The sequence below is a fragment of the Zingiber officinale genome, chromosome 1A, assembly GCF_018446385.1.
Source record: "Zingiber officinale cultivar Zhangliang chromosome 1A, Zo_v1.1, whole genome shotgun sequence".
Lineage (NCBI taxonomy): Eukaryota > Viridiplantae > Streptophyta > Magnoliopsida > Zingiberales > Zingiberaceae > Zingiber > Zingiber officinale.
Window position 1 is genome coordinate 17,072,522 of NC_055987.1, and position 72,089 is coordinate 17,144,610.

At 40.8% G+C, this 72,089-nt stretch overlaps 1 protein-coding gene and 1 pseudogene across 1 annotated transcript; one reads left to right on the forward strand and one right to left on the reverse strand.

Annotated features, from left to right (window-relative positions):
• Positions 1–4,330: 4,330 nt before the first annotated feature.
• On the forward strand, positions 4,331–29,514 carry LOC121996748 (annotated as a pseudogene).
• Positions 29,515–35,682: 6,168 nt separating this feature from the next.
• On the reverse strand, positions 35,683–36,462 carry LOC122000603 (RING-H2 finger protein ATL47-like). The gene has a single exon (XM_042554965.1). It carries the CDS (start codon positions 36,452–36,454, stop codon positions 35,783–35,785), a length of 672 nt encoding a protein of 223 aa, XP_042410899.1. The 5' UTR covers positions 36,455–36,462; the 3' UTR covers positions 35,683–35,782.
• Between the last annotated feature and the right edge of the window lie 35,627 nt (positions 36,463–72,089).

A 72,089-nucleotide genomic window follows, 5' to 3' on the forward strand; every position in this document is an offset into this window, starting at 1 on the left:
CTAAAATAAATAAAATTACCAATAGCATAACCATGTAACCAATTGCGAGTGCAAATAAGAGCTTGCACTTTTTCATGAAGGGTGCAACTTCTATACTTGGTAAGCACACGAGCATCAATGGAAAAAGCTGATTCTGGTGCAACAGTAGTTATAGGAATAGCTAAAACATCACATGCCATTAGTGCAAGGGTTGGATACCGATGCTTTTGATTCTTCCAATACTCCGAAATATCCAAATCTTGATAATAAGCAAATTCAAGTTTTCGCTCCTCCAAATAGATATCCAATTGAGATTTTCCAGCACTTGTAATTGTTTGGCTCTCATATGCCATCATTTCCTACATTAATTAAAATAGTAGTGACAAAAAAATTATAAATCAATCAGAGAATACAAGAAAAATATATATTAGAGTACTTACATCAAAGATTTTTTTGTTTTTTCCTTTAACTCCTCCTACACTTTATGAAAGTGTATGTGTGGTAGAAGATTGTGGTTGTGAAGAACTTGTATTGTTCTTATTAGAATACTGGTCAAAAAGCTTATATAATTTTGCCTTCACAAGATCCATCTTCTTTTGGCATTTAAGAGAATCGATTTCAACCTTTGAATAAAAAAACTCGAACATCGAAAGCTTTATTCATGGGTCAAAAATAGCTCCAAATGCAAGCACCATGCTATCTTGAGTCCAATACTTGTCAAACTTCTCCATCATTTTTTTACACATACAACTTATCACCTCATCTTCATTCGATAAGTTTTCCTTTAACAAAACTTCAATTTTCTAGACTTGCATAAAATATAAATTTGATGTAGGATAAAAAGAACCAGAGATCAAATTAGTAGTGTCATAAAATGGCTCAAGGAACTCACATATTTTCTCTCCTCTTTTCCACTCTTCACTTGAAGTACAATATTTATAATTCTTGTCATTGAATTGAAGAGAAGCAAAAGCTTTTTTATATTTGATGGCACTATCCAGCATTAAATATGTTGAGTTCCAATGAGTAGACACATCTAATCACAAGTCAATACTAGTATCAATGTTACCAACTGCTTGTGCACACTCTCCAAATTTCTTCATCCTAATCTCTGAACCTTTAACATACTTGACTGACCCTCTAGTTTTATTCAAAGATATAGTAGCCACTTTCAAACCTTCTTGGACAATGAGATTCAATATATGAGCAGAACAACGAACATGAAAAAAATTCACCGTCACATAATAAACTATCATGCAAAGAGAGTTGCTCTTTCAAATGAACTTGCATGTTATCATTACTAGATGCATTATCCAATGTCAAAGAGAAAACCTTTATCTCAATTCCCCATTCCTTTAAATATTCAAACAATTTTGCAGCTAATTCAACTCCCGAGTGTGGAGGGGGCATATGAGAAAAATCAAGTATTTTTACTATTCAATTTTCAGTCATTATCAACAAAATGGGAAGTCAAGCAAATATAACTCACTAGTGCACGCCGTCCACAAATCTGAAGTTAAACAAACTCTATTCTAAATAGTAGTCAAAACATACTTGAGTTTCTCTTTCTCCTTTAAGTAGATTCGGTTAATATCAGAAACAAGAGTATTTCTAGAAATGCAAGCAACATCAGGATTTATGTACTTTATCCAAGCTCTAATACAATCATACTCAACAAATGAAAATGGTAAATCATGTTTGATGATTGCACAAGCCAGTAACTCACGTGAAATCTTTTGGTTTATTTTCTTCGACCTCATCTTCCTATCTTGATCAAGAACCATTTGTCCTACATCATGAAACTTTAATTTGTCACAAATTTTAAGATGACGCTACAACGTAGAAGTTCCATATTGTTTACCCCCACATTTATACTATTTTTTACATCCAATACATTCATCTTTATCTATACTATCAACCCCTTTGATTTTCTTAAAATACACCCAAATATCAGAAGTTTCTTTGAACCTTTTAATTGACCCCTTGTTATGCTTAGCACTTTCCAATTCATCATCTAAAATAACAGTTTACATTTAAGAAGTAGAGTCCATTTCAAAATCAATCTGAAATACAATAAATAAATAAATTTAGTTTCTAATAAAATCAACCAAACAAAAACTCTAAATGTCAATAGCATAATATCATAAATTTATTTTTGTGTTAGCCCTCTAGACTACAGAACAAATCAATCAAAATTCAAAACACGCCAGATTTGTTGAGCATCAAAAGAGAGAACTAGTATTGCAGAACAATCAACAAATGCTAAAACATTAGAGAGTAGGGACTACATACTACTGGCAAATAGAAAGAAATTAGGAAAGGAAGCCAAAAATCATACCTCAAAGTCTCAAATAAGAGCTTGGAGAGTCGGAGAATGCCAAACTTGTGGATTCAAGCTTATCGGCTATTGAAATCGGACTGCCTTCTTTAAGTACTCTGCTCTCTGCACTCTATAGGCTTCACGCGACTACGGGAAGATGTTGAGGCAGACGCGCACGAGGCAGAATGTCGTTCTACTCCATGGCCACAGGGAGGTGTTGGGCGCTGATGAATGATGAGGCAGGTGCATGCGAGGCTACGACTTTGCTAGCACGAGGTAGGCGACGATTCAACGGTAGGTGCTTACAACGTGTGCGCCTGCAGCTACAACTTTGCAAGTGCGGTTGTGTAAGGTAGGCGATGTTGCGGCGGTGATTCGATGAAATCGAAGAGATCTCAAGCGGTGGGATTATAGGAAAATAGAAATAGGGTTTAACTTTTATGTTTTACTATAGTTACAGTAATAGTTGAAATCTCAACCATTGAATTGATATTTATTGTTCATTTATAATTCTAATCTATTTTTAAATATTGATTGATTTTTTTGTTAAGCTCGCGAGCCAACCTGAGCCCACCACGGGTTGGTCCGCCTGGACTCGCGACCCGCACGGGCTGATCCATTTAGGCCAGTCAGATGATGGGTTGATAAATTTTCAACCCGACCCACTTAAATTATTTGACGGAGAGGATCAACCCAACGGGCCCAACCCAAATTGACGGTTCTAGCGAATAGTGGAAGACCAGTAATAATTTATTGTGATAATCATGCCGCTATCGCTTACACTTGAGACTCTAAGTTTCATAGTAGAACCAAATACATAGATACCAAATATCATTGAGAAGAATGAAGTGACCGTCAAATATATTTCAACACACAACATGGTTGTTGACCCCTTTACCAAATCTATTAGTAAAGACTCTTTTATGGGGCATAGAGAGTCAATGGATTTGTGTATTTTATGACATGTCGTAGTTTGTATTGACTTAACTATAGTGATGTTTAATGATATATATAAGTTCTTGTGCATTGATTGGTCACACTTATATGTAAACTGAGTTTCATACTTGCACAATGTTAACGAAAACTGACATATGCCCTTCTAAGAGATGGAGGATTAACATTGTGGCACATGTTTCATACCACGTGTGATAAGACTACTTGGATAATGCACTACAAGAAAAACCCTCATAGACATCGGTGGAACAACAATGGTTTTAAGCAAAAATCGATGTCTATGAGTATTTTACACCGATTTTTCCAAAGGTCGGTGTCTATAAGCGCAAATTTTTGCTCATAGACATAGGTTTTTAAGCCGATGTCTATGAGCGCCTTTTTTCGTTAATAGACACCGATTTTAACAGCGATTTTTAAAACCCGGTGTCTATGATAAAATAAAATAATATAATTTTTCCACCAATACTTAGCCGAAATTTGCAACACTTCACTCTTCCCTCTAAACCTAAACCTATATCGCGGTGTCCACCGTATACCGTCGCCTCATCTCCCTCTTCCCCTTCCTAGATCGACGCCCCTTCCTCTCCCGATCAGGAACAACACAGGACGTCCTTGCTTCTCGTCCAACCACACCGCATCTCCTCCAACTCCTCCCTTTGGGTGAGAATCCCTTTGGGTAAGAAGAGGTTGCCTGTGTGGCTTGGAGTCGTCGTCAGGTCGCTAGAAGTCGCCCTCCTCCACTCTTTCTCGATCCCATATCTGGTAACCTCGATTCCTCATCTCCTTCTTTTGATTTGATCCCTCCTTGTCAATCCTCGCATGGCCAGGACTGATCGGAGCTCCTTGCTCGCTGATTTTGCTGCTTGCGGTAGGATTCGGCGCTGCCTCCAGGTGTGTTATCAACTAATCGGTCGACATGGTGAGGGGGAAGACACAGATGAGGAGGATAGAGAACCTAGCCAGCCAGCAGGTGACCTTTTCCAAGCACCGGAGAGGCCTTCTGAAGAAGGCCTTTGAGCTCTCTGTGCTAGGTTAAAAAGGGGCATTGTGTCCTGGGAACCCTAAGATACTACTGCTATGGGTTTAGGGCTGCTGCATTTCGATGGTCGCGTCGTCGACGATGATGGGCGGCCCCTGCTGGAATCCGACGACGGCGAGGGCTGATGCATGTTGAGCCTGGCGTCGTTATCACCCTCGGTTCCCGACCCATGGAGTCGCCAGGAACTCTCTACGTCACCTCAAGGTATCAGTGTCACACTCACTCAGTTTCTTGCTTCTTGTCTTCTCTCAGATGTGAGTGGATCCTGTTAGGATGTATACTAAAAGTCTAGCTTTTGGTATAAACATTTATCTAGAAATAAGAATCACATTGGTCAAATGTCTACATTTATGATAAATGTAGTTGTTCAATTAATTTATATTGTAGATAACATGGTGTGTGGTGTCACACACAGAGGATCATGTTATCAGTACCTTATAAATTATAAATAGTAGCTCACGACCAAGATGGAAAGGAACAAACCATTGGAAGGTCGTAGTGTAATTAGGTATTGTAAGACCGTTAGATTCGATAGAGGGGGGGGGGTGAATATCGATTCGAAAATCTCGAGTTAAGACGCAGCGGAAAAGTAAAGAAGTAAAGAGATGAACACTGTTGATTTTTTACTTCGTTCGGAGCCTGTGACGACTCCTACTCGAAGGCCCGTATTCCTTGAGTACTTTCGTTGGGCAATTCACTAGCAATTCGGATAATTACAATTTACGTACAAATATTGCTAATGAAAAGAAAGAAAACAAAGCTAACCGACAAACAATGAATTAAAAAGAGAGCCGGAGTGAGTCGTCGGAGCTTTGTGAACGTTGTTGGAGCGTGAGTGATTGGACTAGTTCAAGACGATATCTTGAAGCTCCGCCCGGGTCTTCTTTTTATATGCTGGATCCTTCCGGCGTGTCACTCCCAACCAGATGCTCCAAGTGTCAACGATTTGCCTCTGGATCCCTTCAGCGACTTCCGCCCCCCTCACTTCTACCGCGGTTAGTCCGAGGCAAATAAACCCTGTAGTTACAGATACGCTAAGTAATAAAATTAGCATCAAGAGTATGACTTAGATTCCGCTTTCCAAGACCGGAATCTAGTCACGATCTCGACTTAGATATCCGAAATGGATCTAAGCCGATCGACGCCTAATGTCCTTCCTGGAACGCGTCCTCACAGTCCTCCCCTCCAGTGACTTACCTCACTTACTTGCCAGACGTCGTCTGGACTTCTCGCCAGCTATCCGGTCAGCCCGTCGACCTAGCTGGACTTTTCCTGCACACTTGATCAAAGTGTCAGACAACAACACAACTAACTTAACCTATTTGTCATTCATCAAAACCTAGGTTAGACCGTTTGTGCTACCCGCACCAACAATCTCCCCCTTTTTGATGAAAAGACAACCTGGTTAAGTTATTGAAAGCATATGTACGAAACAACATGCATTTGTGTGGTTTTAAAGCCAGTTTGTGTTTTCAAATTGGTTTAGCTAACTTAACCACCTAACCCTTCTCCCCCTTTGGCATTCATCAAAAAGTAAGCAGGGGTAAACATAAAAGTATAATTTTTAACAGCAAGTTAAAAAATAGTCAAGTTGACTTGGGGGAGTTTAAGCTTTTGAAAATTTGTTTAAAGCATTAGCTTTTAGCTTTTAGAAAGCTAGCTAAGTTTTTATTTTCAAACACAAGTTTTCAAAAACCAGAATTCCAAAACTAAGTTTGAAAATTTTATTTTTCAACACTAAGTTTGTAAACGATTTAATTTAAAACTTAAGTTTTGACAGTGATTTAAGTTTGAAAAAATCTAACTTTCATAATTTTTAACACTTGATAGAGTAAAATAATTAAATCTAATTTTTAAAAATCAAAATTTTAAAGTTCAAAAGTACTAGTTTCAAAACCATTGTTTAAAATATTTGAAAAGTTGAGTTTTCAAAAACTAAGAAAAATGGATAAAAAGTTTGTGATTTAAAAGAAACAATTTTGAGTTGATTTAAAAAATTTTCACAATTTTAAGCAAGTTGATTTTTGAGAAGCTTAGTTTGTAAATTTAAGTTTTGAAAAATCTAATTTCCACAATTTTCAAAACTAAGTTTTCAAAATCAATTTTCAATAAAAAGTAAAACCCAATTCTTAAAAACAACTTAGTTTTATAAGAGTACATTTTTCAAAAGTAGGTTTAAGAAATTTTTAAGAGAACATTTTTCAAACAAAATTTAAAATATTTTATATAAAGGAAAATTTTTAATTAATTCCTCCCCCTGAACCTGACATAACTTTAACCAGCTGTCTAACCAATTAGGTACTAACTAACTATCAGAAGATAGTCAGATTAAGTTAATTACAACCAGTCGGTGTTTGACTTGACCGATGAACTTTAATCGATTAATATCTGAATTGTATTTAACGTCCGGACTTATGTTGATGCACTGAAATTAGCATCTTAAGTCCAGACAGTTGGCCTATGCATCTCACCCTTTCTATGTTTATCAAACACAAGCAAGGTAAACCTAAGGTGTTGGTGAGATGCTCAAGAACTAGACCTATGGGCACATGCATTCTAAGGATTCAAAACTAGTCTAAGGCCAAAACTGTTTTTAAAGTCTAAGAATGGAAAGTTTTGAAAACAAACAATTTTAGCCTATAAGTTGGTAAAATCATTTTGAAAGTATTTTGAAAGATTCTAGCCTATTAAGATAGAACATATTCAATGTAAGTTTGAAATGCTACTAGATAAATCCAAAATATTTTACAAGTAGTGTAGCTACAGAACAAGCTACTGAGATGATGAAGGGGTGGTCCAGATCCCAAGGATCAAGAAGTGTCATCATGTGTCGAGTGACTTGGCCAACCTCTCGCGCATGTCCCGATGAAAGTCGAGTTCTCTCCTGGAGACTCGCCATAGCTCTCTATTCCGGTCATACGGTCGGCTAGAGTGCGGGAGCGTGTCGTGGTGCTCGAGCTGGGGGTGGTGGTGGAGCCGTCCTCTGGAAATAGTGCGAGCATGAACTCGTCCACCGTGCGTCTGGATCGGGCTGGCCGCCAAGACATAGTCCCGTCATCTCTATCTATGTGGATGCCGGCTAGAGAAAAGTTTCGATAACATCGAACTCGATCATATGGGCAACGTCTCCCTAGTGACATCAATGTGCGTGAGGACATATAGGTTGTCAACGTGACCAAATGGTATATGGACTCTGTCGTCAATTGAGAATAGATAATGGTGGAGAAGATGTGTAGGCTAATGTCAATGTCTAACCTATGAATCAGCATAAAGTAAGAATGGAATGGGCGCATCAGAGATGTCCGAAGTCAGGAGCAAGGACTACAACCCTATAAAGAGCGAGTCACGGACTCAATTCTACCGACCTAAACTGTGTCACCGTGGGATCTCTCTGAAAAATACGAATAGATCGTAGACGAGAGATATGTGTAGGGATCAAGTAGATGGAAGGATAGCAAAAAAAGGAGCAAGTAGATGGACAGCTAAAAACTTCGGATAGTCGTGAATAATCACGCCTTGCACTGCCCTAGTGGTATAGGTGAAATCTACTTTTACTAGGTTATTGCAAAATTGCGGCTTTAGTTTATCGATTTACACATTCGATAGGTTCGTTAAGTTATAGTAGCTCTATAGCTAGAACATGACCTTAAGAAAGAAGATATCTATCGATGTAGTCCTTATGGCCTTATAAATGGTGGACTCAAACTTAATCCTAAGTTCGTCAGTAGGGAACAGTGCTAGCATTGGAGGGTCCGGACCAGTATTTGTTCGTTTCTTCCTGTTTTTAAAAATATTCTAAGAGAGTTTGCAAAGATAATTTCAAATAAAATTTCAGATAGGGGAAGAAGTTTTTTCGAGAGCCATCGATAAATGTAGATCGACCTCGGTTGAAGCCTTCACCGTAAGAAAATTAGTGTTAAAATTTTACTGAGGTGCGGAAGTGTTAGAAGTGAACCTTGCAAAAGTGAGAAGTCCGATGGCGACTCCGTCGCCTGATTTAGGGCCCTGAGCTTCTTTCGCATCCTCCAGGCGCCGGGTATGAAATGCCCGCTTAAGTTTTGATTGATTAGATAATTTTTTTGGGTTTTGGGTTTTAGGTTTTGATAAGTTTTAAAATAATTTTAGTAGTTTAAATTAAAAATTGAAAATTAAATTGAAAAAATTAATTTAATTTAAGTTTTAAAATTAAAATTTTGAAATTAATTTAAGTTTTAAAATTAAAATTTTGAAATTAATTTAAGTTTTAAAATTAAAAATTTGAAATTAATTTAAGTTTTAAAATTAAAATTTTGAAATTAATTTAAGTTTTAAAATTAAAATTTTGAAATTAATTTAAGTTTTAAAATTAAAATTTTGAAATTAATTTAAGTTTTAAAATTAAAATTTTGAAATTAATTTAAGTTTTTAAAATTAAAATTTTGAAATTAATTTAAGTTTTAAAATTAACATTTTGAAATTAATTTAAGTTTTAAAATTAACATTTTGTTTTAAAATTAAAGTTTTGAAGTTTTGAATTAATTAATTTAAGTTTTTAAAATTAAAATTTTAATTAATTTAATTTTAATTAATTGAAATTTTGAAAATTATTTAAGTTTGAATTAAAAATTTAAGTAATTTAAAAAAATTAAAATTTAATTTTAAAATTAATTTATTTTAAAAATTTAAATTTTAAATTAAATTTTTAAAATAAAATTAATTTAAGTTTTAAAATTGAAATTTTGAAATTAATTTAAGTTTTAAAATTAAAATTAATTTAAGATTAACATATTAAATATTTTAGTTTTATTCATCTCACGATCTTATTAAAGGAATCCTATGAGATTATGAGATGATTAGTTTGATTCGTGTTTGTTAAATTAGTTCTTGTAGCTTTGGTTTCCACTAACATTCTTCTGTAAATAAAGCTTGGTGAGTCACAAGGACATCATTAGAAGTAACCAACCTTTCGAGGTTTCCAGTCCTATCCACAACTTAGTATACTAATCTTGGTCTAACTCGGTTAGGATTATGGTAGCTTTGCTTGGCCCACTTGGCCAAATCGCCAGATCGAAACCATATCTTTCTAGACATGCCCAAGTTTCCTAACGTCTATCATCATCAAATTTCACCAGATGTTTCAAGTTAAACTGGTCTCTTTTTAATCCTAATTACTCTTAGTTGAGTTTTGGGTTACTTTGTCGGGTAGGTTAGTTTTGAGGTGCGGCTATTCCGGAGCCTCACAGATTATTGGCCATTAATTTAGATTTTGGGTGTTATTCTTTTTGTAGTTATAATCAACTTGGTGATAATCTAAATTTTGTTGAGTTTTGAATTTTGATTTTAATTTAGATTTATATTTTAGTTTTTGATCTGATTTATTCAAGTTTATATAATGTATTTTATCTTTAGGTATATAGAATTGATTAAGTCCTACTTGCGTGGTTAAGCACGCTTTCGGGACCCAAGCTTGTTTAGTTGCTTTGTGTTGGGTTAATAATGATTTAAAGGTTTTGTTTGAGTTTGACTTATATCCAAGTCCGGTTTTATTATAGCATGCCTTTTGGTTATTTAGAATTAAATCTAAATTTTTAGATCTTGTTGTGAATTTTTCCAACATTTCCTTTAACTTATTAAGTTCATTTTTTAATGATAAATTCTCCTCCTCAAGTGTTCGATCTTGAGTTGGATTCGAATTTTTTAATTGTTCCTTGAGGTTTTGATTTTCCTCAAGAAGCGATTTATTTTTATTTTCCAATTTAACTAATTTTTTATTCAAACACGAGATAATTCTAAAGAATTTACGATTTAAGTTTAGGTATACCTCTTTGGAACCTTCAGAAACGAGTACGGACTCGTGGCTCGATTCGAGTTCGGACCCGTCTTCCGATTCCTCTGATTCGTCTTCCGTTTCAGCTTCGCGAGCCATCAGCGCGAGGTGACTTTGGTTCTTTTGCCTTTCTCCCTCCGATTCGTCTGAGGAGGAATCGTCCCATGTTGCTTTGAGGGCTTTCTTCTTTGTTGACTTTGGTTTGTCAAGTTTCAATCTTGGGCATTCGTTCTTGTAGTGCCCCTTTTTGTTACATCCGAAACATGTGACATTTCTTGAGTCTGCTGGCGAACTGATCTTCTGAAGATCCTGTTTGCTGAAGCTTCTCTTTTTCCTGGTGAACATTTTCCTTACCAGGTTCACCAGGTGTTCTTCGTCTTCAGAGTCTTGATCGGAATCTTCTTCAGATTCGGCTTGTTCTTCTTTTCTTTAGAGGAACCTGCAAATAAAGCTACACCTTTCTCGACCCGGCGTTAGTTTGCTCATGAAGTTCTAATTCACAAAAGAGTTCATCCAATTTTAATTTAGATAATTTTTGAAATTTTGTAGGCATCTACGATTGATGCCTACAAATTGTTCATGGAAAGGCATTTAAGCGTACTGATTAAGTCTCGGTTCTCCATTTGGTGGCCTATCGCGTGGAGACCGTTGAGGATATTGAGCTGACTTGCCGTTTCTCCTTCCTGCATTTTTATATTAAAAATTTTATTTAACAGAAATCTCTTTTTGTTACCTTCGCGTCGCTTGTTCCTTCGTGCAGCTCGATTAGTTTATCCCAAAGCTCCTTAAGCGTTTTGATGCGGTCCGACCCAGTTCAGTTCTTCTCCGCAGTGTAGAGTATTGATGGCTTTGTTTTCAATTGATGCCTTTTCTTTATATCATTTGTCCAGCCTTCGGGGTCTACTCCCGGAGTTGTCTACTGGAATTTTGTAAGCCCTTGTGACGCTCATCCATTGGTGTCGTAGTCTGTCTTCATGTAGACCTCCATTCTCCTCTTCCAATGACGAAAAGTCATCCCGTTGAATAGGGAGGACGGTGCTGAAGCCTTCTTGTTGAGACATCTTATCCTGCACACACTAAATTAATGGAAAACAAAATCCCAAGACTTCGTCTTGGATTAGCAGTCGGGAGAAATAGAAACTCTAAGTTGGTGTTGTACCAATTTAGATTTTAAATGCAACGAGAAAAATCTTCCAAAAAGATAATAATATCAGTTTTGAATTGTTAAAAAATGATTTCACCCCCGTCCGATTGGTGGTTGCACCAAATCGAGCGAGACTTAGCTCCGATACCACTTGTAAGACCGTTAGATTCGATAGAGGGGGTGAATATCGATTCAAAAATCTCGAGTTAAGACGCATGGGAAAAGTAAAGAAGTAAAGAGATGAACATCGTTGATTTTTACTCGCCGATCGATTCTTACTGCCGTGCTGTACTCCTTACTCTGGGCAATTTAGCAATTATTCGATAATTACAATTTACGTAACAAATATTGCTAATGAAAAGAAAGAAAACAAAGCTAACCGACAAACAATGAATTAAAAAGAGCCGGAGTGAGTGGTCGGAGCGTTGTGAGCGTTGTCGGCAGTGAGCGGCGGTGATTGGACTCGAGTTCTCGAGCGATATCTTGAAGCTCACACAGCTGCTTTATATATCTTGATCAGGCGCTGGGTCCCTTCGGCGACGACGAACCTTTCAACCACGCCTCCAAGTGTCAACGTCGTCTGAGATAAATTTGCCTCTCCCACTGGATCCTCCGACGCTTGGACCTCGAGCAGGAACATGGGCACCTCCTGTCAGGAATAAACCCTCGCAATACACTTTTTGAATATGGTATCAAGGTATCACTGATTTAGATTCGATTCCTTCCGTCTGACGATGTCTGACTTAGATCTGTGGATAATATTCTCCCCCTTCCAGACGCCTAGTCAAATTCCTCCTGATCCAACGCCTCGGTGACTTTACTCTCCCTTACATAGGACGGCAGGGTCGATGACCCAATCTGGACTTCTCGTCATCGGTGCGACCCGCGACCGCTTGGACTGCTGGCTGACTTCACTAGATTGGCCGACAGGCCCGCTGGACTTGGCGATACGGTATTTTGCACCGATCGTCGCATGGACTTCTGTAAACTATGGGTGTTGTCTGGGACTTCCATCAAGTGTGAGGCCATCTGACCCGGACTTCTACTTGACCACCGGTCGACTGGTGACCCATTTGGACACTCTGCCTTGATCAAAGTGTCAGACAACAACACAACTAACTTAACCTATTTGTCATTCATCAAAACCTGGGTTAGACCGTTTGTGCTACCCGCACCAACAGGTATTAGTTTATCTTAACTATATAATTACACTAGTACACTTAGAGTGTATTAAGTAGGACCATTAGAGGTCGTTTCTTTTTATACTGACTTTATAAAGGAACAAAGACCTCAGTTATTATGGAAGTGTGTGCTCTTAATCCTAATATAATAACAAGCACATATATTTGATATTTATTTCTTTAATTTATCAATGGGTGAGATTTAGTTCGATAAATCAATAAGCCCGATAAGTTGGAAAATGATATCACTTAAAGTGTGTGTTGTTAATTATAGAAGAAAACTGTGTCCTAGTAATCTAGGTTGAGAATGTCCCCAAGAGGAGCTCATAAGGATTGTCATGTTAAACCCTGCAGGTGGACTTAGTCCGACATGACGATGAAGTTGAGTGGTACTACTCTTGGAGCTAGATATTAATTAATTGTTATGTCAACTTAATACTTAATTAGTGGACATTTGTTATCTTAAACACGGAGGAGGATACACTACACATAATAAGAGGAGCCCAAATGTAATTTGAGATTGGTGCGGTAGTATAATAATAGTTTATTAATGAATTATTGATGAAATTAAGTTAAGTTGTGTTAGAACATTGGATGCTTAATTTCATCGGAGAAAACCAATTTCCTCCTCTCTCCTATCGTAGCCTCTTGTATATTGAGATTTATACTCACCACATACCCACTTCTTACCCATCCAATGGGAGTCCAAGCTGCTAGCTTGGAACCCAAGCTAGGGCCGGCCAAGACCAAATGGATGAGCCAAGTTGGTGGTCGGCCAAAGCTTGGGTCCCAAGCTTAGGTGGTCGGCCACTTAGAATATTAAAAAGGATTTTTATTAAAATTATTTCTTATGTGAATACCATGGTTCTAAAGAAAGTTTAAAAATTAAAAATTTCCTTTTATACCTTTCTATAAAAGATTAAGAGAAGAGATTAATCTCTTTCCTTATTTGTAGATTAAAAGGATTGTTTTAATTTTTTTTGGTAAAAACTTTCCTTATTTGTAAATCATCTACATGTTTAAAAGAGAGTTTAAAAATTGAAATATTTCCTTATTTGTTGATTAAAAGGTGGATTTTAAATTTTAAGAAAACTTTCCTTTTTAAACATGTTCATGATTTAAAAGAGAGTTTAAAAATTAAATATTCTCTTTTATAAGTTTCTACAAGAGATTAAGAAAAGATTTGATATCTTTCCTTATTTGTAGATTAAAAGAGATTTTAATTTTTAGAGATAACTTTCTTTTTATCCACATGTTTAAAAGAAAGATTTTAATTTATAAAATTTCTTTTTTATTAACCAATCATGAAGGGATGAAAATTATTGGAGAAATTTTTATAAATTTCTGGAGACAAATTAGGAAGTTTTAATTAATTAAAACTCTCCTTGTTCGTAGCTTTAATATGGCCGGCCATTATAATTGATGAGAAGAAAACTGTTTTTAATTAAATAAATTTTCTTTTTCAATGGCAAAAGAATTAAGGAAGTTTTTATTAAATTTTCCTTATTTTCCAAGACCAAGGATTATAAAAGAGGGGGTAGAGGAGGCTTTATTGCGAACGACTCTATTCTATTTTCTCCCTCTTTTCTTCCTTGGTGTGGCCGACCCTTCTCCTTTTCTCTCTTCCTCTTGTGTGGCCGAAATCCTTTATCTCTTGGAGCTTGGAGGAGGTGGCCGGATCTAGCTTGAGGAAGAAGGAGAGAAAGCTTGCATCCCTTGGAGCTTGGTTGGTGAAAAAGGTTCTTCATCCTTTAGAAGATATGCTTGGCCGAAACTTGAAGGAAGGAAGAAGAAGATGTCTTGGTGGTTCTTGTCTCGGAAGATCGTTGCCCACACAACGTCCGGGATTAGAAGAGGAATACGGTAGAAGATCAAGAGGTCATTATCTACTAAGTAAGGTATAACTAATATAGTTTTCCGCATCATGTTAGTTTTATCTCCATGTAAAAATACCAAATACAAGAGGCATGCGATTCTAGTATTTCGAATTAGTTTTCGATGTTGTGTTCTTTTGTTTTTCTTTTCTTTGTGATTTGATTGTTCCTTTTGGTTGACCTAAAGTTATTTAAGGAAATTAAATATTAGCTTTCCTTAAAAGGCTTTGTCTAGGCGGTGGTGGTTGTTCCCATATCCAAGAAGGCCATGTGCCTTGCCATGCAGTCCTGGAAGCCAATTTTGGAAATTAATATTTAATGGAATTAATAACCTAGGTGATTTGGATCGAACGTGTTAAGTTCCGCAGGAGATCCAAGTCTAAACCTAAAAGAACAAATAAATTAAACTTAGGATCAAACGTGTTAAGTTCCGCAGGCGATCTGAGCTTAATTTAAAAGAACATATGGTAGCTAGGAAAAGGTTCAGACCTTTGTACAAAATTTTTGTACAGTGGAACCATTAGGTTTTCCGAGTAGCAACTAACAATTGGTATCAGAGCTAGCTAGGGTTTTGCCTTTGTGTATTTGGTATTAGTTTAATTATGCACATGTCATACATAATTTAGGCAGGATAATAGTAGGATGTGCTAACTTTGTGGATGCAGGATCCAACTATTATGGCTTATAGATATTGTGTGTGTGATTGGACCCTTGGACATGTCAAGGGCATTTTATTGCGTGTGCATAATTGTATTATAAAATACAGCAGGAGCTGTATTTAGTTTTATTAAGATTTTATTTTTTGATCTAGATACATATACATTCCTTCGAGGAATATAGGATCAAAAAATGTAAAATTCTATTTATGTCGCGGATCGAATCTTGCAAGGCGTGGAACCTTTTGAGGACCAGAGGCGCAGCGGAACAAGGAGCAAGATGGATGCGACAACTAGACCCGGTGGCGGTTGTCAAAGATGGCATCAACTAGGGTTGGCGACACACGGAGGACAACAATAGATAAAAGTCATAATAGTTGAAAATTAGTTTTTCTATTTATTGCTTTTTATGTTGTGTTGTGTGTGCTTGTTAGTATGCATGTTAAGTAGGCTAGCATAGTCAAAATTCCTCATTTTAAATAACTAAGTGGGAGAGGGATTTATTTTTAAATAAATTCCTTGGTCTCCATTACTGGTTTATAAGTGATGCAACAAGCTTGCGCGTTGGCTCTGAGTGCCTTCCTCCATATCGGATGAGCTTGTTTATGGATCACTAGATTAAACTTCCATTTTGGATGACTATAGGAAGTTAATTAAGAGCGTGTGATCTTCCCCATCGGAAGGGGCACAATCTTATTAATGGACTTAGTGTCAAGTAATGGTATACACTTAGGCACGTCTAATAGTATCCTCCCCATCGGAGTCACTGCCATTATTTGTGTGACCGAAGAAAACCAACTATTAATTTGTCAAATAAATAGGTTGACAAGATAATAAAATTAAAAACCCCTCTTACAAATGATTGATTTTGTATACGTCCACACTATCGTAGCATACAAAATTCACGGTGTTTGAGGTAATTTTATTTGTCATAAAGATTTATTGACAAGATAATTAATGGGTAAACCCCTCCTCTTACAAATGTTTAATTTTGTATATGTCCACACTATCGTGGCATGCAAAATTCACGGTATTTGAGGTGTTGGTGAATTTAAATAATATTGTTTGACGAATCAATGTTATTTTAAATTCAAAAGTTTTGACCAAATATTTGATCAAAAAAAGATCAACTATTAATTTTATTCGTCATAAAGTAAAGTTGACGAGATAATAAAATTAATGGATAAAATCTCTTCTTTGATTTTGTATATGTCCACACTATCGTGGCATACAAAATTCATGGGGATTTTAAGGAATTGATCTTGACCAAATATTTTTGTGATTCTTAGGATTTAAAATGTTTGTCAATTCCCTAACTGTTATACTATAGAAAAGACTTAGTAGTCCCAATTGTAATGATTGGAAATAGGACTTGGATATTAAGGTAGTCTGTCTTCTTAGAACTAAGAACAATATAGGTGTATTTAATTCATTAGTTGAAACATGTTTAGTGGTGTTATCTACCAGAACCTGGAGTGTAGATACAGATGTCATTAATCATGTCCGCAATTCATTGCAGGGTTCCAGGAAACCCGACAACTAAATGAAAATAAAAACACCGTTCATATGAGCACTGCTATAAAAATGACAACTGTTGCAATGGGAGATGTTTATCCTTTGATAAGAATAAAATATGGATTTTAAGTAATTGTCTTTATGTACCAAGTTTAGAAAGAACTAGTTTTCAGTTTCTAAACTATTCAAAGAACTTGATATTCTGCCTCTTTTAATAACAAAGTTGTTATTAAGAAAAAGAGGAAAGTTATCTGTTCTGGTACGTTGGTTGGCAATTTATAAATCCAATAACTCCTACGATGCAACAAATGGAAATTAGTAGCACATCTTCTAACTTTAAGAGAAAGCAACCTTCGGAAATGAACCAAATATATCTTTGGCATCTAAGGCTAAGTTATATTAACTTGAGTAGGATTCATTGGTAGCTGATGAACTTTTGGGTTCATTGGTAGTGGAAATCTTTCCAACCTGCGAGTCTTACTTGGAAGGAAAAATAACCGAGAAGCTTTTAAGTATAAGGGGTATGGAGCCAAAGATACATTGGAATAGGTTCATTCTGATTTGTGTGATCCTATGACAAGAGTTAGTATCAAATATTTCGTCTATTTTATAGACAACTATTCAAGATACAAATACATTTACTTGATGTGTCGCAAGACTAAGTGCTTTGATTAGTTCAAAGAGTACAAGGCTGATGCGGAGAAATGTTAAAGTAAAAGTATCAAGTCACTATGGTAAGATCGTAGTGGCAAGTACCTCTTGGGATAATTTAGGAGTCACTTATCAGAAGTCGGGACTCAATCCCAACTAACTGCACCTAGTACACCCCAACAGAATGGTGTAGTAGAAAGAAGGTATAAGACTCTTATGGAAATAAGTAGATTTATGGTGAATTAATTACCAAATTCATTTTAAGGATATACACTAGAAACAGAAGTGAACATAATACCTTCTAAAGTCAGAACTCTTTACACCCATAGAATTGCAGAATGGGCGTAAGCCTAGTCTGAAGCATATTCGGATTTGGGTGGTCTAGCACATGAGAGACACTGATAAGTTTGGTAGGAGTTCACTTGTTCGTGAGTTATCCTAAAGAAACAAAAGTAGGTTTATAGTCTTAAAAATCAGAAGGTCATTATTAGAATCAATAACCTATTTTTAGAAAAGGACTATGTAATAAACCACAAGCCCATAAGTAAATTTGTTCTTAAAGAAATTATAAAGGACATGTCTAATCTAGTACCAACTGTACAAGATGAAATATCATAAGAAACTGCAACACGTATCATAAATGATACACAGACAGTGGCTCATCGTAGTGGGAGGGTTGTCAAGCAAACCTAAAAAATTCATGTTTTGGGAGAGTTTTTGGACTTGATCCCAAATGAACATGAGTCTGATCCCGGACATATGATGAAACACTCCAAGATAAAGATGCAGTATCTTGGCAAAGAGCAATGAATACAGAATTAGAATATATGTATTCTAATAAAATCTGGAAGCTTGTAGAACCACCAGATGGTGTAAAAGCCATTGGGTAAAAATAGGTCTACAATAGGAAAAGATGGATAGACAGGAAGGTGGAAACTTTCAAAGCAATGCTTGATGAAAAAGAAAACATTTTCACTGGTAGCCATGCTTAAGTCTATCTGGATTCTTTTATCTATTTGGCAAGTGGATGTCAATAGAGCATTCCTTAATGGAAGTCTTGAAGAAAGCATCCATATAAAGTAACCAGAAGAGTTCATTGCAAAGGGCAAAGAGAATCTTGTGTGCAAGCTCAATCAGTCTATGGACTGAGGCAAAGCTTCAAGGTCTTGGAACATCCGGTTTATCAAAATAATCCAGACCTATGGATTTATTAGTAACCGGATAAGTCTTGTGTATACAAAAAGTGTGATGGAAACGTGGTGGTATTTCTTGTACTATACGTAGATAACATTTTTGGTATTTGGAAGCAATATCAAAATGTTGTCAGAAGTAAGGGTATGGTTGTCCAAACAATTCGATATGAAGGACTTGGGAGAATGTATATATTCTTGGGATCAAAGTAATAAGGGATCGCAAGAAAAGAATATTTTACTTATCCCAAACTTCATATATCGAAAAAATCCTTGCTCGTTTTAAGCATGCAAAACTCCAAGAAAGGTATCTTACCTTTTTAGCATGGAGTAACTTTATCTAAAAAAATGTCTCCATAGACATCAAAGGAGATAGAGGAAATGAAGGTAGTTCTTTATGCTTCGGCTGTCGGAAGCCTAATGTATGCTATGCACGAGATCAGAAATCTGTTTTGCCAAGGGCATAGTTAGCAGATATCAAAGTAACCCTAGACAAGGACATTGGACTGCAGTAAAGCATATATTGAAGTACCTTAGAGGCACTAGAGATTATATGCTAGCTTACAAGGCAGTTAATTTTGTCCCTGTGGGTTGCACGGATTTTGACTTCCAGTCGAATAGGGACAATAGTAAGTCAACCTCGGGGTTTTGTGTTTACTTTAGGAGGTAAAGTCATAACTACGGAAGAGTGATAAGCATAGGTGTTTTTTTGGACTCCACCATAGAAGCTGAGTATATGGCAAACCTCTAAGGTAGTCATAAAAGCTGAATGACTCAATAACCTCAAGATAAACTTAGATATGATTTCTGGTTTGTCCAAAGATTATTACAATTTATTGTAATAATAGTGGTACAGTAACAAACTCGAAGAAACCATGAGTCTATAAGGAAAGTAAACACAATAGAGCGCAAGTACCACCCAATACGAGAAATCATATAAACGAGGATAAGTTGTTGCTACCTAGATTACATCAGATGATGACCTATAGATCTTTTCACTAAGGCCCTTAAGGCAAGAGCTTTTGATGGGCATGTTGAAGGGTTGGGAATCAGATGTATGGCAGCAGATATAGCAGCTTAGTCTTTTAGTATAAGTGGGAGATTGTTAGGATGTATATTAAAAGTCTAGCTTTTGGTATAAACATTTATCTAGAAATAAGAATCACATTGGTCAAATGTCTACATTTATGATAAATGTAGTTGTTCAATTAATTTATATTGTAGATAACATGGTGTGTAGTGTCACACATAGAGGATCATGTTATCAGTACCTTGTAAATTATAAATAGTAGCTCACGACCAAGATGGAAAGGAACAAACCATTGGAAGGTCGTAGTGTAATTAGGTATTAGTTTATCTTAACTATATAATTACACTAGTACACTTAGAGTGTATTGAGTAGGACCATTAGAGGTCGTTTCTTTTTATACTGACTTTATAAAGGAACAAAGACCTCAGTTATTATGGAAGTGTGTGCTCTTAATCCTAATATAATAACAAGCACATATATTTGATATTTATTTCTTTAATTTATCAATGGGTGAGATTTAGTTCGATAAATCAATAAGCCCGATAAGTTGGGAAATGATATCACTTATAGTGTGTGTTGTTGATTATAGAAGGAAACTGTGTCCTAGTAATCTAGGTTGAGAATGTCCCCAAGAGGAGCTCATAAGGATTGTCATGTTAAACTCTGCAGGTGGACTTAGTCCGACATGACGATGAAGTTGAGTGGTACTACTCTTGGAGCTAGATATTAATTAAGTGAGTTGTCAATAACTTACTTAATTAGTGGACATTTGTTATCTTAAACACAGGGAGACTGATACACTCATAATAAGAAGGAGCCCAAAATGTAATTTGGGATTGGTGTGGTAGTTCAATAATAGTTCTTTAGTGGAATGAATTATTATTGATGAAATTAAGTTGTATGTTCGGGGCGAACACGGGATGCTTAATTTCATCGGGAGACCAAAACTAATTCCTCCTCTCGGTCCCTATCGTAGCCTCTAGTATATAGAGATTTATACCCACCACATACCCACCTTCTTACCCATCCAATGGGGTCGGCCAAGCTAGCTTGGAACCCAAGCTAGGGTCGGCCAAGACCAAGTGGATGAGCCAAGTTGGTGGCCGGCCAAAGCTTGGGTCCCAAGCTTAGGTGGCCAGCCACTAGAATATTAAAAAGGATTTTTATTAAAATTATTTCTTATGTGGATACCATGGTTCTAAAGAAAGTTTAAAAATTAAAATTTTCCTTTTATAGCTTTCTACAAAATATTAAGAGAAGAGATTAATCTCTTTCCTTATTTGTAGATTAAAAGGATGGTTTTAATTTTTTTTTGGTAAAAACTTTCCTTATTTGTAAATCATCTACATGTTTAAAAGAGAGTTTAAAAATTGAAATCTTTCCTTATTTGTTGATTAAAAGGTGGATTTTAAATTTTAAGAAAACTTTCCTTTTTAACCATGTTCATGATTTAAAAGAGAGTTTAAAAATTAAATATTCTCTTTTATAAGTTTCTACAAGAGATTAAGAAAAGATTTGATATCTTTCCTTATTTGTAGATTAAAAGAGATTTTAATTTTTAGAGATAACTTTCTTTTTATCCACATGTTTAAAAGAAAGATTTTAATTTATAAAATTTCTTTTTTATTAACCAATCATGAAGGGATGAAAATTATTGGAGAAATTTTTATAAATTTCTGGAGACAAATTAGGAAGTTTTAATTAATTAAAACTCTCCTTATTTGTAGCTTTAATATGGTCGGCCATTATAATTGATGAGAAGAAAATTGTTTTTAATTAAATAAATTTTCTTTTTCAATGGCAAAAGAATTAAGGAAGTTTTTATTAAATTTTCCTTATTTTTCAAGACCAAGGATTATAAAAGAGGGGGTAGAGGAGGCTTTATTGCGAACGACTCTATTCTATTTTCTCCCTCTTTTCTTCCTTGGTGTGGTCGACCCTTCTCCTTTTCTCTCTTCCTCTTGTGTGGCCGAAATCCTTTATCTCTTGGAGCTTGGAGGAGGTGGTCGGATCTAGCTTGAGGAAGAAGGAGAGAAAGCTTGCATCCCTTGGAGCTTGGTTGGTGAAAAAGTTTCTTCATCCTTTAGAAGATATGCTTGGCCGAAACTTGAAGGAAGGAAGAAGAAGGTGCCTTGGTGGTTCTCGTCTCGGAAGATCGTTGCCCACACAACGTCCGGGATTAGAAGAGGAATACGGTAGAAGATCAAGAGGTCATTATCTACTAAGTAAGGTATAACTAATATAGTTTTCCGCATCATGTTAGTTTTATCTCCATGTAAAAATATCAAATACAAGAGACATTCGATTCTAGTATTTCGAATTAGTTTTCGATGTTGTGTTCTATTGTTTTTCTTTTCTTTGTGATTTGATTGTTCCTTTTGGTTGACTTAAAGTTATTTAAGGAAATTAAATATTAGCTTTCCTTAAAAGGCTTTGTCTTGGCGGTGGTGGTTGTTCCCATATCCAAGAAGGTCATGTGCCTCGCCATGCAGTTCTGGAAGCCAATTTTGGAAATTAATATTAATGGAATTAATAACCTAGGTGATTTGGATCGAACGTGTTAAGTTCCGCAGGAGATTCAAGTCTAAACCTAAAAGAACAAATAAATTAAACTTAGGATCAAACGTGTTAAGTTCATGGCGATTCGAGCTTAATTTAAAAAAACATATGGTAGCTAGGAAAGGTTCTCAGACACTTGTAAAATTTTTGTACAGTGGAACCATTAGGTTTTTCAGTAACTCAACAATTGGTATCAGCTAGCTAGGGTTTTGCCTTTGTGTATTTGGTATTAGTTTAATTATGCACATATCATAAGGCGGGATAATAGTAGGATGTGCTAACTTTGTGGATGCAGGATCCAACTATTATGGCTTATAGATATGTGTGTGTGATTGGACCCTTGGACATGTCAAGGGCATTTTATTATGGTGTCATAATTGTATTATTATAAACACGGAGGTGTTAGTTTTATTAAGATTTTATTTTTGATCTAGATACATACATTCCTTCGAGGAATATAGGATCAAAAATGTAAAATTCTATTTATGTCGGATCGAATCTTGCAAGGCGTGGAACCTTTGAGGACAGGGCGCAAACAAGGAGCAAGATGGATGACAACTAGACCGGTGGCGGTTGTCAAAGATGGCATCAACTAGGGTTGACGACAACAATAGATAAAAGTCATAATAGTTGAAAATTAGTTTTTCTATTTATTGCTTTTATGTTGTGTTGTGTGTGCTTGTTAGTATGCATGTTAAGTAGGCTAGCATAGTCAAAATTCCTCATTTTAAATAACTAAGTGGGAGAGGATTTATTTTAAATAAATTCCTTGGTCTCCATTATCTGGTTTATAAGTGATGCAACAAGCTTCTGAGTGCCTCCCTCTCATATCGGATGAGCTTGTTTATGGATCACTAGATTAAACTTCCATTTGGATGACTATAGGAAGTTAATTAAGGGCGTGTGATCTTCCCCATCGGAAGGGCACAATCTTATTAATGGACTTAGTGTCAAGTAATGGTATACACTTAAGGGCACGTCTAATAGTATCCTCCCACTGAGTCATCGCCATTATTTGTGTGGAGAAAAACCAACTATTAATTTGTCAAATAAATAGTTGACAAGATAATAAAATTAAAACCCTTACAAATGATTGATTTTGTATCGTCCACACTATCGTAGCATACAAAATTCAGGTGTTGAGGTAATTTTATTTGTCATAAAGATTTATTGACAAGATAATTAATGGGTAAACCCTCCTCTTACAAATGTTTAATTTCCCACCATATGCAAAATTCACTGTATTAGTTTGGTGTTGGTGAATTTAAATAATATTGTTTGACGAATCAATGTTATTTTAAATTCAAAAGTTTTGACCAAATATTTGATCAAAAGATCAACTATTAATTTTATTAAAAGTAAAAGTTGACGAGATAATAAAATTAATGGATAAAATCTCTTCTTTGATTTTGTATATGTCCACACTATCGTGGCATACAAAATTCATGGGGATTTAAGGAATTGATCTTGACCAAATATTTTTGTGATTCTTAGGATTTAAAATGTTTGTCAATTCCTTTGTTATACTATAGAAAAGACTTAGTAGTCCCAATTGTAATGATTGGAAATAGGACTTGGATATTAAGGTAGTGTCTTCTTAGAACTAAGAACAATATAGGTGTATTTAATTCATTAGTTGAAACATGTTTAGTGGTGTTATCTCACGGAGTGTAGATATGTTGTCATTAATCATGTCGCATTCATCTCATGATCGTGGAAACCGGACAACTAAATGAAAATAAAACACCGCTCATACAGCACCGCTATAATAATGACAAGCATTGCAATGGGATGATGTTTATCCTTTGATAAGAATAAAATATGGATTTTAAGTAATTGTCTTTATGTACCAAGTTTAGAAAGAACTAGTTTTCAGTAAACTAAAGAAAAATCATTAATAACAAAGTATTAAGAAAGAGGAAAGTTTACGTTGGTACGTTGGTTGGCAATTTATAAATCCAATAACTCCTACGATGCAACAAATGGAAATTAGTAGCACATCTTCTAACTTTAAGCAACCTTCGAAATGAACCAAATATATCTTTGGCATCTAAGGCTAAGTTATATTAACTTGAGGAGATTCATTGGTAGTGATGAACTTTTGGGTTCATTGGGAAATCTTTCCAACTCTGAGTCTTACTTGGAAGGAAAAGAAGCTTTTAAGTATAAGGGTATGGAGCAAGATACATTGGAATAGGTTCATTCGATTTGTGTGATCCTATGACAAGAGTTAGTATCAAATATTTCTATTTTATAGACAACTATTCAAGATACAAATACATTTACTTGATGTGTCGTAAGACTAAGTGCTTGATTAGTTCAAAGAGTACAAAGGTCGAGAAATGTTAAAGTAAAGTATCAAGTCACTATGGTAAGAGTGGCAAGTACCTCTTGGGATAATTTAGAGTCACTTATCGGCGGACTCAATCCAACACCCCAATGCGAGTGTAGTAGTAGAAAGAAGGTATAAGACTCTATGGAAATAAGTAGGTGAATTAATTACCAAATTCATTTTAAGGATATACATGTAAAGCAGTGAACATAATAAAGTGAGAACTCTACACCGTGACATTAACGGAAGAATGCAGCAATTAAAGCATATTCTTTGGGTCTAACAGAGAGACAGCTGATAAGTTTGGTAGGAGTTCACTTGTTCGTGAGTTATCCTAAAGAAACAAAAGTAGGTTTATAGTCTTAAAAATCAAGGTCATTATTAGAATCAATAACCTATTTTTAGAAAAGGACTATGTAATAAGCCTAAGTAAATTTGTTCTTAAAGAAATTATAAAGGACATGTCTAATCTAGTACCAACTCTATAAGATGAAATATCATAAGAATCGCACGTATCATAAATGATAAGTTTCATCGTAGTGGGAGGGTTGTCACAAACCTAAAAATTCATGTTTTGGGAGAGTTTTTGGACTTGATCCCAAATGAACATGAGTCGATCCGACATATGATGAAACACTCCAAGATAAAGATGAAGATCTTGGCAAAGAGCAATGAATTTAGAATTAGAATATTCTAATAAAATCTGGAAGCTTGTAGAACCACCGGATGGTGTAAAAGCCATTGGGTAAAAATAGTCTACAATAGGAAAAGATGGATAGAAGGGAAGGTGGAAACTTTCAAAGCAATGCTTGATGAAAACATTTTCTTTCCATGCTTAAGTCTATCTGGATTCTTTTATCTATTTGGCAAGTGGATGTCAGAGCATTCCTTAATGGAAGTCTTGAAAGCATCCATATAAAGTAAAAGAGTTCATTGCAAAGGCAAAGAGAATCTTGTGTGCAAGCTCATCTATGGACCGAAGCTTTCAGTCTTGGAACATCCGTTTATCAAAATAATCGCACCTATGGATTTATTAGTAACGGATAAGTCTTAGTATACAAAAGTGTGATGGAAACGTGGTGGTATTTCTTGTACTATCGTAGATAACATTTTTGGTATTTGGAAGCAATATCAAAATGTTGTCAGAAGTAAGGTTGTTGTCCAAACAATTCGATATGAAGGACTTGGGAGAATGTATATATTCTTGGGATCAAAGTAATAAGGGATCAAGAAAAGAATATTTTACTTATCCCAAACTTCATATATCGAAAAATCCTTGCTCGTTTAAGCATGCAAAACTCAAGAAAGGTTATCTACCTTTTAGCATGGAGTAACTTTATCTAAATGTCTCCATAGACATCAAAGGAGATAGAGAAATGAAGGTAGTTCTTTATGCTTTCCGTAGGAAGCCTAATGTATGCTATGCGAGATCGAAATCTGTTTTGCCAAGGGCATAGTTAGTGAGAATATCAAAGTAACCTGAGACAAGGACATTGATCGAGAAAGCATATATTGAAGTACCTTAGAGGCACTAGATTATATGCTAGCTTACAAGGGATTAATTTTGTCCCTGTGGATTAATCAAATAGGGACAATAGTAAGTCAACCTCGGGTTTTGTGTTTACTTTAGGAGGTAAAGTCATAACTACGTGATATGTGTTTTTTGGACTCCACCAGGGAAGAGTATATGGCCCCTAAGGGTAGTCATAAAAGGAATGACTCAATAACCTCAAGATAAACTTAGATATGATTTTTTCGAAGATTACAATTTATTGTAATAATAGTACAATAGAACAAACTCGAAGAAACCATGAGTCTATAAGGAAAGTAAACACTGAGCCACCAGAAATCATATAAACGAGGATAAGTTGTTGCTACCTAGATTACATCGATGATGACCTATAGATCTTTTCACTAAGGCCCTTAAGGCAAGAGCTTTGATGGGCATGTTGAAGGGTTGGGAATCAGATGTATGGCGCAGATATAGCACCTTAGTCTTTTAGTATAAGTGGGAGATTGTTAGGATGTATATTAAAAGTCTAGCTTTTGGTATAAACATTTATCTAGAAATAAGAATCACATTGGTCAAATGTCTACATTTATGATAAATGTAGTTGTTCAATTAATTTATATTGTAGATAACATGGTGTGTAGTGTCACACAGAGGATCATATTAGTGCATTATGTGCTCACCAAGATGGAAAGGAAAAACCAGAGGGGTCGTAGTGTAATTAGGTATTAGTTTATCTTAACTATATAATTACACTAGTACACTTAGAGTGTATCATTAGAGGTCGTTCTTTTTATCTTGACTTTATAAAGGAACAAAGACCTCGGTTATTATGGAAGTGTGCTCTTAATCCTAATATAATAACAAGCACATATATTTGATATTTATTTTTAATTTATCAATGGGTGAGATTTAGTTCGATAAATCAATAAGCCTGATAAGTTGGGAAATGATATCACTTATAGTGTGTGTTGTTGATTATAGAAGAAAACTGTGTCCTAGTAGGTTGAGAATGTCCCCAAGAGAGCTCATAAGGATTGTCATAAAAACTCTGGACTTAGTCCGACATGACGATGAAGTTGAGTGGTACTACTCTTGAGCTAGATATTAATTAAGTGAGTCAATAACTTACTTAATTAGTGGACATTGTTATCTTAAACAGGGCGATACACTCATAAGAAGGAGCCCAAAATGTAATTTGGGATTGGTAGTTCAATAATAGTTCTTTAGTGGAATGAATTATTATTGATGAAATTAAGATGAACACGGGATGTAATTTCATCGGAAACTAATTCCTCCTCTGGTCCCTATCGTAGCCTCTAGTATAGAGATTTATACCCACCACATACTTCTTCCACCCAGGGGTCGGCCAAGCTAGCTTGGAACCCAAGCTGTCCAAGACCAAGTGGATGAGTTAATTGTGGTGGTGCCACAAGCTTGGGTCCCAAGCTTAGGCCACCACTAGAATATTAAAAGGATTTTATTAAAATTATTTCTTATGTGGATACCATGGTTCTAGAAAGTTTAAAATTAAAATTTTCCTTTTATAGCTTTCTACAAAATATTAAGAGAAGAGATTAATTTCTTTCCTTATTTGTAGATTAAAAGGATGGTTTTAATTTTTTGGTAAAACTTTCCTTATTTGTAAATCATCTACATGTTTAAAGAGAGTTTAAAATTGAAATCTTTCCTTATTTGTTGATTAAAAGGTGGATTTTAAATTTTAAGAAAACTTTCCTTTTAACCATGTTCATGATTTAAAGAGAGTTTAAAAATTAAATATTCTCTTTTATAAGTTTCAAGAGATTAAGAAAGATTTGATATCTTTCCTTATTTGTAGATTAAAGAGATTTTAATTTTAGAGATAACTTTCTTTTATCCACATGTTTAAAAGAAAGATTTTAATTTATAAAATTTCTTTTTATTAACCAATCATGAAGGGATTGAAATTTGGAGACAAATTAGGAAGTTTTAATTAATTAAACTCTCCTTATTTTGTTTATAGTCGGCCATTATAATTGATGAGAAGAAAATTGTTTTAATTAAATAAATTTTCTTTTCAATGGCAAAGAATTAAGGAAGTTTTATTAAATTTTCCTTATTTTTCAAGACCAAGGATTATAAAAGAGGGGTAGAGGAGGCTTTGATCTATGATCTATTATTTTCTTCCTCTTTTCTTCCTTGGTGTCGTGACCCTTCTTCTCCTTTTCTCTCTTCCTCTTGTGTGGCGAAATCCTTTATCTCTTGGAGCTTGGAGGAGGTGGTCGGATCTAGCTTGAGGAAGAAGGAGAGAAAGCTTGCATCCCTTGGAGCTTGGTTGGTGAAAAGTTTCTTCATCCTTTAGAAGATTTGGCCGAAACTTGAAGGAAGGAAGAAGAAGGTGCCTTGGTGGTTCTCGTCTCGAAGATCGTTGCCCACACAACGTCGGGGATTAGAAGAGGAATACGGTAGAAGATCAAGAGGTCATTATCTACTAAGTAAGGTATAACTAATATAGTTTTCCGCATCATGTTAGTTTTATCTCCATGTAAAAATACAAATACAAGAGACATTCGATTCTAGTATTTCGAATTAGTTTTCGATGTTGTGTTCTATTGTTTTTCTTTTCTTTGTGATTTGATTGTTCCTTTTGGTTGACTTAAAGTTATTTAAGGAAATTAAATATTAGCTTTCCTTAAAAGGCTTTGTCTTGGCGGTGGTGGTTGTTCTATCCAAGAAGGTCATGTGCCTCGCCATGCAGTTCTGGAAGCCAATTTTGGAAATTAATATTAATGGAATTAATAACCTAGGTGATTTGGATCGAACGTGTTAAGTTCCGCAGGAGATTCAAGTCTAAACCTAAAAGAACAAATAAATTAAACTTAGGATCAAACGTGTTAAGTTCCGCAGTCGATCTGAGTTTAATTTAAAAGAACATATGGTAGCTAGGAAAAGGTTCAGACCTTTGTACAAAATTTTTGTACAGTGGAACCATTAGGTTTTCCGAGTAGCAACCAACAGATCCGGCAGGAGGGTGATTTGACTGAGCGACGCCGACAAAGGGAAAGGGTATGCGGTGGATTTCTTGCCGTTGTCCCTCCACGCTGTGTCAAGCGACCTGGAGAGTTACCCCTCTCCTTGCATCTATACTCAGGTATTTGATCTATGACTGAGTTTGGGGCGGTTCTACATGAACTTCTATTGAATACAAAGGATCAAAATTACAAAACGTAACTTTTTTTTCTTTTCTATTTATCTTGAACATTAGAAAGCTTTCTGTGTTTTTTTGGAGAATTCATTGTGGTGCTCGATAATGCGCTATTTTCCCTCACTGATTGGTAAACTTGAACTTTTGTTGCCTCTGACTTGAATTTTCTAAGCATGAATTAAGGGGCTACCGGTAAGCTGTTTCTTGGATAGCTACATGTTGGTGCTTGAGGTTGCCTATTTGAGTTGGTGATTACTAGCTGAGAATGGTCCTTTATAGTAATAATTTCCTGAAGGATTTGAATTATTCGAGGAGCAAATTTGAGTTACACCATTGAGGATAGTCAGATTGGCTGATGGCTCCTGTGCTGTTTTTTGCTTTATTGCTTATGTACTGTTTGCTGGATTCTTCATCAGATCAAGATAGGCGACGAAGATGAAGAGTCTGAAAGCTCATATTCAGAAAGTAACGATGATTTGGAATTGTCAAAAGTCACTGAAATGAGACTTCTTCCTTCAGATGCTGGAAAGTGTATCCTTGCTATCATGCATGCCTCATATTGTTTTCATTTGTGGCAAGTTCATTGATTGATGCATTTTCATGTATAAAGTAGGCGTTGTTGAATCTTTTGTGGTCAACTTTCTATTTAATGCTATTATGAGTGTGTTTGTCAAAGTAGGAAAGAATCTGATGCAGTTGGCATTGCTTCATCATGGATTTTAGTTATGGCATAATAATACAATTATGAATGTCATCTTATCTTATTGTTCTGATTATCCTGCAAGTTCATTGCATCGATCTTTAACTCATTGATTGCATATTCTGGGACTGTGATTGTCTTCTTATCAAGTCCCATCTTTTACTAAGAGAAAAATCTCTATGCTTTTTATATGGTTGTTAAGTTCAGATCATCCTTGCATGTTGCCTTTTTTTTCTTGATACTAAAAAAACCTTAGAATTTGGGTTTGGTCAATTGTTTCTTTCATATTCTGTATCTTGGTAATATAAAAATATTACATACTGGGTAATCATATGTTGTACAATGTTGATCTACAATGCTAGTAGCAGTTATGTTTGTGAATCATGCTGTTAGTGTGTAGAGTGTACCAAGCAGTGATTTAGCTCTCTTCCGGTTGATTTGCAACATCATTGTCATTAGTATGTTCTATTCTTAAAATATTTTACTTTTCTAGAGATTAAAGGAGGCAGTATAATTTATGTAATTGTTAATGGTATTTTTACGAAGAAAAAAAGAAAAGAAAAAGAAAATATTGCAGCCGGGTTTTGAACGCAAGACCTCGGACTTAGCCCGTGTCTTAACCAAACCCAACCAACCAGCTGGTCTGCAAAGGTTTTGTTAATTATATATGGAATAAAATGTATATAAGGTATCGTTAGGAACATTGGAAATAAATCAAAACAGAAAGTGCGCGGCTAGGGAATCGAAGCCCAAACCTATGGCTTCGAGCAAAGCCCAACGGACCAACTGGGCTAGCGGTGGTTATTTAATCAAACTAGGGTCGAATTGTACTTAAGCAGTAGTTGGGAAATCAAAATTAATTAAAATGAGAAAGGGCGCTGCGGGGGAATCGAACCAGCAACGGTTTGATTTAATCAAACGCTGCTGACCAGGTGATCCAACGGGAATTTTGTAATAAGAAGGAAGCGAAATAGTCTTAAGCTGTAACAGAAGTATTAGGTTATAAAAGAGGTTAAGTTAAGGGAGGAAATTATTCTCTCGATCCCTCTCCCCTTCTCTCGAGTCCGACGGCGCGACTCCTCTCGGGCGACGGCAGCGAAGAAGCAAGGTCACCTTGTTGAGGAGGACGCGCGGACACGAAGGGAACGCCGAGATCGCGAGCTTCTCCGAAACCCTAGAGTCCTTCTCTTCCGGCTGTGAGTTCAAGAAACCGAGGTAAGTCGCTCCTCACCTGCGGTAAGATAGTTCCGAGCCTTTGGTTTTGAGTATCTCTTGTTTTGCGAATGTGCCGTGAGAAATTTCGGATTTCCCAGAGTTTGGTTTCGTTTTGTTTCCGAATTTTATTATGGAGATCGTTGTTTAAGGATTGCTGCCGTGGGTTGCAAAGAAAGAACAGGAGGGGGTTTAGTATGTGGAGCATGTAGGTTTTGCTAGATTAGTTTCCTTTGCTCCTTGCCGTGGTACTAAACCTGAAGCAGGATTGTTACTTTTTTTTCTGTTGGTTATTCCAGTAAGCACGAATGTTTCATTTTTCCCTTAGCTGCAGTTTGGTGTCATTCCTGTTTTCGAGTGTACAGATTTGAAGTTACCATTCCCTTGATGAGCAAGAATAGCCCTTGTTTGAAATATGTAGTATTAGTTCCCTTGCGTATCATAGTATGAACAACCTTAAATTCCAGCATGTAAACATTAGCATTTCTGTCACTTTCATTGGGTTTCGGTTTTGGTAATGTATGTGGTTTCCTGGACAGATTCGTAGCAGTTAAAGATGGATTTTTCATTGGGTTTTTATTCTAGTTTTCTACCATATATGCTAGTTCCTAGATTAGTTCTTGCAAACGTTAGTATACAATCCAAGTTTAGATTGTCATGTAGTATCAGATTTATATCCAAAGAAACTTAGTTAAGCATTGTCAATTAGAGGAGCAACATGAAAGAGGAACACCAATATAATATACCATACTGCATGTTCTTCACTTCCTTGATGCTTTAATTCTTCCAATAATATGTAGAACTATGGGTTAAGTATAGATAACATTCCAGGTGGCCTATTTCGTAATGTAAAGGACACACAAGTAGGATGGAATGAAATAAGTATTTAAGGAAGAAAGAAGATGATTGGTATAGCTTGAGAATGTAATTTGAATTCATTCACCTTTATGATTAGTACATCAAATTTAGACGTGTTAGGATTGGTTATGCTGTGGTTTCTTTAAGTTTCGGCAGCTTTCTTTTATTATAGTTTTGAATGCATGTGGGATTGATTAATAACACAGATTTAAGTTCTTCCTTGTCACTTTAATGGGCATGATCAGTTTATGGATATTCCAGCAAATTCAGTTTTTGGTTTGATTTGCTTTATGGATTATTGTTTTAGTTCTTTTTAGTATGAGATAGTTCTATGCTTTTAGGTTGCTTGTGACCTTAAACAGATTCAGTTTTGTTTGTTTAAGCATTCAATTCTAGGTTGTTTAAGTATTTACATTTCAATTTTGTAAGAAGCAATCTTTTATTAGAAGTATTAATAAGAACAAGTATTCTACTTGAACAAGTATAAGAAAGAGAGGCCTTAAGTAGATCTCAAAGTCGAGACTTTAGGGATTTTAGCACATAAGGTGCCTATTAAAATGCCAAGGCATTTAAAGAAGAAGTAATTAAGATTATAAGTATTTTACTTTTAAGAAGAGGCACCGACATCCAAGAGCTTGTCGTTAACAAATCCAGTGACCATTTTCTGTTGTGATGACCGTGCTCTTAGGATTGGTGGCTCGCTACTAACCTATTAGGAACACGACAAGATGGTACTGCCTGCCCAAGAAAGTTGATTACTATTTTAGTATTATAAGTATAAGCTTTTGAACTAATAAAACAAGGTGTTTACAAAAGTTTACAAGTATCAAAGAATAAGTTTTAAATAAGTAAAATAAAAGAATAAGTTATTAAGTAAGTTTAATAAGAATCGAAGTGTTTAGAATTCGGTAGTTAAATTCCTTACGCTTATGAAGACATGCAAGATATGATACATGTAAGATGCTATGTTTCTTTAAAGATATTCTTTAGTAAGATTAGAAGTACGATGTTTTTTGCTTTGTCACATTAATCATGAAGTATGCAAAATACGAGTAGTACTGCGTGCAGACGTTAAGATATAGTAATGGCTCGCTAACTGTGATATTTACATATACTTAAGAATCGAGTATCAGAGTATATGGCAACACTAAGCACTACTAAGGTAATTGAAGCAATTATTCATGACACCTCTCCTGGTCGGATCGGAAAGTACAGAAAGAAAGGAAGATGTGAGCGCGAAGGCGAGACGAAAGCAACTATACTAGCTGACTATGAGCTCTTGAAGCCTGGACTTAGTTAAGTGTATTGATGATGAGAGAATTGTCCGATCAGATGTGTTTTGTCAGTATATGTGTCCGTTTCATTGCGTATGCTATTTCATCCATGGCATGATTATGTCCAACCGTGGTGCGATGCCCAATGCTTGGTGATGCGTGAGGGATGATTATTGGTTCGATCGTCACCCACTTAGACCCAGTTGTCTACTTTTAGGTTTTCTAAGGGATTCTACGGACCGTAGCTAAAGAGAATGCACTTGGGTTATATTTTCTAGAGATGAGTCCCAGTTGCCCAAAAATTCCTTAAGTAGCCATAGTAAACATCATGAAGTGTGTCACGAGTTGTACATATCACATTAAAACATCCTAAAAAATCATTGTACTCTTTCGATTATTGGAAAGGCATGCATTAAATCATATTGACGAGACTAATTTAATTTGAATGGAAAATTTAATAGTGTCAATTTCATAGATATGGAAGCGTAGAACGACGTCGATTATCAATGCATGCTATTAGATCGCGTAATAATAGACAATAAATATGCGCAGACGGGAATCCGTTATCCTCGCCTCCACGCGTATGTGCTTGTTAAATATTAAGTGTATCAAAAAAATGACCTTTTAACCTCGTTAGTGTAGTTACTTGTTTGTGCGAAAGGATATATCAAGTGAGAGGACGAAGACTAGCTTACGCTAGGGCTTCACTTTTCTCCCAAGGTGGTTATATTATTAATTATGAGTCAAGCAGTCGGTCGTGTATCTGACAAGGAACGAGATGAGGTTTATGATATAGAAGGAACCCGATACCGAGAATCCACACATCATCATCGCCCACAGTATATCCCTGAGTATCTATTAATTACAACTACATCCTATCAGTCCTAAAATGCCCATTATCTAAAATGCCTATCCAAAGGCGTACTTGATGACGTTGAAATAAAATCGTCTGCATTGCCACGTCAAAACCACAAACATAGATATCGATGAATTTCGCATGAAGAAATCTCGTTCTACAAATGGGTGTCGATCAATTTTCTGATACCGCCCTGCTCCTACTGAATTGCTTGAACTCCCCGACTATTTTTACGTTGCCCCTTCGGTTGATTTAGCGTACCAACGTTTAGCAATAGTTATCTGATGCTGTAAAAATATTTTACTTGGGATTTGTTGACAATATCTATTATCTTTTTATATTGTAAGAATAATATTTATGTGTTGTTTACATGGATATTAACTTGGTGTGTTTAGATACACCGATGTATAATAATATTAACTAAATTTTGTACTATTAAAATGTTGTATAATATAGGTTTTTCACTATTTCGGAAATCAAATCGGCATCGTTAAACAATATTGATATTACATTGATTTTCCACCGCTGACAAAACTGGTGTTATTAACATATAATATTACATCAGTTTTACACCGTTGATGAAACGGTGTCGTTAAGTGATACTACAGGGTTTTAACTTGGATGTCTAAAATGACAGACCTTTTACATCGCCTTCATAGACATCGGTCGAAAATGTAATAGACACCGGTGGAAAATCGATGTCTATAAGGATTTTTGTTGTAGTGATGGGAACCATATTGTAAGAAACAATAACTTGATATCTCCGAGCCTCACTGTGTGAGATATGAAATCCTCTATGTGAGATTTCTTATGCCCTTATTACTTTCGACTATTTTTTGATGCCATGATTTATTGTTTTCTACTTTAATATATTTATCGATGATTCGAAAGATAATTTGAGATCTGAGAGACAGATTTAGGAAAGCAGCTGAGTCGAGATTGATAGATTCAAATGTGGGAAAAGAAAGACTAATTGACAATATATTATTATATAATATTCACCGACTAGTCTTTTATATTTATCTATATTGAGATTAAAATATATTAGTGAATATAAAATCAAACATTATCTAGGAATTACTTTTGATGAAAAAAGTAATTCAATAGATGTAATAAGTCTTAAATTTCGAGTATAACGAGATTTTGTATTTTATGATACAATGATGACTAGTTATTCATCATAATAGGTGCATTAAATAATTTTGTATATAGGTGTACTCGTAAATCGCACGACGTTCAATAACCCTATATAAAAGTCTAGTATGATGATATGATGAATCATATGAGTTGTGATCTAGTGATGAAAATTAAACATTCTTATGTGTAAAGCAGAAGATGTTAGTAACTTATATCCAAACATTCTTATATTATTAGTAACGTATGCTCACTATAGGACATTCAAATAAAATAATAAGGTTATCTCATGACTCTACAATCATAAATAACTCCATTAACCTAAATAAATATTAGTAACTCTATCTCATAATTTTACTAATATAAATGATTTCACTAACATAAATAAATATTAGTAACTCTAAATGACTATCCATATTCTTAATTTTTTTTTCTATAAATTCCTACTTCCTATGTGAAGTATATTAAAAATAAAAAAACAATACAGTGTTTATCTAGTCTATATCTTATTAAAAAGAATAAATCATTATAGATTAAGAAGTGAAGGATTATGCTATACCTTGATAGTTCGAAATATATACCTATCATCTCACATTTTAACAGTCTAGCACAGTCCGTTACTAGAGTTCACACTCATTCGGACGATTTACAGTGTCAAAGAGTAATTCATCATCGCCATTATTATATGTTTTACTTTTATCAACCTCTAACACCATTATTATTTACCGCTATAAAATCTGGATATTCAATAAGAAGATCTAATACAAATATCATATCTACATATTCTATTTCTAGCCACAGCTAAACAAGCTCAGGCGTAGCTATGAGTGTGTAGGATCAGCGATAAGGACGTCATCCCCGAAGAGGTAGAGCAGCCGCTCCACGGCCCAGCTTGGCTCCGGCGGCGGCGGAATCGCCACCCCTCTCCGGTCGACGAGCGGCGCGCGGCAGAGCGGGCAGCTGAGGCGCTCGTCGTGGTCGAGCCACCGGTCGAGGCACCGCTGGTGGAACACGTGCCGGCAGCTGCGCAGCTCGCGCACGCGGTCCCCGAGCCCCACTCCGCATAGGCACACGGCGCACGTGGCAATCGCTTCCTGCTCCGCAGCCAGCTCACCGTAGGAGGCGACGTGGAGGGCCGACCGCACCGCCCGGGCGGCGGCGCGGTGCTGCGCCTTTGCCTCGGCTCCTTTGGCGTCCTCGTCGGGAGAGGAAGAAGAAGAATTAGGCCGCCAGGAGGCGTAGAAGGGGACGAGGAACCATTTCAATACAAGAGATAATAAGAGGGCGGCCTCCTTCAGGAAGCGGAGCAGGACAAGACTAGAGCAGCAATAATCCACGGAGACGTTCATCTTTCTTTCTGTCAATAGATCATCAAAGAAGAGAAGAAGAGAGAGGTAAGAGAAGGGAAAGGGGAGGAAATCAGGTGGAAGCGCGGCTGTTCTTATAGGGCAATAGACAGATTGGTAGTGGGAAACAGAGAGGATGTATCTCATGCTGACCCAAGCTCGGGCTCTCTTTTCCTGACTTGCTAACTTTTTCTAAACACTTTAATATATGAAACAGTTGGTGATGGTGACTCTGAACAGCAATATGGATATGGTGGTCTAAGGAATCAACCAGAGTGCAAAAATATGGTCATCTTTTTAGCTGTATTCCACTTGGATATACATCAGGGAAAATGCATAAACACGATGGAGATGACTTCCTTTTCTTCCCATAAGGATCAGGCACCAGGTCGAATGATCAGATGAACTTTGAACAAAAGTAAACAGACAGGTCAGTATTTGGCAGTCAAAAGGTCATTGCGCATGTTGTGGACCATACTTAGCTTAAGAACACAAGGAAACCGGCAGTTTCTTTGACAGAGAAATCCTGAAGATACTAGACAAAACGTCCAACTAGTGACACGACGCATGGGAGGTAGATTTGATGGGGGACCAGCATTTAAGATTTAGCTGAGTCAGATTTGCATCATATCCCACTAGATACATAAGGGCGAGGGACAGCACAATTTCCAAAGGATGTGACCCAAACATCAGCAGCATTAAAAGAGATGACAACGGATATGACATTTCTTAACGGAGGCAGGTATGCAAGAGGAACTTGCCAAGCAATATCATTGGCATGGTTGAAAAAGATATTTTTTTTTTATTAAGATCCAATTTGTGAATAATAACCTTGCCTTGTGGCCGAAGTCTCCTATCGTCTGACATTAAAGTTAAAAAATAGTAAGATGGTTCCCTCCAAATACAGCAAAACAGATGGGGAACTGAGTCTTCTCAGTAAATTGTAGGCGCGTAAATGAGGTAAACGTGAGCAAAGCTGGATTTGAGTTTAGAGTCGATCAAATTCGAGTTTACTTTGAGCCAGTTTATTTCAATTAATCTCGAGTTCATTTAATATTAATTTGATAGCTCGTGGAGCCTGTTCGAATTAATATTCGAATTAGGCTAATTCAATATTCTTAGTTATAATTAAGTTAATTCAATATTTTAATATTTAAAATAATTATTATTTTAAAATTAAATAATAAATTAAGGAGATTATCATGTCCGACCGCTGAGTCGACGGACACTGGGACGTGGCACTCTCTACTCACGGTAATGTGGATGAACACGAAAAGCCGCTAGGAGGGATTTCCCAGCCCCCACCCGGCTGGTCGGGCAATGAAGAGGAAGGAGGAGCAAAGTAATGCTGTGGTGGCAGAATCACATCTCCGTCCCGAAGTCAGGGGTCCTTATATAGGACCAGGGAGGCAGCGCACGCTTCTGCCGTCGCGCTTCAAACATACCTCGATGGGGTTGTGTCGAAAAAGTCATGTCACGGCGTCATTCATAATTTTTCATCGTTGAAACTTCCGTACACTCTATCCGCCCGCCAACAATGTTGTTTGTCGGCAAGTATCTCGAGGATGATGTTACCGGTGTCCTTTTTCCTTGCTCTCTTGTCTATTCTAAAGGTAGCCCAGGCCACTCACTATGGCCTCAGAATGCCTGGCCCTCGACTACAGCCCCGCCCAGTGCTTCATGTGTGCCTCGTCTCAGGTAGGACTGGCAGACTCTGCACATCTTACCTTCAGCACCATAGCTTGGGCCTTTGACTCGAAAGTCTTCGAGCCCGGTCACACAGGAGCCCACCGTCTGGCTGGACGGTGGAATCGGATGCTCACCGTACGATTCGCTTCCGCCCGCCGGATCCCGCAGCCAGCTGTTGACCTCTCGCCAACGACCTTGGCCGTTGACCTTCCGCGGCGAGTCCCGATCCTGCTCACTATATTATTATAATAAAACATAACTAAATATTGTTTGGTTCAATGTAGGTAATGAAACAAAATTTTATTTGTTTGAAGATTTTAATGAATAATCTAATTTAATATTTTACTATATTACTCTCAATTACACCATCAATTATACATAATAATAATAATAATAATATCAGATCGCGACGTGACAACGTGGATCGGCTCTCGGACGGCCGGACGTGGATCTCGGCTCACGGTCTCCGTGAACCCCACAAGTAAGGGAAGGGGCCTCAGCGGGTTCATGACGACCGCCCAGTCGGTCAGCAGTACGAAGAGAGAATGAGTACTTGCCAGTGGAGGCCCTTATATAGTTGTGAAGAGGCTCACGTCACATACCGAGGCGAATACATGTCCTCTAACAATAGTATGGGCTTGTCGGTTTGCCCAACTCGACACCAGCACGAGCACCTCCGATGGGACGGCTTGAGAACGCTCGTAAGCTTGGCTGCTATGAAGGTTGGTTATCGAACACGTTTGTTGTCGAGAAGATGTATCCCGATGTTTCCTTGTCCTTTTGTCTCTTCTTTTCCCGGCGCGTCGGCGCTATGGCCGGCACGTCGTGGGGGGACGAGGTACTAATCCACTCGGGAGATTCCGGGTGGTCATGAAGATTCTATGCTATGGGCCGGCCGGGCTATCCGCGGCACGCCTATCTCACCATGAAGCGCCGAAGACCCGACTCCCTTGGTTCTTGATTCGCTTACCCTGCGGTTCCCCTTCCTGATTAACCGTGATTCCACGTGGCTTTCCCTTAAGGGTCTCCGTCCCATTGCGGATCACTTTAGTCTAGTCATTGCGAATCGATCGATTCAAGGATCGATCGATCAGCCAAGCAACCATCCATCTACAACTACCTCCTCCGCTCTGTGGGCAAACTAAAATCGATCAACGCCAACATTCCTCAGTATCTTTTCAAAATTTTCGCAATCTCCATCATTAAGGTCAAGCACAGCTCATTAAATGTTTCCAGTTGAATGTATGCTCACGATGCGATAATCCAATTATCGGCACAAGCCTTGATCGATTTGGAAGTTGCAATGATCGGCTCGATTCCGACCTAATCCAGAGGCCGCCGCTCCACCCTATAAAGGCTTCGCTTCCCTTAAACGATTGCCTTTCTTCAAAGCTCCATAGATTCTCACTCCTACAAGACCTCACCTATCCCTGACCATCTCGATCCTCGATCTCCTGCTCTTCCTTCGATCTCGTTCTCCTCTCAAGGCTCTTTCTCTCTTGGTTCTGGTTCTTTCTTTGCGTTCTTTCTTCTTTGGTTCCGAGTTTTGCCCATTGGCACCGTTGCCCCTTCTTTCTTTTATCCTCTGCCTGTCTTTTGGTTTCAATCCGATTTATAGCAATGGCTAGCTCCTCCCAACCTCAAGACTAAGCCTCGGCCCATGGTATACTACCATGGAGTCTGGCGACGCGACGTATATTGATATTCGATGGATACTTTTAACATCCCTTTGCTCGATTATCTTTCTCCCTCTCGGCCAAACAATGCCGCAAGCTTTTTGTATTTTCAACTAGTTCACCCGGTCTCAGGATTTCCCATTCATCCTTCATCGTTGAAGTTTGCAACTTTTCTTTCGGAAGCCTAGTCCCCAACACTTTCCGCCTTTTATGTTGTCGCCTTGTTTAAAATCCATTATCCCCTGGGAGTTTTCTACTTTTTATTACCTAAATCGAAATCGTGAATGAGCTTACATGTTCCAGCTTCGTTAGTTTTTTTCTTAATTGCCCTCTTCCAATAAGCATTGGAAAGAATTCTACTTCGTGTTCTCTTATGCAGGGCCCCTTGCCGGTTGCAAATCGGACCACCAACCTCACCAGCTCAAAGGTTCAAAACCGGGACCGGACTATCTTCATGCCGCCAACATGCTGGCTTCGGTCCGAGGTTTGACATCAATAAGTTTCTCAAGGGTGATGTATATATTCGCTGCGATCGGGACCCCTCTCCGAGCCTTGTTAAGAATTTTACTTGTACATTCTGCTTTGATTGCTGATTTTCTCGGACATCATGGAGTCATGTGCCGACATTTTGAAAAGGCGGCGCTTCGAGGCCACAGCGCCAAAGAGATGGAGATGCTTGGCATTCAAATTTCACTCTCAACGAATGAGAGAGAGACAAATGATGGGAGCTCTGGCTACTGAGCCTGGAGCCGCCGGTGACTGCATTGAGATCAGATCTCCTCGTGAGGAGCCCGCTCCGACAAAAGAGGCTTGCGGACACCACTCCACCACTCCATCTCGACCATCCATCCGCTGAACCCCGATTCGGAAAGTTCCCCCCCAGGTGGACATCACCCTCCCTGCCTCCTAAACCTTCCGTCCAGGACTCCTTGACACCAGTGCGTCAAGACATCTCAATAATTTGTCCTTGACCTTCGATTTCCGCCAGACTGACCATCCGGCCTTCTGCATCACCCGAGGAATTAATGTCGAGGCCACCGGCCACATGTTAACATGATCCAATGAAGGCCTCAGGTGAACAGGCACGTCTGGCGGCCGCTATGATTCCCCGACACCTGGCCAATAGCCACAAAGCCGGGGTAAGTTTATTTTCTCAAGTCTTTCGCATTCTTTCCGATCGACTATTAACAATCTTTCCTTTATCGAGATGGGTGGATGAGATTGATGTCTCCAATCGTCCGATGGTGGACGAGGAGCTAAAATGTTGAAGAGTTCAGAGGGCGCCTTCCATCTTATGCCGAGTAGGAGCTCAAAAGACCAAGACTTGTTGTTGAGGCCGAGCGGAGAAGACGCGCACTGGCCGAACTTGATCGCCGAACAAATCACGGATAAGATAAGCGTGCCACCGAGCAGAAAGCATCTCCGATCCGGAAGAAGAAAGCCTAGAGACTCGGGGCCGGAGCAAAGTTAAAAGTTAGAGCGTGGAGGAGGCCTAGGCGAGAGAAGGCGAGCAGTGATGAATATAGAAGAATTGAAGACTTTCAGATCCTCTGCCTCCTGCTGCCTTTAAAGAATATCAGAGAGGTGCCAGCTCCAGCCTGCGGTTAGAATTACATCCGTCAAGTATTCTCGGAGAAAGTATCGATAGATGCCACCGATGAGCATTGCCGACTGCCACCACCACTTATTTGAAGTCCAGGGTCATCCCGACTCTGTCTCTCATCCCGCCCAAGACTAAGCGACGATTCTTGTAACATCCCCTGTGACATTTATGATTTTGAATAGGAAGTTTTTATAACTCCTCTACCCAAAAACTTATCCATTTTGTAATTAGGCGCCGGCTTAATTTCTTTAATGTTATCCTTTTACTTGCTTTTTCCTTTGCTAATGAGTCCGCTCCGCTTGCCGACTACCGCTCATGTTCCTTTGCTTCTCCTCGTTATTCGCTCATCCAACCTTCTTGTGTTCAAAAGGGTTTTTACATTATTTATGTAACTATTGATATATCCTATTTACACAAACATTTTTGCCAGATGTTCACGTAATTTTGGTTACTTGGTCGATCGGCCAAACCACTTAAGAGTCAACCTCTTTATTGTCTTATTCCGACCGGAGTGTTTATAGTTAGCGACTCTCGATTTTAACGCCGAACTGACTGGCTCGGAGAGTTTATAATCGCTACTCTCGATTTTAACGGAGCTCGATGGTCTTCTCGGAGGGTTTATAGTCGCCTCGACTCTCGATATTTAACGCCTCACTCTTCCTCCTGGAGGTTTATAGTCGGCCGGCTCGACTCGATTTTTAACGTCGGAGCTCGACGGTCTTCCTCGGAGGTCTATAGTCATCGGCTCCCGACTCTGATTTTAACGTTGACGGGCCTGGCCCCGGTCTTCTGAGGAGGCACTGTAGCTCTCTTCCGCGAGAGGGTTTATAGTCTCGACATTTAAGCGATCTTCCGAGGGTTTATAGTCCGACTCTCGATTTTACGTCCGGAGTTCCGCTTGGAGGTCTGCTAATCTCAACACCCGGCCCGTGTGTCGTTGTCGCCTATCGGATATACCGATCGACTTCATGTCTTGCCGGATGGTGATGATGGCCGGCACTACCGAGGAGCGGGGTGGGCGATCAGGGAAGGTCGCAATCTTGTGTTATGCATACGTGTCTCCGGTGCAAGCAGCACATGGGGTCCATACCTTCTTCTTCAGCCTAAGTTCAAATGACTACAACATGGGTGTCACGCTCGAGGAGAGTCCATGTCAAGAAATTTTAATATCACACGGACAACAAATTCTACAAATTTCTACATACATATACATCACCAATGAATAATAAGTAAAAGCAAGCACCACGCAATTATTATAATTTATTAATCTGGTTCACAACACAACCACGCAATTAAGATAATTAAATGAAAAAAACACCCAATTTACTCCACTACGTACATAAGCTCCCATCCGACGAACTCACCTCTTCTCGTCGTCGTGTGAGTAAACACACATCAATAGAACATCCATAAACATATCGAAAAGAAAACATACAATGTCCAAGCATCCAATTAACCAAGTCCACACATAATCAAAAATAAAACAAACTAAATAGATAAAACATCGATTGGGGGGACTGCACGGACTAGATCGAACCCCCTCAACCGAAATAACAACAATGGAGGCGGGTGAGTTTCAATGTTAGTAGCTAGAGGGGGTGAATAGCTCTGTCGCGTTTGTTCGTGGCGCTGCTTGTGTTGTTTTTCAAGAATATGCAATGAAAATACGAAACAAATGCAACAACGCTAACACGTTGGTTTACTTGATATCCACCTCTCACAGAGGTGACTAGTCCAAGGATCCACACGCACGCACCCTCCACTGAACACTCCTGAACTAGAATCACGGGTGGAGAAGCCCACAAGACTCTCGAGACAAGAAGAAAGGAAACAAAATACGCGCCTCTTACAATGAGTAAAACCCTAACCTAGCTTCTCTTGCCTCCTTTGATCCGCCTCTTGACTTGGAAAGCTTCCAAGATCCTTCAAGAACCAAGGCGACCTGATCTTTGAGAGCAAGGAGGCGAATCTGAGTGAATCGGAGAAGTTCTTCCACAGCCATCGATCACCGACGCTAGGCTTATCCCGATCGAATTCGTTCTACGGAGGCTTTCTGATCGATCCGGATCGCGTACGATCGATCGAATGTTCCCAATCGATCGGAGCTTATCGCACGCTCGATCGATCCCGATCCGGAGCCTGATCGAACCCGCTGGATCGATCAGCTGATCGATCCAAGCGATCCATTGGGTGTCCGGAGATCGGTGCGGATCGATCCACCGATGATTCGACGAGCCTCGATCGATCGATCCATGATCGATTCGGCGCTTGTCCAAAACCAAGTCCTAAACCTCGAAACCAATCACGTCAACCTTGACTTTGGTATGCCCAGCATCTAGTCACTCCCTTGACTAGGACTCCCTTGTCAAGTGTCCCGGCCATCCTCACCACTTGGACTTTTCTGCGTACAAGTATCAATCCCTTTGACCTACTTGGACTTTTCTTTCATGCCAAGTATCCAACAATCCTTTGACCTACTTGGACTCCCAACACCAGATGTCCGATCATCCTCGATCCATCTGGATTTCCTTGCACGGCTTCACTCACGGGACTTTCACCTAGCTTCACTCACTATGGTTTCCATCCGCCTAGCTTCACCACTAGGACTTTCACCGGCTTCACTCACCGGGTTTCCATACGCCAGCTTCACCACTAGGACTTTCACACGGCTTCACTCACGATTTCCATCCCCCAGCTTCTCACTAGGACTTCCTTCCGCGGCTTCACTCACCAGACTTCATTTTGCCTAACATCCCGGTTAGGACTCAAGTATCCACCAACCTTGACCTACTTGACTCTTCTTCAATCAATATCTTATTGTCAAACATCTAAACCCAAACCAAGACTCGCTGGTTGTTACAGTGTCAATCCTTGACACGAGGGATATTGCACCAACAATCTCCCTTGATGTTTGACAATATCACAATACTTACAATCCCATATGTAAGTTAGGCTAATCCCATAGCCTCCTTCTTCATGCCACTAGGTAATGAAAGCATAAATTAAGCTCTTCATTCTCCCTAAGAGGGCAAACTCTCTCTAGGTAATGAAAGCCTAACACTTCATGAGTCCTTTCATTCTCCCCATTACTTCCATAGGTAATGAAGAAGGACTAAGCTTAACCATACATTCTCCCCTATTGGCATCAACCCATCGTTGGACATCAACCTATGCTCCACCTAAGCACACTTCAACAAATCCATTTGAAGACTCTTACCAAGAGTTGCTCATCGTTGTTCACAACATCACTCGTTGTGATAATGAAGGTCCCATACCCTTCATTTATCCTTAACTTCTCCTCAATGTAGACAACTACCCAACCTTGAGCATTATCTACCACATGAGTGTCCACTTGAAATAATGAGGATATCCACTTCCCATTTCTCCCCATTTCAAGTTTAAATGCTCAACCTTGAGCATCACAACAAGGTTAACCACCTTTCAAGGTTCATGAAAATAACTTTCATGTCTTTAAAGAGTCCCTCCCCTAAAGACATGGTGGTAACCATCATTGCACCAACAATGAATTGGAATCCTAAACATTAGGAAACCCAAATTTGGAAGTTTTGAGGTTCAAATATTCAAAATTTGAAACAACCTCAACCTAAACTTCTACTTAGTCTTCATTAACCAATCCATCCTTGTTTTCAATGAAAACACCCTTTTTATGTATACAAATATATTTAGGGGTTGAAATGGTTACCTAGACTCAAAGAGGTTCAAGATCTAAATCAGGCCTTCCCATCGATTGGATCAAAGGAGTTGGATCGATCGATCCATCGACCTTTCGAATCGATCCACGGATTCTCTGATCGATCGGACGATCCATCAAACTGCCGTTGCATCGGAATTCGCCATGAATGCATGAATCAATCGATCCATGGATCGATCGAGCTCGAGAGTTGCTGAAATTCCATTTTCAACGAAACCCTAGAAAATTCTACAAAATCCAAAATATGAAATTTCGTGTAGACATTATTTAGGGCATACTTAATCATGGAAAAATAGCTTTCTATGAAAATACATCATATTTTCAAAGATTGACTAAACTTGAAAAACTTGCAAAACTTTAGTGTTTCTTCAAGTTTGTGTCTAACTATTCAATGGTGATTACTATCAAAAGATAGCCTTCACCAAGGTTTTCCAAAAATATTTTAAAAACATTTTCAAAACCAATATCCCATCATGTTCCTTGGGCATAATGCACATGACTTGTACATTAGCTTTCCCAATGATGGGAAAACACATAACTATGTGTTTTGATGAATTTAAAACTCAAAGGAATGCACTAAATCAACATCTTGAGCTTTGTTCATCATCCTAACATCTCACTTGTATATAATATGCACTAAAACACATACAAGTCACCTTAGAGGTCTTTGTGAGATGTAAAATTTGGTTTTGCCCTATTCTAGGGATCATGCATATCTATCTAGGCATTTTAGAAATGTTAGACATCCACCTAGGATGTCACTTGTCAATAAGTGTCGTTAAATGCCATTTGTCCTTAATTAGTAGGAATTAAACTTAATGCATGATTATGTTATGGCATACATCAAAAGAAAATAATTTTCAAAAGAAAATATTCTATTGCTACATGATGTATGAATGTCATGACATGGTAAATTTTTTTTTTTTTTGGATTTTTCATAATAAAACATGAATGTAAAAATAGACATGATGTCATGACATATGATGGGCAAACAATCATGGCAAGATTTAGCATAAATAAAATATACCTAGATTAACTATCTAAGTATCCTTAAAGTCTTAGCTAAACTTACACCTTAAACCTAGATTGCCCTAAAGTGCTTCAAGAAAATGTCAAAGCCTAAGTTTGCATTTCTTATTCCCTTGATTAATTTATGCCAATTAAAATAAACATGTCCTCAAATGTTGGCATATTCCATTTTTCCTCAAGAGTAGCACTTTTAAATTTAAGGCCCGGATTGCCTTAAATTGCCTAAGAACATACCAAAAACCCAACTTGATAGTTCTTATTAATTTTCCAATATGTGCCATTTAAGATTAAAATCAATTCTTCCACCATTAGGCACATTTTACTCTTTCAAGGAGTAATCAATAATTCCATTTCATTTTCAAAGGTTAACAAAAACCTTGAAAATGCTCCTTGAGTGTCAATTTCCTCAAAGTTGGGTTAACTACCCTTCTAATCGGAGTTGACACTCTCTAACCCATCTATGGGGTAGAGAAGATGCTCCTAGGAATCCAACACCTATTGGTGCTCCTTGGATGCTCTAGGTACTCACTAGGATAACTCCTAGATACCTTCCTAGTGACCTTGTTGGGCTTCTTAGCCTTGGTCACATTTTCTAGGTCAACTCTAGGATAACCTCCCTTGTGACCTTGTTTGTGACTTTCTTAGACTTCTTAGAAATCTTAGTCACATTTATTGCAAAATACTCTTAGGGATGACTTCCTAGTATTCTTGGCTTGACCACTAGACCTAGGGTTTGTTCCATAACTATATGGAACTCTATGGTAAGAGGGCACATCCTTCTTAGCCTTTGGTTTGTATCCCAAACCTCTATGGTCATTGGATGGCTTTTGTACCCCTAAACCTAGGTTATGCTCATTTTGCCCTAATAGATATTTTCCATCCTTTTAGGGTCTTTTCCATTTATCAAGCCTTGATCTAAGACTTGATTTTCTATCACTAAGTCCTTAGTTTTGGTTTTCATTTGATCCATGAGCATTTTTGTTTCTAGGCTTGTATCTTACATCCTTAGAGTTATCGCCTAGGTTTACCTACATTCCTAGCCTTAGGGATAGTAGTTTTGGCATGTAGGGTCACATGCTTTTCCTTAAAGCCCTCATGCTTCCTATTCTTATGTAAATCGCATTAAAATGATAAAGTTAGAACTATCATGCTTTTTACCATAATGTAAAGGGTTAGCCTTACCTTTTATCTTGGAGGCTCCCCCTTGAGTGCCTCCTTGAGCCTCGACCACCTTCTTCCCTTGACTCGACTCTGTAATGCCCTTTGATCTAAAGAAGCATATAATGCTCCTTGCTCTTCTTTTTGGGAATGATCTCCTTGGGCTCGACTTGTGCCACTTGGCCCTTCTTCTTGGCCAATTTAGGGCACTTGCTCTTATAGTGCCCATGTTCCCTACACTCAAAGCATATAATATGATTTTTATTAATTGAAATATTTATACCTTTCTGTGTAGGGTGGCATCTTTTCCTTTGGATCGGTAGAAGTCTTTCCTCTTGATCGCTTGATTCCTACTTTCTGGTGACTTGTGGAGGTAGACGCTTTCTCCTCTTCTTCTCTTGACCCGGATGTGAGTTTCTTCTTCTTCTTCGATCCGTGTCACCAAGGATTGCCCTCCCTCAATCCTAGAGGTGGAGGCTTCATCATCTTGAATATGAAAGGAGTATGCTCCTCCCTTGTTCCTCTTGCATTCCCTTGAGATGAAGCTTCTGATCCTCTTCTCGGAGGTTGAGTATCTCTCAACCTCTGAGTCCTCTTTGGTCTTGCTCCAAAGAGTCACCCTCTCGATTCTTCATTATCTTATGCGAGGGATCTCATAGCTTAATTTGCCAAAGTTCCTTCATCTTCAAATTCTCCAATTTTGCAAAGAATGGTGTTGTTAAAATTGACCAAAAGCTTGGTCATCATTGTCATTCGCCTACTTTGGACTTGCTCGCTCCATTTGCTTTTCTTTAGAGCTTTGCCCTGAATTTCTTGGAGCCTTGAACCCTTCCATTAGAGCAAACCATTGCTCTATCTCCATCATCAAGAAATTTTCAATTCTTGATCTCCAAGAATCGAAGCTTGTGGATGTGGTGGAGCCACCCTTGTGTCAAATCCAAGTCCATCTTAGAATTGCATCTTGAAGTTGAGCTTGATAGAATCTTGAATTTGAAGAATTTGCTTCAACTTCTTCACCCTCTAGCTTTTCTTGTTATGCTTGACCCTTGATGATTCCTGAAGAAGGCCTTGCTCTCGATACCACTTGTTAGGATCAAAATAAGCGAGATATCTCTCATCGTTGCTCGGTGTTGCTTGTTTCTTCAAGAATATCAGGAAAAATACAAACAAATGCAACAACGCTTCGGGGTTTACTTGGTATCCACCTCACAGGTGACTAGTCGAGGATCCACACCACGCACGCACCTCCTACTGAAAACACTTTTCTAACTCACCGACGAGAGAAGCCCTACAAGACTCTCGGACAAGAAGAAGGAAGGGAACAAATACAGCCAGCAAAGCTTACAATGAGTCAGAAAACCCTAACCCTAGCTTCTCTTCTGATCCGCTTGACTTGGAAAGCTTCCAAGATCCTTCAAGAACCGCGACCTCGAGAGCTGGACTTTGAGGAGTCAAGCAGTAACCGGAGTGAATCTGGAGTTCTTCCGCCATCGAGCTCACGGCTATAACGCAGCTAACGGTCGGATCGGTCGGTCGAATGTTCCCGATCGGGAGGCTGGATCGATCACGGATCGATCCGGGCCTAGTCGAGCTGCGCTGGATCGATCCACGGATCGATCCGGCGCTAGCTCAGTCCCCCATCGAATCGATTGGGACCTCTGAATCGATCACGGATGATCGAAAGCCGGTTTGGGGCATGCGGATCGATCGATCGAGCGATCAGAGCCGATCGATCGATCGACGCGGTTTGCCTTTCAAAACCAAGTCCTAAACCTCGAACCAACATCCGGTCAACACTACTGGTATGTCATGCCTTATCTAGTGCTCCTCCCTTGACTGCTAGGACTCCCTTACCAGTGTCGTCAATCCCTTGACCCACTTGGACTCTTTTCATGCCAAGTATCCCAATAACCCTTCGACCTACTTGGACTTCATGCCAAGATCCGGTCAATCATCCTCTCACTTCCCAACCGTCCGATCGTCTCATCTTGATTTTCCCACTCACCAAGACTTTCACTCTTCACTCACTAGGGTTTTCCATCCGCCTAGTTTCACTCACTAGGACTTTCACACCGCTTCACTCACCGTGATTTCCATCCGCCTAGCTCACTAGGACTTTCCTGGCTTCACTACCAGGTTTCCCAGCCGCCTCACTCACTAGGACTTCCTTCTCACCTTCACTCACCAGACTTCATTTTGCCTAACATCCCGATCCATATCCAGTCAACCTTGACCTGCTTGACTCTTCTTGATCAATATCTTATCACAAACATCTAAACCCAAACCAAGACTCAGCTGGTCAACCTTGACAGAGGATATTGCAACATTCAACACTCGGTAATTGATATGCAAAGTAAAGAAATAACACCTAGCACTAATCATGCACGAATAAAAATAAAGATAAATGCAAACCAAGTAGTGAGGAGAGAATCAGACTAACCAGACCTGTAGTATAAGACAATCCGAAGGTATAGAAGACACATGTCATATCAAACATAGGTATCCAAACAATATGCAAGATATAAATCAGCAAGAACACAATCACAACAACGCATCGCTGATGCCAATGTCATGGTCACCCCCACGCCCACCCAACAAAGTGGGACCGTGGGTAGAGATGTGACGCACTGCACTCGCAACACTACCCGATGGTGATCGAGTGGACGGATGCCGGAGTACACACACGTCCTACCCCAAATCATAAATGGGGAGCGCAATGCTCTCATCTCCAAGACGCTATGACGGGAGGGAGATCTAAGCGTCGGGTCACACTACCCATGCAGGGAACGGAGCAATCGGAGAGGAACCGAGCCAGCGTTCACGCGTCACGCTACCCATGAGCTGCCACAAGGAACCGACGATGATGGCCGCAAAGTGCTCAACAATAACGGAACAATCTATGCGATGCGATCATGCAAATGCATGTCACTAAGCATGGTAATATACTAAACCAACCTCTGGACATATAACAATGGGCACCATAGTGGATAAATCATATCAAGGTATACTGATCAAATAAGGTATCAAACCTAGGTCCCGACATGGTAAAACATGGTTATATCACTACCCATGAGCATGTGAAATCAGATAGGTATCTATACGATATGCAAACAAACAATCAATCAAGCAGGCAACATGTATCGGGTAGTGATTAACCGAAACAAATAAGAAAACACAATTAATGCAAATTGTTAATTTCATTACTAAGCATATCAAAGACAATAAGTCAAAAGTACCCGCCTCCAATAAAATAATCCAAATCTGACTCCGAGATACTCGTCTCGCGTCAAAGTCCTGTGGCATCAAACATAATATCTAGTTTAGCTAATTTATCATACAACCATTAGCCAAACTAAATTCTAATCCATCGACCAACTAGGGTTAGCTTCATTAACCCTAATTACACCTTTAGATTTATTTCTAAACTTAAGTTAACAACTTTTGCTAACACAACTAGAAATCATCTACAACGAAGACCACAACCCTAAACCTTACCTCAAGTTCCACAGCTTTATTCAAGAACAAGAAGATGCTGGAATTGAAGAGTTCTTGCCCATTTAGGTTGATTCTTTCGGAATAAAGGAATGCTCTGAACGAGTTTAAGGGCCGATATTCTTCTATTTTTGGAAAAAGATCAAGAAATCAACTTCCAAACCACAACCAAATTTCCATAACTTGAGCACTTTACCCTTCCTTTACGGCCCTAAATGATGACAACGGACAAAGCTGCCATCGAAGCCCTAATGCGAGCCCGATAACAAGGTGGTTGCGGCACTCACACAGCCGACCGACGCTAGATCACAAGGCAAGCATGGCGAAGGACACCTTCAGGAGAGCGGGTGATGGCTAGGACCACGGGACCATCGCAAATCTAGCACGCCTGTCATCCGTCGGCGTGGCTTACAATACCAAAAGGCTAATAGGGGCAAGGGAGGTAGCATGGCTTGGCCGCGTACCTGGCGCCATTAGGGCAAAGAGATGGTCGAGAGGAATCGACACTTCTCCGTGTGGCGCCGACCGTCCGGGGCTCCAGAGGAAGGAGCGCCTGCTTGGGCACCTGAGTCTGGGCCCCGATGCGAGGAGAAAGTTGGTGTGCATCGTGAGTTGCGGTGGCTCTAGAGGCGCGCCAGGGAGGACCGGGCCTACGTAAGAGGAGAAAAGGAAGAGGAGGGCTCAGGAGGGTTGAATGTGGCTCGAGGAGTAACTGACCACCGCGGCTAAGGAGGGAGGAGAAAGGCAAGCAAGGCTTCTGGATGGCTCCTAAGTGCGAGGGGGCTAGGCACGCGGGGAGGAGTGAATAAATAAAAACCGAGGTAAAGAAAAAACAATAAAGAAAAGAAATAAAAGAAAAGCAAACTTTTCCTCGCAAATGGGGTAGCTCTAAGTTTCCCCCGCCTGTCATCCCAGTTAACTCGCTCAGACGAGCTCGAAAATTTTAAAATTTTCAAAAATTCAAAAATTCCTTATTAATATTTCATATTTTCAGATTTTACATTCTCCCCACTAATAAAAAATTTGATCCTTAAATTGCTATCTACCATCAATACTAACATATAGAGTATAAATGCCTAACGGTAAAATCACATATCTCAAGTGAAAGATAGGATATCGAGTTCGGATCGTATCCTCGAGTTCCCAAGTAGCCTCCTCGCTTGAATGATCTTGTCATCAGACTTCTTAACCCAAATGGGATAGTCTTGTTCCAAGAATCACGCCCTTCCGCCGCCGAAACAGACCGGTCCTCTCATAAGTAATGCATTTACCGAACCGAAACGGAAACATCAGCCATTAGGTTCAAATGATTCCCTCAAGATCGACGGGAATATATCGTGAACGCCTGACAGGACGGTGAAAAGGCCTAGAAAGCCATCGGCATCCGATCCGATCTCCAAGATCTCGAAGGGCCACCGTAATCAGGGAGCTACTTGCTCGAGGTTAAATCTCCACCCTTCGGTGAAACTGAGATACATGGCTCATCGCCCGAGAACTCTAGTGGTCTCCCTCCGATCAAGATAACTCTTCCGGTCCACGCCCCTCCTCGTCTGGAGCAAGCATTTTAATGACCACCCCCGCATCTCTTGTTGAACTCTCATGAGGTCCCAACACCGGGCCTCTCAAACTCATCCTGAGAGACAAAACGTGTGTCCACAAGGTCTACTATACAACGCCTCAAATCTGTCATCCGGATAGCCAATGGTAGTCATGTTGTACAACTAACTACAGATGGTCCTCCCCCCGCCCGAATCCAACCAAAACACACGACTCGCCAGATCCTTTAAAGTCTCGAATGGTCCGGCCGATCCTGATTATCCGTCGGATGGAAAGTCAGTATTAAACGGAGTCGCGTTCGCAACGCGCAGACTACGTAAACTAGACGCGAACTGTGGATTTCTATCCGAAATGATACCAAACACCAATGTAGTCTCGATAATCTCCTCACAAGAGATTAATCGATCCGTGGGATCCGTCCCTCCGGTGGCACTTGGACGGTTAATCGATCAACGACACCAAACACGCCGCAGACCTCAAGCTGCGTGTCCTCTGCAACTCCTACCAAAGTCTCATGCACGTGATCCCACTTCCACCTGTGAATAGGAATCACAAGTAACCCCAGGTTCGTGCTCACCTTCACTGTCGACAAACAAGACATCTAGCTACTTAAATCTTCTCGACATCGCGAATCGAGAATCGAGAAACGAGTCCCCAAGTAGCCCTCAGAAGACCCATTTAGACCGACGACGACAATCTACCCTAAGCATATACCCTCCTGCCCTTAACTTCGTCCGCCCAAGCTATTTGATCGCTAATAAACTGCTGCCGATCTCCATGCCGCCCTGATCTTCGTCGATCGTATCTAATCGAGCAACAATCGTAATAAGAATACCCTCGCCTCCAGATCCATGCTCCTCCTGTGTCTAACTCAAAAAACTCGAATCAAGTCCGGTGATCAAGTCAAGCCAAAGTCCTCCTCTCCCCGCCGAGTATCTCAACCATATTACATAGCTTCCCTGTGAAGCTAATGGCATAATCAGAACCGTAGTCCAGGAACTCCATCCACCGCCCGAGAGTTCTTTCTCGAAAGAAGATATATTTGAGACCTCATGACTGAGAAGCGATCGTAATACCGTGAAAATATGTCACTAAAGCCAGATAAAGCAAAGACGATGGCACACCAAGTCATGAACTGGATAGTTCTTCATGCTCCTTCAAATGACGTTGAAACATAGTATCACTCACGGTCGCATCGTAAAATGCCCAAAACCCTCTCAGAAGAGAAGAAGCCCAGATAGAGTACAACCATCCTCCAAGGCAGACAAAACCGGAGCCGACACTAATCTCGCCTGGGCCCTGAAAGCTGGTCTCGTAATCCTCGACCACGGAACTTCACGCCTTCCCGGTAAGACGGTCAATCTGTGAGCAGCAATACTAAAAACCTCGACAAACGCCGGTAATATCCGCTAATCCTTAAAATCATGATTCTCGAATCGACTTTTGGTCGCCCCACCGGTGACAGCCCCAATCTTCCGAGGATCAAATCAAATACTCGCTAGAAACCACGTGTCCTAAAACCGATCGACAGCCGTAATGCACACTTGTCAACCGCAGACAAATTACGCTTCATCAAGAATCTCCAAAATCAGACAAGATGCCGCGGCATGCTCCTCCTCGTAACTAGACAGAATTATGTCATCAATGAAAACGATAACAAACCGATCCAGATACTGGAAAATGCGTTCATCAAGTCCATAAACATCACTGAGCATTGGTAAGCCCAACGTATTACCAAAAACTCATAACGACCGTATTCGGTGCTGTAAAGTCGCTCGGCTATCCGAGTCTCCCATCTCCCCGCCTGATGATATCCGGATCGATATATCAATCTTAGAATACACTCGAGCTGGATCAACAAAATCCTCGATCCGCGGGTAATGGATATTATTTCGACGGCCACCGCATTCACCGTCTGTAATCAATACATAACCTCATAGTGCCGCGTTTTTGACAAATAATACCGGAGAACCCTGTATGGGGAAACACTAGGCTAATGAATCCCTATCCAAAGTTCTCGATGAAACTTCGCCTATCTAACTTTGGTGCCATACGCTAAGGAGTTGGCGTCGCCAAGCGATCCTTTAATCACCACAATGAATCCAATCGCCTTCTAGTGGCAAAACCGTAGCTCCTCTCGAACATACATCCGGCTACTCGGACTATCGAACGCCGGAGAGAGCTACTTAACTATCAGCCGCTGCCCCGTATTTGGCACCAAAGATAATAGGAACTCGACAACAGACAACAAATTAGCTCAATTCATCGAAATGATCGACATGCCGCCATTCTCGGCTGAAATCCCACGAGGGGTTGGTTCGAGGCCGGAAGGCAACACCCCTCGCCCTGCACCAACTGTGAAAAGGATATACCTACGTACCAACCATGCCAAGAATGATATCAAACTCAACTATCTCCAATACTAAAAGATCTACCATAAGTATCATGTTGCTAAAGTTCGTGCGGGCAACTCAATTTCGGGTGACGCTCAATACCACCGGACGGTAGGGAGACAACAATCGCTGCAATCTAATAAAGAGGTAATCTACCAATCTCCGTGTGATAAAGGTACCTGGATATAAAAGAGTGCGAGCTACCGAAGATCAATCAATATCGAAAATGGATAAATAGAAATTATACCGCTGAAAACGGATCCGCCGGGTCAAGCAAGATCCTCTCCGGTAATCGCATGAACGCCCAGCCTCCTCGGGCGGAGAGAGGTGGTAACGTCACACCGGGTTGTCATATTCCGGCAAGCTCGGGCCATCGAGGCGTCATTGCAATGAGCCGTAGAAGACGAGAGGATGGTGGATCGGAGACGCATACCGGCTGATCGAGTCTCGGTATCACCCCGGTCGGATAAGGTCCTAGAACAAATCAGGGCGACCGAGTACTCGTCTGCTATGCCAACAAGCCGCCGAGGAGCCGCTTCCTCGCCGATTACAGGGAGAATCTCCGCCTCGCCGAGACATCACCGATTAGATCGTCTCTCTGCCTGACTCCGGAGTTGCGGTGGCCGTTTTCAAATGACAATCTTGTTTCCGTGCCTGTGCAGCTTTGCAATAAAAGAAACTGACTGCTCCAAAGTGTAGTCAAGAGATGCGGGTCTCCGAACCACATCGAAAACATCAGATATCGTTTGTGACCGCTTCCGATCTCGAGAGACCGAAACGCCCCGTGAAGATCGGGTTCACTTCCGGGAGTTCTCCACGAGATACCCCGTAAAACTTGACCCGACTGCCCGCGACTACTCATGTCACCCGCTTCAGGTCTGACTGCCTTCGGCGTCTCGACTCCAGACGCTCTTTTCCGTCCGGAGTACGATGTCTACCGAGCTAACTTCATTATCAAAGTCGATCCAAAGGCATCGAGTAAGATGATTCCTAAACCGCAAGCCGTATATGAAAACCATCCGGCCTCGAATAAATCAGATTATGCAGTTCTGCCCCTCCTAACTAACTCGACAAAACTTAGCCAACCGTGAATTCAGATATACTCATCGAAAGGGTTGTTCCCGCCTCGCATCTAAAATCCTGGGCTTATTATTTTTTCTCGTCATCTCGATAATATTAATGGAAAGAAGTGCTCAAAAGCCTCTCAATCCTCGCTGGTCCACGCGACAGACCACCAATACAGAACGCCGATAATCCACTGCATTAGCTTCATCCTGTGAAATGGCAGGGCATCGCTTTCTCCCACTCGGAGTAAGCCATAGAAGAAAGTCTTTCCATAGTTCTATCCATGACAGACATACTCTGGATCGAGATCTCCGCTAAAGAGTGAAACGAGTTCTCATCGACTAAAATAAATGCCGGAATCTCACTGCAACGACAATATCGCGAGCGGCCTGGACGGCAACAGGAACTCAAGAATTCACTGAGTCGGGTGCTACAGTGTGGTACCGGAGTAAACCGGGAGGAACTCCTGGCTGGCCAGAGTAAACTAGCATGTCATTGGTACTACCGGGAACAAAAAGTGGCTGCGCCTGGGCGGTACGGTAGGCAATGGCACTGATGCGGAGTAGCTTAGATCCCACCCAGTGTGCCGCTGGGTACACCGATATAATCAAATAGGCTGTTGGTGCTTATACACGGTGGGTCCAGGGCTATGGTGCCTGGAGCACAATTCCGAGGCTTTACTCAAGTGTGTCGGTAGCTAATGGTACTCGGTAATTTAAATACAAAGAGTGTTGGATACACCGCTGATGTAATAAAGTAGGCATTCTACAGAGCCATCGATTTGAGAGCCCCGACGCCCCGCCAGACTCCTGAGTCTGCCCCACCGGATAAAGCCCATCAATGAGGCATCTCCGCATATCCAGAGATCCCGTGTCCTCATACGTGAGTTCAACACTAATGCAAGAATACGCAGACCTCCTCATATTCATAGCAGTATCACAGATATCAATACCAAGATACTAAATCGGCAAAATAAACATCATACCTATCATTGTCGAGGAGATGTTCCGCCATCCGGCCTCCCAACTTGACCTCAAAATTCAACGAGAATATCAAAATCCAAATAAATCTGAAACGAACCAAACATAAATCTATATATCGAAATCCAAATGCCCAACACTCTCTGCAAACTCAAGCAACCCAAATATCCGCATTATCAACAACAAGTATCCGATAAATCTCCAGAACACCAAAAGTAAGTATTTATATTCCTCGCTTCCATACCAATAAATCGGGTATCACGGAATCTTCAAATCCAAATACATGGAAACCAACCAAGTATCACAACCATGCCCACTCAAATAAATCGTATCGTTATCCCAACATCTAAAATACAAAAGAGACAATCATCGAAACCTGCCTGATACTAACAAATTGTCACCGTAGGAGTCTGATGTCCAAGAAATTTCTCACAAGATCTCCCCCATGACAACCAAATTTCATATCACATATACATCACCACAAGCTACCGGAATAATAACAATAAGTAGCAAGCACCACGCAGTTATTATAATTTATTCACCGCTAACCACTAGCTAAGATACCAAACAGAAAATACCGACTGAACCACCACCCACTACACTGTGAAAGCCCAAGTCCGGATTTAACTCACCTCTTCTCGCCATCCAGCAGTAATGTAGTAAAACATATCAATATCCATCAATACCAGAAAAGAAAACATACAATGTCCAAGTATCCAATTAACCAAGTCCACACATAATCAAAATAAAACAAAACTAAACATAGATAAAGATCGAGGTCTCATAGGATTTGTAGCATTCACGCAAGTGTGATACCGCGCTGCATCGGAACTCCCTCCCGATAGCATTGATCCTCGAAAATAACAACAATGGAGGCGAGGGTTCAACATCAGCGTACAATTGAGTGCAAAGTAAGAAATAACACTTCAGTACTAATTAGTGCGGAAGGGGCCTGAGCAAAATAAAGATAATGCAAACCGGGGTGACAGGAGAGAGAATCTGGGATGCAATCCGTGATCTTGTGAGGAAGGACAAATAGTCCGGAAGGGGTATAGAAGACCTATGTGTTGCCAAATATAGGTATCCAAACAATATGCGTATATAACAGAAAACACAATTACAAATAATAAATGATCATGAGCATGATGTTACCGTTGCGGCTACCTCGACGCCACTATCCAACTCATAACAAAAGGGACCCAGTGGGTAGAGGCCGCACGCACTGTGCACTCGTAAACACTACTACCTCAAGGAGTGATCAGTGGACGGATGTCAGCTTGAGTACACACGCACTCCTACCCCAAATCAGTAAATGTGATCACAACGCCTCATCTCCCAAAGACGCTCGACGGAGGATTCCTAACGTACATGCGTCAGGTCACACCTGCTACCTACGTAGCCACCAACTATAATCAAGAGCTAAACTGACGTGGCACACGCTGCGGTCACGCGCACGCATGAGCCACAACGGCTACAATCAATGTTGATGAAAACCCGCAAAGTGCTCTCAACAATAACGGAGCACCCACGTGACAGACGCGACATCATGCAATGGTGCTATTACCATACGGTAATATACTAAACCAACCTCTAGACATATAACAATGGGCACCATAGTGAATAAAATCATATCAAGGTATACTAATCAAATAAAGGTATCAAACCTAGGTCCCGACATGGTAAAACATGGTTATATCACTACCCATGAGCATGGAACGATAGGTAACAATACTTAGACAAACAAACAATCAATCAAGCAGAAACATGTATCTGGGCAAAGGATTAACCAACAAATAAGAAAACACAATTAATGCAAATTGCTCCCCATTACTACATCAAAGACATTGTCAAAGCACCCGCCTCCCATAAATGATCCAAATCTAACCTCGATACTCGCTCACAAAGTCATGTGGGCATCAAAACATAATGTCTATTTAGCTAATTTACTGTTCATTGTTTTCAAAATCCAAAATTCTAATCCATCGACCAACTAGGTTAGTTTAATAACCCTAATTACACTTTTAGATTTATTTCAAACTTTTCTTAAGTTAACAACTTTTGCTAACATACAACTAGAAATCATCTATGTCTAAGACCACAACCTTAAACCTTACCTCAAGTTCCATGCTTATTCAAGAACAAGAAGATGCTCGAATTGAAGAGTTATCGCTCTATTTAGTTACCGTCACTGTAATAAAGGAATGTCGGAACGAGGGCTGCTTATGGTCATATATCACCGGAATTTTCAACGCCTTGGACCAAAAAGATCAAGAAATCAACTTCCAAAACCACAACCAAATTTATAATAATCCTGAGCACTTTACTCTTCCTTTACGGCCCCGAAATGACCAAAACCCTGACAAAGTCGCCACCGGGAAGCCCCACGCCGTAAACCTGCCGATAACAAGGTGGTCATTGCACTCACGACTCAGCCGACCACGCTAGATCAAGGGCGTGATGAGGCTTAAGGACACGGTGGGGAGAGCAGTGTCAGGATGGCTAGAGAGATCGGGATCGGCAAAGGCTGCAAATCTAGGGCATGGGGCTACAATTTAGTCCGGTCAAGGCCGAATAATCGTGTGACCAAAAGCGCTTAATAGGGGCAAGGAGGTAATCATGCCTGGCTGCCACCGACAGGGCAAAGAGACGTCGAGGAACTGCCACTTCTCCTGGGTGTGGCGCCGACTGCACAAGTGCCTGTGAGACAGTGATGGGTGCTGGCCGAGTCTAGGCACCATCACTCGGAGTGTCAAGCGAGGAGAAGAGCTGGTCTCATCACAGTCACAATACAGGCTCTAGGCACAGAGGCACGCGCTTAGGGCGGGAGGACTCCGCCTACGTAAGAGAGAAAAGAAGAGAGGCCTTCATGGAGGGTTGCATGTTGAGGAGGAGTAACCAGCCACCATGGGTTAGGGTAAGGAGGAGAAAGGCAGCGCTTGGACGGCCTCAAAGTAGGAGGGGCCAGGCACGCGAAGGAGTGGAACCACATAAAAATCGAGGAAAAGAAAAACAATAAAGAAAGAAATAAAGAAAATAAATTCTCCGCTTTTAAACAAGTAGTCTAAATGTGTTTTTTTCCCAGTCTGCTTTTCATCCTCATAACTCGCTCAGACGAAATTCAAAATCTCAAAATTTTCAAAAATTCCAAAACCCCTTATTAATATTCGATATTTTCGGTATTTTAACAACCGATGGTGAGAGCGAATCTAAGTTTCAACCAAGGGTCCCTCCTCGGCCATCTCATGAAAGGACAAATTTCTCCGCTTAAGGAGCTGAAATTACTACCAACTTTTCATCGGGTCATTTAGGCTTCCTCCACATTGATGTATCTATTACCTTGCAACATATATGATCGTAGTCTGGGCGGCTTCCGACGAGCGAGCGAAGAAGTCACTCGCCCACGGACTATGGAATGTATCTATCATTGCTTTCTGTGCGGCCGCGGAATATTCGGCCACCCGGCCGAATCGTTGGATATAAGTTCGAAAGTGCTTCGCTCTTGCTTGATAAGCCAATGGGTCACACTTGTCTTCTCCGATGCCGTTGAATGGTGGAGGAAGGCGTGTGGACTCATGAAACTTATTGGATGCATCCCTCCAACCTCTCCTTGCCGGATCGACCGACTCCATTCAAGGGTCTTACGCTTTTTTAACTAGTGCTTCCTGCCCAGAGTCATTAGTTCCGCTTCGATGAAGCGCAACGAGGCCTATATTGTCACGATCTCGAAAATCGCCCTCGTGTGGATTAAGCTACTGTCCTGCCTGGGCCGCACGCGACGAAGGCGTAGGCGCAATAATTTAATATGACGAGGCAGTGTGGGTGCTTCCGGGCGCCCTAATCTATTGCGATCAATCCGGACTTGTGTCACCGCTCCGTGAGAGCATGCCCCTCGAAGGCTCGCCCAGAGCGCGAAGAGTGCGATCGTCCAAATCAAATTGGCCTACCACGGCCACTAGGTGTGTTCGGAGCCGGTCTTGATGTCCAATGATCCCGTCCGATCGATCACCGACTCAACGGGGTGCATGGTGCCTCCGTGAAAGCCGGATCGGGATCTCGACGTGGATCTCCGGCCGATTGTAGGGGTATCCGGCAACCTGCACCAATCAACGACTGTGGGCCGTCTGAGCTTGAATGGAATCTCCAAGGGGCTCATATAGGTACAGCGAAGAGGTGAGAACTCTTTACACAAGAGTGTCCTCTAGTGTCCTCTATATGTGTGCCCTACCTCATGTGGGCTTGCAATGCTGCGACCGAGCACAAACTACTATGTACCGAAACACGGTCGAATAGCCTCTCCGATGGGACGAGACAATGAACCTTCCGTCCATAGGCGGCGCTGATGATTCCGCCAGCAGGTCGTCGCCGAACCAACGCTGCTTGTTGTCGAAGATCTCGGCGTGTTCCCTTTGTGTCCTTTTGTTTTTTCCTGTTACGTCCTGTGAATCTGTCACTCGAGACGAGAATCCACCTCCACCGGAGATGATATTTGGTACATTGTGGTGCCGAGACTTGAATTATGAGCCGGCAAGCTATCGGCTCGGCAGCCCGTCGATCTCTCACTCGTATCTAGCCGGACCGCGGAGACGGGTCCCTTCTCTCTGTCGGGTCTAAACCCCGAGTAGGTCTACTATTGTTGGCATCCACCTAGGTGATTCCGGAACGCTGACCGACTGACAGCTTGCGTGAGTTTCTTACCACACCGCCGATGCACGGGACGTGATCCACACGTGAACATAGTGGGGTCCAACACATACCTCACACTTATTCTGCTTTTCTTTATTTTTATATATATTTTTTATTTTGTTTTTTTATGTTTTTTATTTTTTCATTTTTTTATTTTTAATTTTTTTTACTTTTTAATTTTTTTTACTTTTATTTTATTTTTTATATATTTTTTATTTATTTTATTTTGTTTGTTTTTTATGTTTGTTTTTTTTTGATGTTTTTATTTTTTAAAGTTTTTTTTTACCTTTTTATTTTATTTTATTTTTTAGGTTTTTGTTTTTTTAATTTTTTTTATGTTTTTTTATTTTTTTTTGTTTTTAAACATTTTTTATTATTTTTTTACTTTTTTTTAAATTTTTTATTTTTTTAAAATTTTTTTACGTTATTTCTATTTTTAAATTTTTTTAATGTTTTTTCTCATTTTTTTAACTTTTTAAAAATGTTTTTCTATTTTTTTTATTTTTAAAGGTTTTTTTACAATTTTTTTATGGGTTTTTAATATTTTTTTTATTTTTTATATTGTTTTCTTTACGTTTTCCTTTTTTGTCACATGTTTTTTTATATAAGGGTATTTTAGGTAAAAAAAATTTATTAATCCCGGAATCAAGAAAAGTCTTAGTTTTCTGATTTCTGGCTGCATGTCCCTTTTACTGACGTGTCGAACATGGAACATTACTTGAAAATCATCGATTACTTAAATCAAATAGGATTTTTATTGATAAACTTAAATGGATAATCAAGATTATCAAGAATAACCCTCAAACAAACGCACCCTAAAGATAATAAGATAAGCGTCATTGTCATTCCTGTAGGAAGGTAAATGATTTAAATCATTCGCGAGTAGCTCGACTAAAAGCTCGATTCGATCTGAGAGTTGATTAAACTTGAGTTAAATTTGAAATAGTTCATTTAATATTTAAGTCAATCTTAAATCTATTTAATATTAGTTCGATGAGCATCGAGTTTATTTGAATCTATCTAATTTAATATTTTAATATTTAAAATTATTATTATTTTAAAATTAAATAATAAATTTGGAGGTATTTATGGCTAAAATATTTTATTGAATTTGTTAAAAGTTGAAGGTTTGGATTTTAATATGTGTAATTATTTTTTTCATTTAAATTCATCATTTTATTTTTTTTTCATTTAAATTCATCATTTTAAGTCGGGCTCGTTTCAATGACCGAGTTTGAGTTCAAATTCACAAACTGATTTAAACCTTCAACCTCTGCCAATCCAAATATTTTAGCCATAAATATCTCTAATCCGGTGGTAAGGATGGAAGATCCTCGTTGGCGGAAAGTCAACGACACATGGAGGTCAATGGTCAAGAGGGTCAACCCCAAGGTCGTGTCGAGCGGACAAAGGTCGGGCCGAGCGGAATGGTAGACCGACCGAGCATCCGGCCGACCGAACATCCGGCGGTCTCGTGTCATAACGCCCACGGCCACTGTTCGCTCTCAAGGTAAAAGAGTCCGGGCCGAGCTGATGCGGCGACAAGGCGCCTGCCGACGAGGACAATAAGGTGCAATTCCATCAGAGCACATGAGGCTTCCCCGGGCCAGTATTCGAAGCTACGCGGCGCCGAGGTCCAGTGACGCTCGAACAAGCAAGAGCGCAAAGGGACAAAAAAGGACAATAACATTATCCTCGAGACACTTCAGCCACCAAAGCGGCATGGTCCGGGCGGGACAGAGTATCGCAGTGGAAGTTTCCACCGTTACATCGAGGATATGCTCGGGCGATCATGAATGGCGTATGCTTTCGACACAACCCTCTCTAAGTATGTTTGGGAAGCACACACATCGAGAAGCGTGTCGCGCCCCCGGTCTATATAGGACCCACACTTGACGGAGGTATGTGATTTGGATCATTTGTAGCACGTAGCATTATTTTGCTCTTCTCCTTCTTCATTACGACCGTCGGAGGTGCGTCGCGGAAACCCCCTACCCGGCTTTTGGAGTTCAGGAGATCCACATAAAAGTATTAACGGTTCAAAGTGTCACCGCGCTCGGATCACGATCACGCCTCCATGCTTGAATTTCTGGATCCACCAATGAAAGAAGATGGAAGAAGCCGGGCGCCAACTCATGGTGGCACTCTCCCGAGGCTCGACACTCATCGCGCGCGAACAAGATAGTCGAAAAGAATAAAGCCGATCGGATAGCGCAGGCAACAGCGTAACGCAAGATCCAGGCGGCACGGACGGCCGGGCGAGCAGCCTCAATAGGGGCGAACAACAAAGGTCGAGGGTGGAAGCACCGCTTGGCGCCGTTGCTCCATCGAGCTTTATTCCAAACACCGTGAAGTCGCTCGAGCCAACCTCGACCGAGATCTTCAGCGAAGGCCGCGAGGACAAAGAAAGGCAAGGCTAGCGGATTTATCCCGGCGGATCAAGGCCTGAGTTCGACGCCATCACGAGACCGACCTTTGCCAAGGCACTACGCTCCCCCTGCTATCGGAGAATACAACGGGACCACCGACCCGGATGACCATCTGGGTAAGTTCGACAACACAACCAATTTGCATCAATATACAGATGGTGTGAAGTGCCGAGTGTTCCTCGCCACCCTTTCTGAATCGGCACAACAATGGTTCTAGAGGCTACCGAACGGATCCATCAATAGCTTCAAAGAGTTCCGCACGGCCTTCCTCCATCACTTCGCGAGCAGCAGGCGCTACCAGAAGACCAGCGTCAGTCTGTTCGCCATCAAACAAGGCTCGAAGGAGTCGCTCCGAGCCTACATCCAGCGTTTCAACCAGGTGGCCATGGATATCGCGACGGTCACTTCAGAAACTATGATGAACGCATTCACACAGGGGCTTGTTGACGGTGATTTCTTCCGTTCGCTCATCAGAAAGCCGCCTCGCAGCTACGACCGCATGTTGAACAAGGCCAACGAGTACATCAACGTGGAGGAGGCTCAGATGGCGAGGAAAAAGGAAGCACCATCCGAGCCACCATCTTATGCCGAGCGGAAGCCGCCTTCCAATTATCAACCACCGAGGGGACCCCGCGTAGAAGCCGCCTGGCCTCATCAGCAAGCAAGGCCACATGTCGTTCAACAAGTAGCGGTCGATCGACCTAAGCCCAGGGAGAAGGTATAGACGCCCATGTTTTGTTCACTCCATTAGTCAACAACTCACAACACCCGCGACTGTCGGAGCCTCCCCCCAATCGTTCATCCTACGCCAAAGAGCTATTGTCATCGATCGCCTTCGCCAAATCGACGACATCGACACCAGAGCCTTGGTCGGCGTACAGAGAGAGGATCCCCCGAGCGGCAACATCATCAGCAGCCAAGGACTCAACCTCGGGCATCGCACGAGCATCCCAGGCCATTCGCTTGGGAGGAAGAGAATAGAAGCAACGTGTCGAGGGGTGAAATCAACACCATCGCCGGAGGGCCGACCGGAGGCGACTCCAACAGGGCAAGGAAGGCGCATGCAAGGCAGCTGACGATCCATACGGTGGGATGCAGTCAGGAGCGGGCGAATGGGCCCGAGATCAGCTTTGGGCCTAGGGACCTTGAGGGAGTCGAAGTCCCGCATGATGATGCCCTCATCATCCGAGCGGTAATAGCTAACTATACTATTCACCGCATCTTTATTGATACAGGCAGCTCGGTCAACATAATCTTTCGAAAGACATTCGACCAATTGCAAATCGACCGAGTCGAGTTGCTGCCGATGACAACCCCCCTCTACGGGTTCACCGGTAATGAAGTTTTGCCGGTCAGACAGGTCCTGCTGGCTATCTCACTGGGAGAGGAGCCGCTCAGAAGAACGCGGGTTGCCAACTTCATTGTAGTCGACGCTCCCTCCGCGTACAATGTGATTTTGGGGCGACCGGCTCTCAACGAGTTCCGACCGATCGTCTCCACCTTCTGCCAGAAAATCAAGTTCCCAGTAGAAGATTAAGTTGGAGAAGTCCGAGGGGATCAACTGGCAACCCGGCGATGCTACGTAGAGATGGTCCGAGCCGAGGCTAAATCCGCTCGGAAAGTGCCACGAGTCGAGGTAAACGCTATAACCGAAAAGCCACCTTCTCTAGTTTATGAAGAAAAGGAGGAGGTACAGATCCACCCTATCCGACCGGAGGCCACGACTTTCATAGCATCCGACCTGGAGGCAGGCCAGAAGGAGGAGCTGATAGGATGTCTCCAGCAAAACTGCGACGTCTTCGCTTGGTCAACTCATGAACTGCCAGGAGTTTCGCCGAGCATAGCGCAGCACGAGCTACACGTCCGGCCGGACGCTCGCCCTGTAAAGCAGCGGAAGAGAGACTTCAGCGCCGAACAGAACGTCATCATCCGAGCAGAAGTCGAGAAGTTGCTGGAGGCCGGCCACATACGGGAGGTGCAATTTCCCAGTTGCCTCGCGAATGTGGTATTGGTCTCCAAGCCGGGCAACAAATGGAGAGTCTGCATCGACTTCCGGGATCTAAATAAGGTTTGGATTTTTACCCTTTGCCCTGGATCGATCAGCTGGTAGACTCTACCTCGGGGTGCGAGTTGATATGCATGCTGGACGCGTACCAGGGTTACCACCAGGTGCCGCTCGCCCGAAAAGACCAAGAGAAAGTCAGCTGTTGGGATTTTCGGGCCGCAAAAACCGCTTTTTGCATTGCGGAAACCCCGAATCCCATGCCACCGGATCCATGCGAAGTTTAAAATTTCATATACATGTTTTCTGCTCCTAGATCTACACTAAATCTACAAGATCAGAAGGTATACCTTTGAAGCGAAGCCCTTCGCGTATCCCGCTCGTCCAAGGTTCACCGGATCTCAAGGTTGTCAAGTGTACAACCCTCTATGCGTATCCACACGAACAAATGATGGAGAAACTTAACAAAAGGTGTGCTAGCACCTTTGATAGATTCGGCCAAAGAGGAGGAGAGGGAGAGAAGAAAGCTTGAGGTTTTCAAAACAAAATGAAAAACTCCCAAGATGATTAAGTGGCCGACCACTTTCATGAAAGGCTTTTAAACCCCATGGAATATCAAGAGTCAAGGTTCTTGATCTCTCTCATGAGGTGACACACACATGTGCTAGCCTTGATGATGTGGCACATCACCATTAGCCACTTAATGCCAACTCACCAATGAGGTGGCAAATGGTCAAGTCAAACTTGACCCTTCATCTTCCTCTCAAGTCAAGTCAAACTTGACCACTTCTCTCCCTTGGTTGATCTAATCTAACCATTGGTTGAAGTCAATTTTAATTTAATGAATCTTTATTCATTGAATTAAATTAATTAAATGAGTCTAAGTCTAAATTAGACTCACTTAACACATGAACCAAATTGAGTCCAACTCAATTAGCTCAATTTGGATTACTCTTTAATCCAATTTGGTGCATCACATGAACCTAATCCTTTAGGTTCATCAAATGAACCTAATCTTCATCTAATTGTCCTTTGTGTGCGACCCTATAGGTTCTTGTAACGTTGGCAATGATCCTAAACCCATTTAGAAGCATAAGTAATGAGCGGTATCTAGCAACACATCATTACTACCCAAGTTACAAGAATGTTGAGATCCAACATCACCTTGTGACTACTAATTGTGACTCCTCACAATATATGACAATGTCCTTCTATCATAGGCATCTAGATTGATCAATGTGAGGCATAGACCATGTCATCCTCTAATCAATCTAAATCTTGAACACCAAGTAGACTCACTCAATCAAATGAGCTCAATATCTCATATTGACTCACTTGGGCATGGCCATGCACTTAGTGGTCTCACTCTATCAAGAATATCGATGTCACTCCCGTCATATAGGAGGGATAGATCTCATCTACATCACTCACATCCCTCTGCATAATTCGTTACATACCCAGTAATCGCCTTTATAGTCCACCCAGTTACGGGTGACGTTTGACGAAGCCAAAGTACGTAACTCCTTATGTAGGGATCCATGGTGACTTCAGGTCCAAGGACTAATAGTCATACTAATAGCCACATGAGAAAGTATATGACACTCATATAACGATCCATGATACTTTCTCATGGCGGGTCATTCAGTATACATTCTCCAATGCATACCCATGTGTCAACTTGATATTTCTATATCCATGACTTGTGAGATCAAATCATCGAGTTGACCTACATGCTAGTCTTGTCGCATTAACATTGTCCCTGAATGTTAATACTCGACTAGGAATGATTAAGAATAGTGTTCCCTATATCATCTCACTATCGATTCAACCAATCGATTGATATAGGTAAGAACCTTCTACTCAAGGACACTATTATACTTAGTTATTTGGCACCAATACAAGTAAGTATAATAACCAAAAACAAATGCCTTTATATATACATAAGAATATGATACAATGAGTGCATACAACAATCATCAAATGATTGGCTCTAGGGCTCTAACTAACATCAGCTTCGTCACCGCGGATGGCACTTACTGCTACAATGTGATGTCGTTCAGACTAAAAAACATCGGAGCCACATACCAGCGGCTAATGAACAAAGTGTTCCGGGAGCAAATCGGGCGCAACCTGGAAGTCTACGTGGATAATATACTGCTCAAGTCACTCCGAGCGGTGGATCTTTGTACAGACATAGAGGAGACCTTCCGAACACTAAGGATGTATGGAGTCAAGCTGAACCCCCAAAAATGTCTATTCGGAGCAAAAGGCGGGCGCTTCTTGGGATATATCGTGACCGAGCGGGGCATAGAGGCGAACCCTAGCAAGGTGAAAGCACTGCAAGACATGCCTCCTCCCAAGAATCTGAGGGAAGTGCAACGCCTCACCGGTCGGATAACGACATTGTCGAGATTCATTTCTAAGACAGTCAACCGGAGCTTGCCATTTTTCAAGATCTTGCATCGAGCAACCAAGTTCCAATGGGATCAGGAGTGCGACCGGGCGTTCGAAGAGCTAAAAGCCTATCTCAATTCACTACCTATGTTGGATAAACCAAACATGGGTGAGCCGCTCCGTATATACCTGTCATCAACCAAGCATGCTGTCGGTTCGGCACTGGTAAAGGGAGGCGGAGAAGAGCAGCCTGTGTATTTCTTGAGCCACATCTTAAAAGATGCTGAGTCCCGCTATACTGGTCTCGAGAAGCTCGCGTTCACCCTAGTCCTGGCCGCACGGAGGCTCCGTCCTTATTTCTTGTCGCATACTATCATCGTTATGACAAACAGCCCATTGGGAAGAGTACTCTTGAATCCTGAGGCATCCGGGCGGCTCATCAAGTGGACAACGGAGCTCAGTGAATTCGACATCCAGTATCAGCCCCGCTCAGCGATCAAGGCGCAGTCCTTGGCAGATTTTGTAACTGAGGTACAAAATCCCGAGCCCGAAGCTTTGTGGAAAGTATTCGTGGACGGATCGTCCACTCGGCTCGGGAGCAGAATAGGTATTTTACTACTTTCTCCTCAAGAAGAGCGGATGCACCTATCCGTCCGTCTGGATTATTGGGCAACAAATAACGAGACGGAATATGAGGCCCTCATAGCCGGCCTACAGGCCGCGCGGCATGTGGGAGCACACCGGGTGATACTACACTCTGACTCCCAATTGGCCGCTCAGCAACTCTTGGGGTCTTTCGAGATAAACAGCACAAGGCTCCGGCTCTACGTGGAGGACTTTGAAAGCTCAGAACTAACTTCACCGAGGTTGTCATACAGAAGATCCCCCGAGCTGAGAACCAGTCAGCGGATGAATTAGCCAAGCTTGCTAGCTCAATATCGCCGATCGTTGTCCAACAGCCAATTGAGCAGGTGTCCTTGGTGGCGCACATCGACTGGATGGAAGGCCTCACATTCCCGAGTGATTAGAGAACAGCTATAATAGAATTTTTACGTTCGAAGGTCACGCCGTCTGATCGGGAGGAAGCCCAGCTACTGAGGAGGAGAGCCGGCCGATTCACACTCATTAGGGACCAACTTTAAAGCGCGTCTCACCTGCATTCAATGTCATGTCGGAACGCAAATATATTCTCCAGGAGTACATCAAGGATCCTGAGGAGGCGGGCGATCTGGCGACGTTAGCTAAAGATCCTCAACGCAAGATGGCCAACTCTCTGAAGAAGACCGGCTTTCACACGCCTATCAGGATTCCACTTCTCCCATAGGCAGCAGAAGATGAAGGCGTCGTGTCATCCCGCCTTCGACCCGGTGGGGTATAGATATAGTGGGGCCTTTCCAATGGCCAACGGAAGTTTTATTTATAGTGGCGTCGACTATTTCTCCAAGGGTGGGTCAAGAAAGCCAATTCGCAAATGGTAAAATTTCATCCGGCATATAATTTGTCCGGCTTCGGCATCTTCGATCATCTTGGATATGGTAATTTGTTGGTTAAGGTGAATGGTGCTCTGACATCGAATCAAACACACTTCCGTATCCTTAGAGCAATGGAGCAATCAGCAAGTAAATCGGAGATCCGAAGGGTACTTCGGTTCGATTCGATCGCATGGGAGGAAGGTGGTCGACTCCCAGGTTATGCCATTCGGCTACCCCAAAAGAAGGAAGGAATGGGGTAACATCTGTTCCACTTGGTATATGTGATATGATCGGAGTTGAGGTCGATCGGATCCGAACTACGATGGGGCGAAGCGAGACGGTGAGACATTGGAGTTGGACCTAGTTGAAGGAGACGGCGAGCAAGTAGCCATAGCCGTCCGTGAAGCAGAATGAGCGAATTTACAGCAGTGTAATTCCCGAGCATTCCAGTCGGCGACCTAGTATGGAAGAATGTGAAGCCGGTCGGCGATGTGAGTAAGATGGCAGAGTCGTCGAGAAGCTCCGATCGGGTGCATACTATCTGGAAGATGAGGACGGACGGCGGCTAGAACGACCATGAAGCACAAGCCATCTCCAGCCGTACCGAGCGGGGTAAAAGGTGCGCCGGTGTAATATATCTCATGTATGCCTTGTTCGTCTGTATCCTTTGGCTGTAGGAGTAACAATTAAAAAAGACAGGATATGAGCATTTGTTGCCGAACGGCAAAACTCCACGAAGACCGTCGAGCGGCGACATTAAACTCTAGAGTCGAACCGGCGACTATAAACCCCCCGGCCCAAAGACCATCGAGCGGCAATGTTAAACTCTAGAGTCGAACCGGCGACTATAAACCCCCTGGTCGGAAGACCGTCGAGCGGCGACGTTAAACTCTAGAGTCGAACCGGCGACTATAAACCCCCCGGCCCGAAGACCGTCGAGAGGCGACGTTAAACTCTAGAGTTGGATTAGCGACTATAAACCCCCCGGTCGGAAGACCGTCGAGCGGCGACGTTAAACTCTAGAGTCGGACCGGCGACTATAAACCCACCCGGTCGAAAGACCGTCGAGCGGCGACGTTAAACTCTAGAGTCGAACCGACGACTATAAACCCCCCGGTCGGAAGACCGTCGAGCGACGACGTTAAAGTCTAGAGTCGAACCGGCGACTATAAACCCCCCCGGTCGTAAGACCGTCGAGCGGCGACGTTAAACTCTAGAGTCGAACCGGCGACTCTAAACCCCCCGGCTCGAAGATCGTCGAGCGGCGACGTTAAGCTCTAGAGTCGAACCGGCGACTATAAACCCCCCGGTCGGAAGACCGTCGAGCGGCGATGTTAAACTCTAGAGTCAGACTGGCGACTATAAACCCCCCGGCCTGAAGACCGTCGAGCGGCGACGTTAAACTCTAGGGTCGAAGTGGCGACCATAAATACTCCACTCGGAAGGTCGTCGTACGACCGCATCAAAGCCCGGCACTTAAGGGAGGGCGATCGGCTATCCTATATCCCAGAAGGGGCCAACGAGTAGAAGCATTTTTGGCATAGATTCCGCTCGGGCCATAAGGTTACCAATGACGAACAGGGGAAAACAAGCTAACAAAATGAAAGTTACATTCAAAAGTTCCATGCAAAAGTACAGTTCAAACAAGAGTTAGCCGACCGAGCGGCAGAAATACAAAAATGCCAAAGACACTTCATTCAAGATAGTCAAAAACGCTCTTCGGTATGGTGGAGAGAAGAGCTGGTCCTCTTGATCCGAACATAGGAGCCCCCACTTTCTTTGTTCGAGGTCAATATTGTACTCACATGGTTCAATCAGACCATAGCTCTTGTGCACAGTCGGTGGTTAAACCTTCTGGCAGTCCGGGCTCTAATACCAATTGTAGGATCGAAAAGAATTTAGATATCTCCACAATAGCATGATATTGTCCACTTTGGGCCTAAGCCCTCATGGTTTTGCTCTTGGGCTCTCCCCAAAAGGCCTCATACTAATGAAGATATCTTTCTCTTATAAACCCATGATCTTTTCCATGTGTTTTCAATATGGGACTATGTTTGCAACCTTGCAACCCCAACACGCAGTGGCAGTGATAGCCAACTCGAATGCCAGGATGAGCCGATCGCACACCTTCTAGACGAAGTCGACCGAGCGGATGTAGGACTGCCTCATCGCAGCAAAGCGGCTAAGCTCGGCCCCCTGATACTCCATAAAGGCAGCACGGGAAGCGTCGAGAGCCTCTTGCACGACCTTCAAATCGTCCTTGAGAGCCGCCACCTCGACCGAACGGTCCTTCTTCTCGCGATCCAGCAAATCCGCAAGCTCCTTCACCCGCTGCTCCAGAGCCCTCGCTTCAACATTCTTCGGCCCGGACTCTTCAATCTCTTCAGCTCCTCCTCCACCATGGCCAAACGGTTGGCGACAACGATGTTTTTCACCCATCTCTGATGT

Bases quoted from the DNA above. Each gene is read 5' to 3' on its own strand.
- LOC122000603 (XM_042554965.1), bottom strand. From the start codon at position 36,454: ATGAGATACATCCTCTCTGTTTCCCACTACCAATCTGTCTATTGCCCT.